General features: G+C 38.2%; 4 protein-coding genes across 5 annotated transcripts in view; 1 reads left to right on the forward strand and 3 right to left on the reverse strand.

The window, feature by feature from the left end:
* LOC140153358 (uncharacterized) overlaps window positions 1–590 on the reverse strand; it is a 15,912-nt gene extending 15,322 nt beyond the window's left edge. The window contains exon 1 of the mRNA XM_072176089.1: window positions 361–590. Within this exon, the coding sequence (XP_072032190.1) occupies window positions 361–424 (64 nt within the window). The 5' untranslated portion in view covers window positions 425–590. The remainder of the gene's footprint in view (window positions 1–360) is intronic.
* Window positions 591–25,144: 24,554 nt separating this feature from the next.
* LOC140153359 (uncharacterized) lies at window positions 25,145–30,646 on the reverse strand. Its single transcript, XM_072176090.1, has 4 exons — window positions 30,485–30,646; window positions 28,719–28,838; window positions 28,281–28,365; window positions 25,145–27,857 (listed from the first exon to the last, which is right to left on the reverse strand). The coding sequence occupies exons 1-4, from the start codon at window positions 30,504–30,506 to the stop codon at window positions 27,275–27,277; spliced, it is 810 nt and encodes a 269-aa protein (XP_072032191.1). The 5' UTR covers window positions 30,507–30,646; the 3' UTR covers window positions 25,145–27,274.
* A 3,888-nt stretch (window positions 30,647–34,534) lies between these two features.
* LOC140151686 (uncharacterized) lies at window positions 34,535–42,607 on the forward strand. The gene is made up of 7 exons (XM_072174022.1): window positions 34,535–34,557; window positions 34,940–35,008; window positions 35,397–35,460; window positions 35,787–35,888; window positions 36,379–36,567; window positions 40,386–40,517; window positions 42,171–42,607. The coding sequence occupies exons 1-7, from the start codon at window positions 34,535–34,537 to the stop codon at window positions 42,324–42,326; spliced, it is 735 nt and encodes a 244-aa protein (XP_072030123.1). The 3' UTR covers window positions 42,327–42,607.
* Window positions 42,608–50,354: 7,747 nt separating this feature from the next.
* Window positions 50,355–55,483, reverse strand: LOC140153360 (galanin receptor 2a-like). 2 transcript variants are annotated; one of them, XM_072176091.1, is made up of 2 exons: window positions 55,350–55,483; window positions 50,355–52,491 (listed from the first exon to the last, which is right to left on the reverse strand). In XM_072176091.1, exons 1-2 carry the CDS (start codon window positions 55,368–55,370, stop codon window positions 51,307–51,309), a joined length of 1,206 nt encoding a protein of 401 aa, XP_072032192.1. In that variant the 5' UTR covers window positions 55,371–55,483; the 3' UTR covers window positions 50,355–51,306. The 2 variants fall into 2 exon arrangements, with proteins under 2 accessions (XP_072032192.1, XP_072032193.1); XM_072176092.1 differs by lacking the exon at window positions 55,350–55,483 and adding an exon at window positions 54,335–54,479 and having other exon boundaries at window positions 50,356–52,491.
* Between the last annotated feature and the right edge of the window lie 5,465 nt (window positions 55,484–60,948).

Here is a 60,948-nt window from a genome sequence, read left to right on the forward strand (position 1 = left end):
TAGCTTCTACATGGTCTATTCGCTGTTGAAGTGACATAATAATCGGATTAACTACACCATATCAAACGCTACAAATGGATGTACTTGCAAACAAAAGGACCATGTATGAATATTATATGCGACGGGATTACCTGCAGAATTATGTCTATTGTATATATTATTCTATTAACCCTCCTCGTCCTTGCATCTTCTCTAGGTGTTAGGCGGCTTTTATTTGCACAATGGGGCGCTCAAAACACCAGGTTGGTGCTAGCGGCTACCCAAAGATGGCCGACCAAATCCTGACCATGACTTGGCTCGTTGGATTCGTCTATAGGCATGCTCTATTGAATTCATTATTAAAGTGAAGAGAATTCTTACCATTTTCCTGGTAAATGTATGGTTCAGAGTAGTCATTTCTATATAAAACGTTGGAAGAGGCCATTGCAGAGATAGAAATGTGATTCCAATTCAATCAAAAACTGTGTCTTTGGTAGATAATATCGTAATTACGATCCCAATATCAACCAATCTGTCTGGTATGAAAACGATTATGATATAAGCAGAGTGTATGATTACAGAGACATTGTTTCCGTGTCTATATGTTTTCAAGCGATGCATGCTGTTCATTCTTCCATGATTTAAAATGTTTTTCATGAAATAGGGTTTTCCCCAAAACATTCAAAGGGGACTTTTTCAGTGTTGCCAAAAACTATGAGGGTCTTGGGCCAAAAAAAGAGAAGGGTTGTCTCTCAAAAGGTCTCACATAGGTATGTTAATTTTTACAGGCTTTTTAGTTATGTTACGTTGGTAGCCGTGTAGCGGAAAAAAAGAAAACAAAACGTGGGCTAAAACCTCACACAAAAAACACATGCACACACAAACAAATGAAAACACGTGGGACATAGCTTATTTTTTGACCTAAAGTAAAATAAATATTACGACGACGGAGATACTATATCATGTTGTGGGAAACATGAGCTGCATCACAGTTGCTGCCATCCATTGCGAACACACATAAACAATTTCTCAGTTTGTGATTAGTTCTTCTTAAACATTTGCTGACGAAATTTGTTCCACTTTTTGTTCATTTAGATTAAGTTGCTACTACTTCATGAAATCGTATGATATTTGAAGAAAACAAACCAAGATAAGTTTAGTGAGGTTTTATTTTTAAATACACAGAAATTTGATCCTTAAACATGTTAAAATATCAACTGTCCCAACGATTTTTGCATCAGATTGAGGGTACCCTTCGTAAAGTTACGTCTAGTAAAAGGTATTCGTGACTTATGAACAGTTACTGGAGTTCAGAAGGGTTAAAAGTTTAGTGAAATATACCCCGTGAAATACCAAATAGTTAAGTTTATTTACCTCATTACATAGTGCAGCTATTGCTTGTCATAATAGAAAACAATTACTTCAGTTTACAATTATTTCTATTTCAATAATCTAACCTTATATATCTTAGAAAAGAAAACATAAAACTGCACATGATAATGAATAATACCACCATAAGATGAGAAAGCAAATGAATAAGAAGGTTCATTTAAAATATGCTCAGTAAATGGGCCTGCCGTAAAAATACACCTATATAATCCTCTGAATTGGGGGATTGTGAATAATTTAAAACAAATGGTCCTATCGCATGTTAATAAAAAAAACCACAAAGCTACCTAACCCTTTCCTTTTCAAAAGTAGCCCACTTTAGGCAAAGTATGGAACCGGTGTTCTGAGGTAGTGTGGCTATTAGCCACTGGCTAATGCGTGGTATGGCGTCATAACTATAAATAAAGATCCACTCAACCATTATACTTCTGAGCTGTGAGAATAAAGTCCACAACTTCTAGTTTATTGTCAACTAAGTTCTGCATACTGTTTATTAAAGGGGCATTTCGTGATCCACAGCCTCATCCCCCACTTTTCTCAAAAAAAGTTGAGATTTTTATATCACTGGAAACCTCTGGCTACATAATGTTTATGTACAAAATATTTCTTGCAGATTAATTCATTTTGCAAAGATATCGTGAAAGTTGAATTTCGTTCTGGTGCACCAGAACGAAATTACAACGCATTGTCTATGGAGCAGTGTAATACACATAATCATGCATAACTCGCAAACGCAAAATCGGAATCAACTGAAATTTTGGGAATAGGTTTTTTCGTGGATATGTACTGAAAAATGTCATAAAAAGAGGATGCTAGGATCACGAAATACTCCTTTAACTAAGATCCTGGACACAGTTTTTCGGGTTTTCCCCAATTATTGTTATTTTGCCACTATATATTTTTAATTAAACCTAAAATGCGCACCAAATATTAGACTACTTAGTACAGACAGAGAGCTACTTTTAAGTAATAATGTACTTGCATGACCAAATATAAAGTAAAATGGAAGCTCTTTGATACTCCGAAGTAACCAGCATTATATTGTGCCATTTTATTGTATGAAAAACACTGATTGTTTTCAAACAATGTCATGTCAGGTGTTTGCAGCAGGGTTTTGGTATAAAATTATGCATACAATAATGTATGCAATGTATTCTTGTTTATAGTGTATTTATGTTGATAATGTGATTGGGAGGTGTCATAAAAACAATAATAATGTTAATAAAAATAATAATGATAATAATAATAATAATACCACTAATAATAAAAATAATAATAATAATAATAATAATAATAATAATAATAATAATAATAATAATAATATAGAAAGAAAGAAAGGGAAGAGGGTGTGAAAGGCTTCAAGTACAAAAACATAACCAACAACAACAAGGAAACTGGCATCACCTTAGCTACATCCATAAGTTGCATGTCATATCTACTGCTGATAGGAAGAAGTTCATCAATGCACTATATACTGGTGATAGCAAGTAGTTCATCAATACCATATCTACTGCTGATAGCAAGTTGTTCGTCAATGTCGTATCTACTGTTAATAGCAAGTAGCTCATCAATGCCCTATAATACTGTTGATAGCAAGTAGTGCATCAATGCCATATTTACTGCTGTTAGCAAGTAATTCATCAATACGCTATCTACTATTGATAGCAGTTAGTTCAAACAATGCCCCATATACTGTTGATAGCAAGTACCGTAAAACCCCGTCTACAAGCATATATAGTGTTTTTTATAAAAGCTTAATTAATTAATTCGAAGTAAGCGTTAATATACCAATACAATAGATCAGTCTTAAAATAATACTTGTTTGTATATGCTTGGATCCGTAATTTATTTGCTTAAACTCCATAATGGCGACTGGATTAATGTAGCTTTCATCAGAAGCACACTATATGCTTGTAGACGGGGTTTTACGGTAGTTCATCAATGCCATGTCTACTATTGATAATGCATGCAGGTACTTCATTAATATCCTATCTACTGTTACTAGCAAGAAATTTATCAATGCTATTTCTACTGTAGACAGGAAGTAGTTCGTCAATGGTCTATCTACTGCTGATAGCAAACACAGATCATCAGTGCTATATCCACAAGTACAAAAAATAGTGAAGGATAAGTCGTTAAAATTAAAATTGTCATGAAAAATTCGACCAAAATACAAGGAAACAGCATTAATGACAAAGTTGAAGCCCCATTGAAATACATGACTTGTAGCTAATTTATATACTGTCAGTATGTTTTATAGGGTTTTGGCGGCCATCTTGGATTTTACCACTTACCTCTTATCGTCAAAAATGGAAACATGTTTTGTTTTTCTTTATTTGAGCGAATTGACATAATGCTGAGCACTAATTGCATGGTTTTGCAGAAGCCAATTTTGTGGTCGTATGGATTAGCTTGACGAAGGTGATTCTATGTTTGATTCTGGATCAGCTAAATGAAGGCAATTTTGGTCTATGGTCGTATGGATTAGCTTGACGAAGGTGATTCTATGTTTGATTCTGGATCAGTTAAATGAAGGCAATTTTGGTCTGTGGTCGTATGGATTAGCTTGACGAAGGTGATTCTATATTTGATTCTGGATCAGCTAAATGAAGATAATTTTGGTCTGTGGTCGTATGTATTAGCTTGACGAAGGTGATTCTATGTTTGATTCTGGATCAGCTAAATGAAGACAATTTTGGTCTATGGTCGTATGGATTAGCTTGACGAAGTTGCTTCTATGTTTGATTCTGGATCAGTTAAATGAAGGCAATTTTGGACTGTGGTCGTATGGATTAGCTTGACGAAGGTGATTCTATATTTGATTCTGGATCAGCTAAATGAAGATAATTTTGGTCTGTGGTCGTATGGATTAGCTTGACGAAGGTGATTCTATGTTTGATTCTGGATCAGTTAAATGAAGGCAATTTTGGACTGTGGTCGTATGGATTAGCTTGACGAAGGTGATTCTATATTTGATTCTGGATCAACTAAATGAAGACAATTTTGGTCTGTGGTCGTATGGATTAGCTTGACGAAGGTGATTCTATGTTTGATTCTGGATCAGTTAAATGAAGGCAATTTTGGACTGTGGTCGTATGGAGTAGCTTGACGAAGGTGACTGTGTTTCATTCTGGATCAGCTAAATGGAGACAATTTTGGTCTGTGGTCATATGGATTAGCTCGACGAAGTTGCTTCTATGTTTGATTCTGGATCAGTTAAATGAAGGCAATTTTGGGACTAGCTTGACGAAGGTGATGCCATGTTTGATTCTGGATCAGCTAATTGAAGATAATTTTGGTCTGTGGTCGTATGGATTAGCTCGCCGAAGTTGCTTCTATGTTTGATTCTGGATCAGTTAAATGAAGGCAATTTTGGACTGTGGTCGTATGGATTAGCTTGACGAAGGTGATTCTATGTTTGATTCTGGATCAGCTAAATGAAGGCAATGTTGGACTATGGTCATATGGATTAGCTTGACGAGCGAAGGTGATTCTATGTTTGATTCTGGATCAGCTAAATGAAGACAATTTTGGTCTGTGGTCGTATGGATTAGCTTGACGAAGGTGATTCTATGTTTGATTCTGGATCAGCTAAATGAAGAAAAAGTTGGTCTATTTTTCTGGAATTCACGAACCTTCCCTGTGCCCATCGCCAGACATGCACGTAAAGTTCGAGGTAGAGGATCGTATTTTCATCTCTTTTCTCAGCCCTATCCCTAATCCATATCAGATATAGTCCATCTTGAGGCCCCCAAACCCTCGGGGCCCCTGGACATTTGTCCCTGTCCACTCGCTTGCTAAGCCCCTTAGGAACCATTTTATTGATGAAATTGCAATGGTAGAGTGCCCTCTTCAAGAATGGTATGCTGTTTGCTGAAGTTGATTCTGGATCAGCTAAATGAAAATAATTTTGGACTATGGTCATATGGATCAGCTTGACGAAGGTGATTCTATGCTTGATTCTGGATCAGCTAAATATAAACAATTTTGGTCTGTGGTCGTATGGATTAGCTTGACGAAGGTGATTCTATGTTGAATTCTGGATCAGCTAAATATAAACAATTTTGGTCTGTGGTCGTATGGATTAGCTTGACGAAGGTAATTCTATGTGTGATTCTGGATTGTCTAAATGAAGACAATTTTGGTCTGTGGTCGTATGGATTAGCTCGACGAAGTTGTTTCTATGTTTGATTCTGGATCAGTTAAATGAAGGCAATTTTGGGATTAGCTTGACGAAGGTAATTCTAAGTTTGATTCTGGATCAGTTAAATGAAGGCAATTTTGGACTGTGGTCGTATGGATTAGCTTGACGAAGGTGATTCTATGTTTGACTCTGGATCAGCTAAATGAAGATAATTTTGGTCTGTGGTCGTATGGATTAGCTTGACGAAGGTGATTCTATGTTTGATTCTGGATCAGCTAAATGAAGATAATTTTGGTCTGTGGTCGTATGGATTAGATTGACGAAGGTGATTCTATGTTTGATTCTGGATCAGCTAAATGAAGATAATTTTGGTCTGTGGTCGTATGGATTAGCTTGACGAAGGTGATTCTATGTTTGATTCTGGATCAGCTAAATGAAGATAATTTTGGTCTGTGGTCGTATGGATTAGCTTGACGAAGGTGATTCTATGTTTGATTCTGGATCAGCTAAATGAAGATAATTTTGGTCTGTGGTCATATGGATTAGCTTGACGAAGGTGATTCTATATTCTGGATCAGCTAAATGAAGACAATTTTGGTCTGTGGTCGTATGGATTAGCTTGACGAAGGTGATTCTATGTTTGATTCTGGATCAGCTATGAAGACAATTTTGGTATGTGGTCATATGAATCAGCTTGACGAAGTTGATTCTATGTTTGATTCTGGATCAGCTAAATGAAGACAATTTTGGACTATGGTCGTATGGGTTAGCTTGATGAAAGTGATTCTATGTTTGATTCTGGATCAGCTAAATGAAGACAATTTTGGACTATGGTCGAATGGATCAGCTGGACGAAGGTGATTCTATGTTTGATTCTGGATCAGCTAAATGAAGACAATTTTGGACTATGGTCGAATGGATCAGCTTGATGCAGGTGATTCTATGTTTGATTCTGGATCAGCTAAATGAAGACAATTTTGGACTATGGTCGAGTGGATCAGCTTGACGCAGGTGATTCTATGTGTGATTCTAGATCAGCTAAATGAAGATAATTTTGGACTATGGTCGAGTGGATCAGCTTGACGCAGGTGATTCTATGTGTGATTCTAGATCAGCTAAATGAAGATAATTTTGGACTATGGTCGTATGGATTAGCTTGACGAAGGTGAAATCTTCTATGTTTGATTCTGGATCAGCTAAATGAAGACAATTTTGGACTATGGTCGAATGGATCAGCTTGACGAAGGTGATTCTATGTTTGATTCTGGATCAGCTAAATGAAGACAATTTTGGACTATGGTCGTATGGATTAGCTTGATGAAGGTGATTCTATGTTTGATTCTGGATCAGCTAAATGAAGACAATTTTGGACTATGGTTGAATGGATCAGCTGGACGAAGGTGATTCTATGTTTGATTCTGGATCAGCTAAATGAAGACAATTTTGGACTATGGTCGAATGGATCAGCTTGATGCAGGTGATTCTATGTTTGATTCTGGATCAGCTAAATGAAGACAATTTTGGACTATGGTTGAATGGATCAGCTGGACGAAGGTGATTCTATGTTTGATTCTGGATCAGCTAAATGAAGACAATTTTGGACTATGGTCGAATGGATCAGCTTGATGCAGGTGATTCTATGTTTGATTCTGGATCAGCTAAATGAAGACAATTTTGGACTATGGTCGAATGGATCAGCTTGACGTAGGTGATTCTATGTTTGATTCTGGATCAGCTAAATGAAGATAATTTTGGACTATGGTCGAATGGATCAGCTTGACGAAGGTGATTATATGTTTGATTCTGGATCAGCTAAATGAAGATAATTTTGGACTATGGTCATATGGATTAGCTTGATGAAGGTGATTCTATGTTTGATTCTGGATCAGCTAAATGAAGACAATTTTGGACTATGGTCGAATGGATCAGCTGGACGAAGGTGATTCTATGTATGATTCTAGATCAGCTAAATGAAGACAATTTTGGACTATGGTCGAATGGATCAGCTTGATGCAGGTGATTCTATGTTTGATTCTGGATCAGCTAAATGAAGACAATTTTGGTCTATGGTCATATGGATTAGCTTGACGAAGGTGATTCTATGTTTGATTCTGGATCAGCTAAATGAAGACAATTTTGATCTGTGGTCATATGGATTAGCTTGACGAAGGGGATTATATGTTTGATTCTGGATCAGCTAAATGAAGACAATTTTGGACTATGGTCGTATGGGTTAGCTTGATGAAAGTGATTCTATGTTTGATTCTGGATCAGCTAAATGAAGACAATTTTGGACTATGGTCGAATGGATCAGCTTGACGAAGGTGATTCTATGTTTGATTCTGGATCAGCTAAATGAAGACAATTTTGGACTATGGTCGTATGGATTAGCTTGATGAAGGTGATTCTATGTTTGATTCTGGATCAGCTAAATGAAGACAATTTTGGACTATGGTCGAATGGATCAGCTGGACGAAGGTGATTCTATGTTTGATTCTGGATCAGCTAAATGAAGACAATTTTGGACTATGGTCGAATGGATCAGCTTGATGCAGGTGATTCTATGTTTGATTCTGGATCAGCTAAATGAAGACAATTTTGGACTATGGTCGAATGGATCAGCTGGACGAAGGTGATTCTATGTTTGATTCTGGATCAGCTAAATGAAGACAATTTTGGACTATGGTCGAATGGATCAGCTTGATGCAGGTGATTCTATGTTTGATTCTGGATCAGCTAAATGAAGACAATTTTGGACTATGGTTGAATGGATCAGCTGGACGAAGGTGATTCTATGTTTGATTCTGGATCAGCTAAATGAAGACAATTTTGGACTATGGTCGAATGGATCAGCTTGATGCAGGTGATTCTATGTTTGAATCTGGATCAGCTAAATGAAGACAATTTTGGACTATGGTTGAATGGATCAGCTGGACGAAGGTGATTCTATGTTTGATTCTGGATCAGCTAAATGAAGACAATTTTGGACTGTGGTCGAATGGATCAGCTTGATGCAGGTGATTCTATGTTTGATTCTGGATCAGCTAAATGAAGACAATTTTGGACTATGGTCGAATGGATCAGCTTGACGTAGGTGATTCTATGTTTGATTCTGGATCAGCTAAATGAAGATAATTTTGGACTATGGTCGAATGGATCAGCTTGACGAAGGTGATTATATGTTTGATTCTGGATCAGCTAAATGAAGATAATTTTGGACTATGGTCATATGGATTAGCTTGATGAAGGTGATTCTATGTTTGATTCTGGATCAGCTAAATGAAGACAATTTTGGACTATGGTCGAATGGATCAGCTGGACGAAGGTGATTCTATGTATGATTCTAGATCAGCTAAATGAAGACAATTTTGGACTATGGTCGAATGGATCAGCTTGATGCAGGTGATTCTATGTTTGATTCTGGATCAGCTAAATGAAGACAATTTTGGTCTATGGTCATATGGATTAGCTTGACGAAGGTGATTCTATGTTTGATTCTGGATCAGCTAAATGAAGACAATTTTGATCTGTGGTCATATGGATTAGCTTGACGAAGGGGATTATATGTTTGATTCTGGATCAGCTAAATGAAGACAATTTTGGACTATGGTCGTATGGGTTAGCTTGATGAAAGTGATTCTATGTTTGATTCTGGATCAGCTAAATGAAGACAATTTTGGACTATGGTCGAATGGATCAGCTTGACGAAGGTGATTCTATGTTTGATTCTGGATCAGCTAAATGAAGACAATTTTGGTCTATGGTCATATGGATTAGCTTGACGAAGGTGATTCTATGTTTGATTCTGGATCAGCTAAATGAAGACAATTTTGATCTGTGGTCATATGGATTAGCTTGACGAAGGGGATTATATGTTTGATTCTGGATCAGCTAAATGAAGACAATTTTGGACTATGGTCGTATGGGTTAGCTTGATGAAAGTGATTCTATGTTTGATTCTGGATCAGCTAAATGAAGACAATTTTGGACTATGGTCGAATGGATCAGCTTGACGAAGGTGATTCTATGTTTGATTCTGGATCAGCTAAATGAAGACAATTTTGGACTATGGTCGTATGGATTAGCTTGATGAAGGTGATTCTATGTTTGATTCTGGATCAGCTAAATGAAGACAATTTTGGACTATGGTCGAATGGATCAGCTGGACGAAGGTGATTCTATGTTTGATTCTGGATCAGCTAAATGAAGACAATTTTGGACTATGGTCGAATGGATCAGCTTGATGCAGGTGATTCTATGTTTGATTCTGGATCAGCTAAATGAAGACAATTTTGGACTATGGTCGAGTGGATCAGCTTGATGCAGGTGATTCTATGTTTGATTCTGGATCAGCTAAATGAAGACAATTTTGGACTATGGTCGAATGGATCAGCTTGACGTAGGTGATTCTATGTTTGATTCTGGATCAGCTAAATGAAAACAATTTTGGACTATGGTCGAATGGATCAGCTGGACGAAGGTGATTCTATGTTTGATTCTGGATCAGCTAAATGAAGACAATTTTGGACTATGGTCGTATGGATTAGCTTGATGAAGGTGATTCTATGCTTGATTCTGGATCAGCTAAATGAAGACAATTTTGGACTATGGTCGAATGGATCAGCTTGACGAAAGTGATTCTATGTTTGATTCTGGATCAGCTAAATGAAGACCATTTTGGACTATGGTCGTATGCGTTAGCTTGATGAAGGTGATTCTATGTTTGATTCTGGATCAGCTAAATGAAGACAATTTTGGACTATGGTTGAATGGATCAGCTTGACGAAGGTGATTCTATGTTTGATTCGGGATCAGCTAAATGAAGACAATTTTGGACAATGGTCGTATGGATTAGCTTGATGAAGGTGATTCTATGTTTGATTCTGGATCAGCTAAATGAAGATAATTTTGGACTATGGTCATATGGATTAGCTTGACGAAGGTGATTCTATGTTTGATTCTGGATCAGCTAAATGAAGACAATTTTGGACTATGGTCATATGGATTAGTTTGATGAAGGTGATTCTATGTTTGATTCTGGATCAGCTAAATGAAGACAATTTTGGTCTATGGTCATATGGATTAGCTTGACGAAGGTGATTCTATGTTTGATTCTGTATCAGCTAAATGAAGATAATTTTGGTCTGTGGTCGAGTGGATCAGCTTGACGAAGGTGATTCTATGTTTGATTCGGGATCAGCTAAATGAAGACAATTTTGGACAATGGTCGTATGGATTAGCTTGATGAAGGTGATTCTATGTTTGATTCTGGATCAGCTAAATGAAGAAGATAATTTTGGACTATGGTCATATGGATTAGCTTGACGAAGGTGATTCTATGTTTGATTCTGGATCAGCTAAATGAAGACAAATTTGGACTATGGTCGTATGGATTAGCTTGATGAAGGTGATTCTATGTTTAATTCTGGATCAGCTAAATGAAGACAATTTTGTTGGTCTGTGGTCGTATGTTTGTGACGCTGCCTGTCAAGCATTTGGAATTGTCTGCCACAATTCTAGAATTTAGACAGTGTTTACTGTCGCAATTTTGGAATTTTGTCAGTTCCAAGTTTTTGACAAACTGCATCAAAAACCTGGAATTGCGACAGATAGCCCTGTCGAAATCTGATTGTTGCATGCTTGTCAATATATAAAAACATGTAGGATATTAGTTGATTTAGTTCTTCTAATTATAAAAAGTACCCTAATGAGTAATCTAATGAGATAGCATTTGACTGGATTCAGGTTCCGTCTGAAACCCGTCTTTTATTTAATTTTAATTTTAATTAGTATTATGATTCGTCTCTTTACAAAATTCATTAATCGCAGTTTGGCGCGATTCGTCCAAATCCAAATTTCGATATGTACGTCATAGAATAATAATTTCCATTACTGCACTTTATCGTGGAAATGAAAGATCACCTAACATAGTTGAAAGCAGTGCATTTACTCAATTTGCTCAAAATGTTTGAATCGTCACTCTACCGAATATTCATAACGATATGTCAGGAAGCTGGTCAGGATGACGGATCTAGTCTTTTGGCTCTTACTCGGAATCGATTTTATAATAACAGCAATTCGGACTGAATCTGTCAGCTAGGTGAAGACGTTCTAATTGGTTAGAGTCCAGATCCGCAGCTTGATATAAAATATCAAGTTCTAAATAAGTCGTAAAGTAGTAGCGCGAGTCTCCTTGACGACAATCTGGATCAGCTAAATGAAGAGTGTGTACTATACTGGATCAGCTTGACGAACGTGATTCTATGTTTGATTCTGGATCAACTTGATGAATATCCACGCATAGATTTTAGATCAACCATTTGAACACTACTGAAAGTCACGCAATCTTCAATCGCAAATCGCGAGTTACGTTTCCATCTGTCATGAGCTGTATTGACATATTCACTTAGAAATGTGATCACCCGGGGTCTCCTTTTTGATGGTATACGGGTATGTGCCCCGGTTTTGGAGTGCATTTTCAAAAATGTGGGTGTGGCTATACCCTAATGTGGAAATGTTTGGTGCATTTCAGCAGAGACAAATGCGCCTAAAGTACTAAATTGGGCACATTTTGCTAATTACCCTGCCAAAAGCACGCTTTTATCAATTGGGTGCTTTGTGAAAAATAAGTATATTGATGGATTGTAACATTTACCTCTAAATAGGTATAAAGCAAGCCGCATGGCAAGTCCCCTTACAAATCGTCGGTCGCAACACATAGTGGCGTACGTGAAGGACAAAATACGTTTTCGATCAAAACGTTTTTGAAGGATTTGCTACTAGTAACGGAGTCGATACTCCTCCACGGTTATCTCTCAGGGGCCCGATTATATTTGTAATTGAAGTTTAAGATTCAAGCTATTAAACTGTATCTTTAATAGTTAACAAGGAATAAATATTATAGCATAATAGCTAGCTCTAAACCTATACGCCACTATGTGAAACGGAAAACTTTGAAAATCACTCTACGCCACTATGTGTTGCGACCGACGAAATGTGTTTCTTTTTTGATCAAAGAAAAAGAAGACCATGCAGACGTGACGCGTAGCAAAAGCGTCGGAGCCCATGGGTAAGGAGCAGGTCGTGGCCCTTTTAACATCTCCCTTCTAAACCCTATCTCCCTAACCCATATAGTTCTAAGTCCATCTTGAAGCCCCTAAACCCTCGGGGCCTCTGGACTTTCGTCCACCCTGTCCACCCACTTGCTACGCGTATACGCCCCAAAAGGGAACCATTTGATTGACGAAGTTGTAATAGTAGAGTGACCTCTCCAAGAATGGTATGCTATTACTGAAGTTTATCAACTGATGTGGCGTCACACCTCGCAAGTTATGAGCTGTCACGCAGTGACTGACAAGAGCAAACGGTGGAAACATTGAAATTTAGTTTTCGCGCAAAGTGTGAAAGTATTTTCACACCATTTTTTATGCTAAATGACGGTGAATTTTAGTATTTACCAGGCTGTTAATGTTAATCCAAATTGTCTGCCACAATTCTAGAATTGTGACAGTGTTTGCTGTCTCAATTTTGGAATTTTGTCAGTTCCAAGTTTTTTGACAGGCTGCATCAAAAACCTGGAATTGCGACAGAGAGCGCTGTCGAAATCTGACTGTTCCAGGCTTGTCAATATATACGATATTAGTTGAGTTCTTCTACTTATAAAAAGTACCCTAATGAGGACTCTAATGAGATAGCTTTTTACTAGATTCAGGATCCGTCTAGGACCCGTCTTTTATTTAATTCTAATTTTAATTAGTATTTATATGATTCGTCTCTTTGCTACATTCATTAATCGTAGTTTGGCGCGATTTGACCAAATCTAAATTTCGATATGTACGTCGGGGAATAATAATTTCCATTACTTTTTAGTGGAAATGAAAGATCACCTAAAACAAAGTTGAAAGCAGTGCATTTACTCAATTTGCTCAAAATGTTTGAATCGTCACTCTACCGAATATTCATAACGATATGTCAGGAAGCTGGTCAGGATGACGGATCTGTAAGTCTTTGGCAAAAACACTAAACCACTTTTTCCTGTTGTTTTGTTCGTCAAATATTTGAACACAAATAGTGTTTCAGTTGTTTGGAACGCATACAACTATTTTAAATTCAATTGGGCAAAATTGAGTCCACGGCAAGTGTCCTCTTACAGCTGGGTAACTGAAGTCTCAGTAGCTGCTGCATGACTGTGATCATCGCCTTTTTGTCTTCTGAAGAACACTCCTAATACCTCACGAAAACCTTGTCTATAAAAGGAACTGCTGAATGCATAAATGAAACTATTAACAGCAGAATTCAAAAAGAGGCCTCCTCGACCAATGGTGGTGATGGTATCAGCTTGGCCTTTGGTCAGAATACCTGTGCCCCTGATTCCTTCTATAAAGGCGTTGATATTTTTCAATCTGTACGGCGTCTGTGTAATAAAAAAGATGATACCATTGATAACTAGAGCGCGTGCAACCTGGTTACGAATTTGTGTCGTCTGCGCATCCTTTCCGCTTTCACTAGCAATAGATCGGGATGATAAAGCATGCGAGATAAACGAGTAAAAGATGGTATTTGCGATGAGCGCCACAATAAATGATCCTGACTCAAGAATTTCTGGATAAATAGTGTAGAATTCACGAACCTTCCCTGTGCCCATCGCCAGACATGCACGTAAAGTTCGAGGTAGAGGATCGTATTTTGGATCATCAGGCCACTGAAGACAGAATATGAGGGGATTACCTTTCCCTGGTGCACCTGTAGCTGCGATACACAGCGCCAGTATCCATACCCCGATAACCAATTCTCGCTACTCGCAATAAGGGCGCCGCCAGCGGTTTGCGATGTAATCGTGGTGTATCATGGGAAAAGGTCGACATCAAGTCCGCGCAATACGAATATTACCATGCTATTACATAGGAACACGTGACAATATTTTTTAGTTTGTCAAAATAAAGGTGTTACACGCGAATCGATACTCAATAATACTTAATAATGTGATTTGAAATGTGCACAATAAATTTTTCTCTGTCGATTTGCGTGTAATACCGTTATATTGACAAACTAAAAATATTGTCACGTGTTCCTATGTAATAGCATGGTAATATTCGTATTGCGCGGACTTGATGTCGACCTTTTCCCATGATACATCACGATTTTCCCATGATACATCACGATTACATCGCAAACCGCTGGCGGCGCCCTTATTGCGAATAGCGAGAATTTAACAGTGCGTTTTTTATTTTGAACTTTCAAATGAAGTAGTGGTTTACACACAGCAAGATATCGCTCAAATGAAACCAGAGTCACGTGTCCAATTGACGCTAAATATCCAAAATAAGACAAAAGGAATGCGGAATAACAAAATATTTTGTTATCAAAAGGTATATCATGCGTTATAGGAGATGAAAAGAAAGAAGCAATATAGAGCCCTGGTACGAGGACTCCAAGAAGCAAATCGGCAAGTGCGATGTTAACGAGATAAAAGTTAGTTATTGTCTTCATTCGAGAAAGCTTTGCCACCATGTAAATAAAGGCCAAGTTGCTGAGACCTCCAACCACCATGATGATTGGAATTACAAAGGTACATGTGAGTATTTCGGTTGATGTATGGAGCCAGTCTAACGCGGTATTGTCGTCTGGTATAGGAATGGTATTCCAGATCGTACAAGTGGTGTCATTAGAATTGTTCATCGTGATAGCGATCGGACTTTGAGTCTGAATATGGACGAAACAGATCCGGCTCTTACTCGAAATCGCTTTTACAATAACAACAATTCGGACTGAATCTGGCTCAGTTAGATGAAGACGATCTAATTGGTTTGAGTCTAGATCCGCAGATTGAGATAAAATATCAAGTTCTAAATGAGTCTGTAGGCAGCTAAATGAAGACAATTTTGGTCTGTGCTCATATGGATCAGCTTGACGAAGGTGATTCTATGTTTGATTCTGGATCAGCTAAATGAAGACAATTTTGGACTATGGTCGAATGGATCAGCTGGACGAAGGTGATTCTATGTTTGATTCTGCATCAGCTAAATGAAGACAATTTTGGACTATGGTCGAATGGATCAGCTTGACGAAGGTGATTCTATGTTTGATTCTGGATCAGCTTGATGAATATCCACGCATAGAGTTTAGATCAACCAATTGAACACTTGTGAAAGTCAGGAAATCTTCAATTTTCAATCACTAGTTACATTTCCATCTGTCATGAGATGTATTGAAAAACTATGATGCGTAGTGCGTTTTAAGATACGGATAATAATGTTGCCAGCTAAATTAATTCATTTTCCTTATATTCATAGCTGTATAGTGTAATTTAATAATTTAATAGCACTTACAATAGTCATCAAGTAGGCAAGGCATTGATAATCAAATAAAGCTCATTACACCCATGTATAGACGATAAATATTTTATAGATATCAATATTCTCTAGGAATGTGATAAATATTTCATTTAGTGGAAAATTACCATGACTATCATTGATTATTTTTATAAACATTACAGCGTTTATTCGAAGATTAAAAATAGCTGCAAAAAGTTTGCTTTAATAATGCAATTGTTGTTATTTATTGAAGATAAAATATGTGGCAAATGTTGTCGTAACATTGCATTGATGTAAGTCAATATACTCATGTTCATATTCATGGTTATACGTAAAACTGGTCTTTCTTATCAGGCCAAAAATGGTTTGAAAACCTTTATTTATGGTTCGATTACCTTTATTTTTACATTGTAAATAAAATCTCTAACGGGTTAAATATACTGTAGTTGCCTTATAATAATGTGTAACTAGCAATATTCCGGGGCAATATGCTACTGAGGTGCTTAAGTTATAAATTTTGTTTAAAAACTTGTAATTTGGGGCAAAATATAGACTGGAAAAAAGTGTTTCAGGATTTTTAGAAATTAGGGTCGGGGTTCTTTTGTACAGTAAACCTTTCCCCCATTTTTCAAAGTTAGGGTCGGCCGGTTGAGGCCAAACATACATGGGGGGCTAACTTGTATCAATCTTAGGAATGCAAAAATGACTTATCTTTATATTGATATGAAGATGTGTCATTATCTTGCCGTACAAAATATTTTGTTATCAAAAGGTACACTCATAGAAATTGTTCGTTGGCATTACTCAGTAAGTTGATGTAAGTCGTTGCGTCAACTTTCCGAGTAATGCCAACGCGTACAATTTTGAGTAACGCTGACTCGATATCATTATGTTGGTCGCACTCATTTGCACTTACTTTATTGAGTTGTTACAACTCAGAAAATGAAACTAGGTTAGCATTTTGTACTGATTACAAAAATAAATATTTGAATACTGCTAATTGTGCAGAAAATGATCCAATTACGTGAATTAAGTAACAAAGTACCAAATTGGAATGACTCAAAACAATAAGTACCAGTAACTTAATATGAACGAGTTACATCAACTTACATGTTGAGTTACAATAACTCAACTAATTGGTTCTTTGAACCTTGTTTATTTTTCTAAGTTCCCTGAACTTGAATTCAGATGTTGGGATTACTTAAAAGTTGACGCAACGACTTACATCAACTTTTAAGTAATGCCAACAAAGTTGATTAGTTGACGGAACTTTTGAGCTTTTTCAGCATTTTTTAAGTTCGGATAACTAAAATGAATTTTCTTTTGGCAACTTTTACACTATTTTTGAGTTATCCAAACTTTTGAATTGCGCCAACAAGGCGAACAAGTCATTTCTATGAGTGTATATCATGCGTTATAGGCGATGAAAAGAAAGAAGCGATATAGAGCCCTAGTACGAGGACTCCACGAAGCAAATCGGCAAGTGCGATGTTAACGAGATAAAAGTTAGTTATTGTCTTCATTCGAGAAAGCTTTGCCACCATGTAAATAAAGGCTAGGTTGCTGAGACCTCCAACCACCATGATGATTGGAATTACAAAGGTACATGTGAGTATATCGGTTGATGTATGGAGCCAGTCTATGGCATTGTCGTCTGGTATAGGAATGGTATTCCAGATCGTACAAGTGGTGTCACTTGAAGTGTTCATCGTGATGGCGTAGACGATCGGACTTTGAGTCTGGACGAAACAGATCCGGCTCTTACTCGGAATCGATTTTATAATAACAGCAATTCGGACTGAATCTGGATCAGTTAGATGAAGACGATCTAATTGGTTTGAGTCCAGATCCGCAGCTTGATATAAAATATCAAGTTCTAAATAAGTCGTAAAGTAGTAGCGCGAGTCTCCTTGACGACAATCTGGATCAGCTAAATGAAGAGTGTGTACTATACTCAGTGGCGTACCGTGGCCGCCCCAACCCCGGGGGGCTGAAACAGCCCGAAAATGTTGACCCAATTTTTTCACGGTCGTTTGAAAAAGTGAAGAAAAAAAAAAAAAAAAAAAAAAAGGATTTCAGGCGCTAGCGCCCTTAAAGTAACCTTTTTTCAAAATTTTTAGGCTTTTTCAATTTTGTTCGCCCTTTTTCTTTGCTAATTCGTTTTGCCGCCCCTTCGTTTTTGCCGCCCTGTTTTTGCCGCCCCTTCTTCTTCCGCCGCCCCTTCGTTTTTGCCGCCCCCTACTTTGACCCGGGGCTGGCGCCCCAAAAGCCCCCCCCCAAAATACGCGCATGATACTGGATCAGCTTGACGAACGTGATTGTATGTTTGATTCTGGATCAACTTGATGAATATCCACGCATAGATTTTAGATCAACCAATTGAATTGAACACTACTGAAAGTCACGCAATCTTCAATCGCAAATCGCGAGTTACGTTTCCATCTGTCATGAGCTGTATTGACATATTCACTTTAGAAATGTGATCACCCGGGGGTCTCCTTTGTGATGGTATACGGGTATGTGCCCCGGTTTTGGAGTGCATTTTCAAAAATGTGGGTGTAGCTGTGCCCTAATGTGGAAATGTTTGGTGCATTTCAGCAGAGACAAATGCGCCCAAAGTACTAAGTTGGGCACATTTTGCTAATTACCCTGCCAAAAGCACGCTTTTATCAATTGGGTGCTTTGTGAAAAATAAGTATATTGATGGATTGTAACATTTACCTCTAAATAGGTATAAAGCAAGCCGCATGGCACGTCCCCTTACAAATGTGTTTCTTTTTTGATCAAAAGAAAAGAAGCCCATGCAGACGTGAAGCGTAGCAAAAGCGTCGGAGCCCATGGGTAAGGAGCAGGTCGTGGCACTTTTAACATCTCCCTTCTAGGCCCTATATCCCTAACCCATATAGCTCTAAGTCCATCTTGAAGCCCCTAAATCCTCGGGGCCTCTGGACTTTCGTCCACCCTGTCCACCCGCTTGCTACGCCCCTATAGGGAACCATTTGATTGACGAAGTTGCAATAGTAGAGTGCCCTCTCCAAGAATGGTATGCTATTGCTGAAGTTTATCAACTGATGTGGCGTCACACCTCGCAAGTTATGAGCTGTCACGCAGTGACTGACAAGAGCAAACGGTGGAAACATTGAAATTTAAACAGAGGAAGAGGCTTACGCATCATACACTGGAACATGGAAACATTCAAACATTAAAACTAGCGCACGAGATCAAATTAATGATGCGTAATCGTTATGCTTAATATATCAATATACAGGGGAAAGAAGAATTACGCATCGCACACTAGCACATGAATTTACAAATGGAAACATAACATGCATAGGCGGATATACCAGAGAAAAAACTCCGGACATACCTGCCTGTGCGGGGACTTGAACCCCAGACCTCTCGCTTGTCGGGCGAGCGCTCTAACCACTGAGCTACACAGACTGTTCCTGATAAACAGGACTCAAGTCTAGTTGAAATTTAGTTTGCGCGCAAAGTGTGAAATTATTTTCACACCATTTTTATGCTAAATGAAGGTGAATTTTAGTATTTACCAGGCTGTTAATGTTAATCCAAATTGTCTGCCACAATTCTAGAATTGCGACAGTGTTTGCTGTCTCAATTTTGGAATTTTGTCAGTTCCAAGTTTTTTGACAGGCTGCATCAAAAACCTGGAATTGCGACAGAGAGCGCTGTCGATATCTGACTGTACCAGGCTTGTCAATATACAGTATACGATATTAGTTGAGATAATTAATGAGATAGCTTTTGACTGGATTCAGGATCCCGTCTTTTATTTAATTATAATTTTAATTATAATTTTAATTAGTATTATGATTCATCTCTTTGCTACATTCATTAATCGCAGTTTTGCGCGATTCGTCAAAATCCAAATTTCGATATGTACGTCGGGGAATAATAATTTCCATTACTTTTTGGTGGAAATGAAAGATCAGCTAAAACATAGTCGAAAGCACGCATTAACTCAATTTGTTCAAAATTTTCGATTAGTCACTCTACCGAATATTCATAACGATATGTCAAGAAGCTGGTCAGGATGACGGATCTGTAAGTCTTTGGCAAAAACACTAAACCACTTTTTCCCGTTGTTTTGTTCCTCAAATATTGAACACAAATAGTGTTTCAGTTATTTTGAACGCATACAATAGTCAAAATTGAGTCCACGGCAAGTGTCCTCTTACAGCTGGGTAACTGAAGTCTCCGTAACTGCTGCATGACTGTGATCATCGCCTTTTTGTTTTCTGAAGAACACTCCTAATACCTCACGAAAACCTTGTCTGTAAAAGGAACTGCTGAATGCATAAATAAAACTATTAACAGCAGAATTCAAGAAGAGGCCTCCTCGACCAATGGTGGTGATGGTATCAGCCTGGCCTTTGGTCAGAATACCTGTCCCCTGATTCCTTCTATAAAGGCGTTGATATTTTTCAATCTGTACGGCGTCTGTGTAATAAAAAAGATGATGCCATTGATAACTAGAGCGCGTGCAACCTGGTTACGAATTTGTGTCGTCTGCGCATCCTTTCCGCTTTCACTAGCAATAGATCGTGACGATAAAGCATGCAAGATAAAAGCGTAAAAGATGGTATTTGCGATGAGCGCCACAATAAATGATCCTGACTCAAGCATTTCTGGAAAGATAGTGTAGAATTCACGAACCTCTCCTGTGCCCATCGCTAGACATGCACGTAAAGTTCGAGGTAGAGGATCGTATTTTGGATCATCAGGCCATTGAAGACAGAATATGAGAGGATTACCTTTCCCTGGTGCACCTATAGCTGCGATACACAGCGCCAGTATCCATACCCCGATAACCAATTTAACAGTGCGTTTTTTATTCTGAACTTTCAAATGAAGTAGCGGTTTACACACAGCAAGATATCGCTCAAATGAAACCAGAGTCACGTGTCCAATTGACGCTAAATATCCAAAATAAGACAAAAAGAATGCGGAATAACAAAATATTTTGTTATCAAAAGGTATATCATGCGTTATAGGAGATGAGAAGAAAGAAGCAATATAGAGCCCTGGTACGAGGACTCCAAGAAGCAAATCGGCAAGTGCGATGTTTACGAGATAAAAGTTAGTTATTGTCTTCATTCGAGAAAGCTTTGCCACCATGTAAATAAAGGCTAAGTTGCTGAGACCTCCAACCACCATGATGATTGGAATTACAAAGGTACATGTGAGTATATCGGTTGATGTATGGAGCCAGTCTAACGCGGCATTGTCATCTGGTATAGGGATGGTATTCCAGATCGTGCAAGTGGTGTCGCTAGAATTGTTCATCGTGATAGCGTAGACGAAGACTTTGAGTCTGAATATGGACAAAACAGATCCGGCTCCTACTCGGAATCGATTTTACAATAACAACAATATTTAGGCTAGCTGAATCTGAATCAGTTAGATGAAGACGAGTCTAGATCCGCAGCTTGACATAAATATCAAGTTCTATATGAGTCTGTCAGCTAAATGAAGACAATTTTGGTCTGTGGTTGTATGGATTAACTTGACGAAGGTGATTCTATGTTTGATTCTGGATCAGCTAAATGAAGACAACTTTGGTCTGTGCTCATATGGATCAGCTTGATGAAGGTGATTCTATGTTTGATTCTGGATCAGCTTGATGAATATCCACGCATATCCAACCAATTGAACACTTGTGAAAGTCACGCAATCGTCAATCGCAAATTACTAGTTACATTTCCATCTGTCATGAGCTGCATTGAAAAACTATGATGCGTAGTGCGTTTTATAAGATGACGAAAGTAGATACGGATAATAATGTTGCCAGCTAAATTAATTCATTTTCCTTAGATTCATAGCTGTATAGTGTAATTGAATAATTTAATAGTACTTACAATAGTCATCAAGTAGCCAAGACATTGATAATCAAATAAAGCTCATTCATAATATTTTAAACTGAGATGCTCATTTACAAGGTACTGATGTTGGCGAAAGGATTGATTAAATATGCCTGGCTTAATTGAATAGTGAACACCCAAGTATAGACGATAAATATTTTATAGATATCAATATTCTCTAGGAATGTGATAAATATTTCATTTAGTGGAAAATTACCATGACTATAATTGATTATTTTTATAAACATTACAACGTTTATTCGAAGATTAAAAATAGCTGTAAAAAGTTTGCTTTAATAATGCAATTGTTGTTATTGAAGATAAAATATGTGGCAAATGTTTTCGTAACATTGCTTGGATGTAAATCATTATACTCATGTTCATATTCATGGTTATACGTAAAACTTGTCTTTCTTATAAGGTCAAAAATGGTTTGAAAAAAAAAGGGTCGGTCGATTACCATTATTTTACATTGTAAATAAAATCTCTAACGGGTTAAATATACTGTAGTTGCCTTATAATAATGTGTAACTTGCAATATTCCGGGGCAATATGCTACTGTGGTGCTTAGGTGATAAATTTTGTTTAAAAACTTGTAATTTGGGGCAAAATATAGACTTGAAAAAAGTGTTTCTGGATTTTTAGGGTCGGTGTTCTTTTGTACAGTAAACTTTTCCCCCATTTTTCAAAATTAGGGTCGGCCGGTTGAGGCCAAACATACATGGGGGGAGGGGCTAACTTGTATCAATCTTAGGAATGATAGATAGGCCTACCTAGCTATATTCAAATTTCCAATTCCCCCGCAAAACTGACTTATCTTTATATTGACATGAGGATGTGTCATTATCTTGCCGTGCTTTCTCATTAACACCCCATTTCTTAAATAAGAGCTTGTCATATAGTAATTGTATTAATTGTTATGTCTTGTGGCTACTACCATTTTTTGATTATGATGGTATTTACCAAGAAATACCGGTATTTGGCACCAAACCCACACATAAACACTAATTATCAGAATTTCAGGCACATATCAAAGCAAAATTTGTATGAAACATCCGTAAATAAATTCATCAGGATTGTTCATAATTCATATTTTGCAAATGTTCTTTTGTATACCTCAATGACGTTTCGTACTACACTACACTACGTACATACTGACGTTTCGAAGACACATTAAGGAAGCCATCTTGATCCGGAAAAAGGGGGCCAACACTTTCAACCGAGACGAGGGCAACCACTTCCTACCCCACATTTATGACCAATTACTCCACTCCAAAACGCCACCAACGTCGAGTTCCAGCAGGAAACAGACGAGAAGTGTGAGAATTGATCAGTCAATTTGAGAAAGTACTACGGTGTAGTATTAGTACGAAACGTCATTGAGGTATGTTGTGATGTGCCCTCAGTAATTTAATTTGATGATTTATCTTTGTTTACAAAGTTACATGAGTGATGACATTCTGGGGGAGTTCCCCTCTCAAATTGAGCAAAACAAGTTGAATCATATTTAATTTGGAATAGTTGGAAACCCCCCTGAGGTTGTAAAGTGATGTAATGGGATTTCCCCTCAGGAAGTGATGTAATGGGATTTCCCCTCAGGAAGTGATGTAATGAGAAAGGTTAATGTTATAATTAAGGCTTGGGAATTCCCAGTCACATTTGGCTATTAATATTTGGGGATTTCCAACTGCTTGGTATATAAGAAAAGGTAAACATATTTCTTCACAGTTTATTGTGTTGATCTGGGTTAGCTAGCTAATATGCTTACAGTCCAATTCCTTCAAAGAAAGGAAATTGCAAACCAGAAATATTTTATGTAGTCAAAGTACTACTATTTGCCAGTGTTGTCGGAGAAGATCTAGAATGCGTCAAAGAACGTACTTCTTCCAAGAAAGGAAATATATTCTTCTGTCGACTTGCTGAAGTCTGGTATTTTAATTCAACGCAACTGTCAAAATAAGTGGGGACAACTGCATCGCAGTCCTGCTTCCTGAAGATATTGTGTGAAAGGTGGAAATAGCACCAAGTTTGGAGAAAGCAGCGCTAGGAGTAAAGAGATTTGGAGAACTGCGCAAGGAGTTTAGCATTGGAGAACAGCGCAAGGAGTTTAGCATTTGGAGAACTGCGCAAGGTGTTATAAATGTGTTTGCAGAACGACGCAAGGAGTTTAGTACTTGGGAGAAACGAAAGTGGCACCATTTTCGTATGAGGATTTTATACGCAAGGATTTATAAATGCAAGTGTACACTGAACACCGCTGATTTTCGCAGGACAAGTGAATAAGGATATATTACATCAGTCGTCCAGAACATTGCAAGAACTTTATGATCGCCAAGAAGAAGAATGCTGGCTAAGTACAAAATAGTTAAAGAGTGATTATATTTGATTATTGTGTATGTGCATTTGTTATATATTGTACCAATAATAATGCGTTTTCAATTACAGACTTAGATTTTGTTAGCTTAAACAAACAGTGTATTTGTGTTGTGCATTCCTGTGAGTTCGGGTAAAAGGTGATTTTGGCCTTGAGTCAAGTACGACCCGTATATATATTCTTCTGCCGATTTGCTGAAGTCTGGTTAAAGGAGCAACACAACTGTCAAAATAAGTGGGGACAACTGCATCGCAGTCCTGCTTCCTGAAGATATTGTGTGAAAGGTGGAAATAGCACCAAGTTTGGAGAAAGCAGCGCAAGGAGTATTTGTGTTGTGCATTCGTGTGAGTTCGGGTAAAAGGTGATTTTGGCCTTGAGTCAAGTACGATTCGTAACAATGTTTAAGATCATTATACCGAAATACATTTGGATTTGTACAAAAGAACATTTGCAAAATATGTATGAAACATGATCTTCATCAGTGGCGTTGTCTTTTTAAAGACAGTTCTTATTTATTAGATTTCGATGGCATCACACTCTGATTAATTCAGGTACATGTATAAGACAATTTTGCTATCAAAAAATAACTACAAAGTAAATTCCACTTTATTTAATAGTTTATGACACCAATTTATTATTTTTTGGTACAAAACTCACAATATGAAAAAAAAGAAAGAAAGAAAATTACAGTGAATTCCAAGGCACTGAAGGGTCTATTGTTCTATTGTTTCCGATTTGAGCGCTGACATATTGGAAAATGTTGCCAATCAATATTCATGAAGTCGTGCGATCAACACCTACAGCTGTTCAATTGGGCGACTTTATTGTCAGGTGCTTTTATTAATACATTGGGCGTATCGAGCTGCATCGGTTGATCCGCAATTATATTTAATATAGTATTAAGCGGGCTTCAGACTCCGAGTATTGTACGTACAATATTGTATGTACAATATGTACGTTATTTAATCTATTGCCATTCTATTTCCAGTAATGTTTAAGTTCTAACGAATGTTTGATGAAAAAAAATCGATAATATGTTACATACAATATCTAGCAGAAATATATTATCGATTTTACGTCATCAAACATTCGTTAGAACTTAAACATTACTGGAAATAGAATGGCAATAGATTAAATAACGTACATATTGTACATACAATATTGTACGTACAATAAAAAGTCTGTATACTGCTTTATAGGCCTACAAGTATGATTTGCTTTGCTTTATTGATTGATTCAGAAAAAGTATGGTTATATGCTTCAGCAAATATATCACATTTGAGGTCCAGGGTAGACTCCTATATACGCGATGCTCATGTAAAATACTATGGTAGGCCTATATAATAAAACACGATGTGGACCACGGCTAATGTCTTTAAAAATACTACAGTAGGAGTGATATCATAATTACTTCAAATCCTTATATGTAGACCTATTGGCAAACAATGTAGACAACTTACTTGTGTAGATTCTTATATCCGCCATACAGAGCGCACACTTTGCCTATGCTGCTGAACTGTCCGTAGCGAAATGGTAGAGCAAAGCGTGTTCACTGAGTATAATCAAATGAGCGCCCAAACCAATTTGGGCACTGCAATATGTTTTTATTGTAGGTGAACCTCTGTTTTGTGTGCATGCGACAACTCACGCACACCCTTGGGATGGACTAGTACAAAAGGTACCTCTCGTACGTATAGGCGCTTTTACGTGACTTTCGTTTCATCACTTATTTGACAGTAGCCTGCCTATTATAGCGTTAATACGCTGGTCAGGTCAGTTACCGATTTAATGGCGGAAGCCCTTTATCTCGAACAAAAGGTACCTCTCGATGAATAGCGTGTCGGGAACTCCAATTGGCACAAAGGAACAATAAGCGTTACATAATCTATTTCTTCTCCTTCCTATATAAACTCCTTGGTGAATTCCATCTGTCCAGCAGGGATCACTATCAAGAAGGCATTGTCCTTTTTATATGGGACCTAATCATACTCTATATAATTTATATACTCGCCGATGAATATACGATGCAATCAAAGTTCGTTAAACGAACTGACATTTTGCTTGACAAAACCAAGTGAATTTTTACTCACTACAATATTTCGTCCTTCACATCGGAGGACTTCATCAGGTATGACTGATCTGGTCATCTGATCCACTTGAGACTGTTTTCCGGTGTTGCTTAGACTCATTTCCAGTCTTTAAAAGTGGGTCGTAAACGTGGCTTAGGAAGTATGTGCCCGGGTATGTGCCCTCCTCTCTATTTAAGGTCTTGCCCCCCCTTGTCATGCCCCCGCCCAAGGATCTTTGACTTATCCAAATTTATTACGGGCAATTGCATCTACGAAATTGGATGCCAAAATTGTGATCGGACTTATGTTGGCGAAACATCGCGCATGTTTGGAACTAGAAATGGCAGAACACAAAGCTGAAGTCAATAAGAAGACCACTAACAAAAAATACACCCGTTCTGAACTTGAGCGGGAGCATGACAAAAGGTCTAGAGAAGCCATGGAGATAAGAAGAAGGGGGAGCAAGACCTTAAACAGAGACTTCCTAAGCCACGTTTACGATCCACTTGTAAATACTGGAAATGAGTCTAAGCAACACCGGAAATCAGTCTCAAGTGGATCAGATGACCAGATCAGTCATACCTGATGAAGTCCTCCGATGTGAAGGACGAAATATGGTAGCGAGTAAAAATTCACTTGATTTTTTCAAGCATGAATGTCAGTTCGTTTATTTAACCAACAAACCTGGTGAACTTATTCAACAAAGTTCGTTATTCAATCTGTTTCTAGTTATTAATCTTCTAACGAATGCTGGACAAAAATAGTAATCGTCATTGAATATTGGGTGGCGATAGCATACGGTATTCACCGTCGGATGGTTGATGGTGGGCTCTTTGCGGACCGTTTCCAGAATGATGGACTCTCAACGAGTAAACTAGAAAACTACATACAGGAAAGATCCTTTTTGCGTGTTTTGAGAGCATGGTTTCTGCCAGCAGAAGTCGACGAAGTGAGTAAAGTTGATCATCAATCCAGATGTATATAAAAATATAATCTCTGCGTAAACCTTCAATAATAATTTTGATGTGATCAAAATAAATAATTTGGATGTTAAACACACATGACTTCTAGCATCGTTTTGCTTGATTGTATCATAATATTCCATATTAAAGTTGTTTTACAGCTCAAAGCCATGTATTTTCTCCATCAAGTTCATCAGCATTCCCAGTCTTGTCCCTTTTGTCAACATCTTTGGATTTAGCTGCTATATCGTCTTCCCTAATTGGTGCCATTCCTTTGTTTTCTTTTCCTGCAAGGATAGAGTGCTTCCCTTTATCTTTAGATTCAACTATCTGATCTTTCCTTTTCGGTGTCATCCCTTGTTTTCCTTTGAGGAGAGACTGTTCCTCTTTATCCGTAGATTCTATTTTATTAGTGGTCTCCTTCTTTCTACCAGTACCATGGTTACGCATTTTGTCATCATCAGTTGCATTGACAAGCTTCTTATTTGCGGCCTTTTTATCAGGTTGTTTCTTTTCATCTTCAATCTTCAACTTGGCTTTCTCTTTGTCACGTGATTCACTCTTCACTTCGCTCTCGCTATGACTATCACTCACTGCGCACCTGAAATCAGACTCGCTTTTATACCCCGATTCGTTTTCAGAGTAGACATTTCCCTCGCGTTTTCGTCTTTTCTCTGCTGACGATGAATAGGCTTTGTCACCGGTGCTTTGTCCGCTTGTTGTGGACCGCTTACGCCAACCTTTCCTGCAAAATATGATGATGATCATAATTATAATAATAACAATAACGCTAAGATGGACTTAAAAGGGAATAAATAAATAAGAAGAAGAAAATTGTGCCCAGTATCAACAAAACATCACGCACGCGGCCGCTGAGCTGGCAGGCCCGACGCCGGTGACTCCCATACGACGACTAAACACTCCAAGTGGACTCCAATATAAGGGCCACGCAGGGCAAGAAAGCAAGACTAACCTTAATGTAACATTGACCAATAGTAACCTTAATGTAATTTGACATCCCCGAATATATGAACGTTAAGGCGAAATTATTATTTCCCCTATAGTAAATTTCCCTTTATAGTCCAGTTTTACCCACGTGGATTTTAGTGAAATAATAAAGGAAAACAACAGGAAACATATAAATCCGAAACAAAAAAACATTACTTACTTTGACTTAGTACATATACAGTAAAACGGCAGACATAACATAGCCAGCATAAAGATGCCTCCGATGACTACACCAGCTATCGTCACTGGAGAAAAACAAAAAGATAGAAAAAGAAAAAGAAGTAAATTAAGAATTAATTCAGTCAAAGTAACCAATGCGTGGACCGTCACAGTTTGAGAAAACCAGAATGGTTCTTTCCCTGCCATATGCTTGGACTATTGGTGCTTTCATACATTGGATGGTTTCATTAAAAAAACATGATTGAATAATGATTGTTGTTGCATGCTGATAAATCTAAAATTTCTTCACGTTCTATTCCTTACAGTTCCCTCTAACTTTCTCCATTCGACAATTTCAGCCCATTTAAAAAGAAAATCTATGTAGTGGACCATTTTAATATACATGCAGGATGTTTGAAGATATGTTTTGAACACTTACTAGCGTCAAAACCATCCAGAAGTGATTCCGATTCCGATTCCTCAGTTGTTGTGTTGAAGGTTGTCAGATACTCATCTGTTACCAATGTTGTCATCGGAGATTTGGACGGCATCGGAATACCTAAATAAATGAAAGCCATACTGTTATGATATTATTAGCTATGTGACAGGTATGCTTTAATATCAGGTTCGCAGATCTAATTTAATGAAGTTTATACTAGAATCCTTCCGCAAGCTTCATGGGCTCTGGAAGAGTTTTGTTCACACAGATTCGCTGTAGGAGCGATGATGTAACAGGATTAACTACCATATAGCAATAGGTTAAAACAATTTTTGAATATATCGCCCTGCACTACAAGCAGGTTGCACTCATCCCCTGTGTATATCTGCAATCATAGATTGAATACAATACCGCTCTTTTCAAAGATATTAATCTTACAGGTGCGAGTAATTAGCATGCATGATATGAATATGCTATAGAATTACGATCCCTGTTATTTGACATCTATGGTTTAACGCAGAGGTACCGCGTGAACGTACTAGTGCAGTGCGATATGTTCAAAATTGTTTAACTTATTGCTATGGTAGTTAATCCTGTTACATCATCACTTGAACCCATATCTCATATGCACAGTTTATCCCTTACATAACCTGTGTCTTGAATAGCTATTGTAGCCTACCAACCCTGTGGTTAAGAGGCTACTAATTCTTGATATCTTGTATATACCCTCGTTTGTATGTCTTTTTCTAATCCTGCTCCACATGACAAGGACTATTTAGCCCATTTAATCTTGCAATGTGACAGTGGCCATAGCTTTACTGATTGGAGAGTATAAGGTCAGTACAATTGTTTACTTAGTGATAAGGCTGAGCGCCATCATATAGGAGCCTACACTGGGTATTTTCAGACATCCGATTCACTGCCAAATGAAAGTTAGTCCCTATTCTTAAACATGATATTAGTATTAAGAAATCAGTAACCTCCATGCTTCATAGAATTTGAATACATATACACTAATACTATACTCTTAATGCAACTTAGAACCTTTTTTTGTCCCATATACAGCACCCTAAGCAATGTTTCAGCAAACCTTTAAATTCATTAATTCAGGGACTCATAACAAAGTTAAGAAAAATGAAAAGGGGTGTTAACCCTTTTTGGTTTAAAAAAGCATTTTCTTGGCTAAAGACCCTTTTTTCTGTTCTACTTAGAGCCCTTTGTGTTCTTTCTGAATGATTCCTTCAAGGTTCCTCAAGCTTAAGGTTCTACAAAGAACCATTTTGTTTGCTAAAGAACTTTTTGGGTTGTACAAAGAACCCCATTGGTTTTTCCACGAGCAACTTGATCACCGGATCTGACATTAGACAGCAGTAATGAAGGCCAGAAAGACGGTGGAAAGGAATTGTAGCCCGACTGAAGCAAGCAATTTCATTTCGCGTGTGTATCCGGTGCAAGGAAAGTTTACGCTATGCAATTATGTTGTACTTAGGTTTACATCAGGTAATTCAATGTAACACATCGTGTGAGCTCCAACGATTATTGTAATTTTTCTTGACACATCAATTATTTCTTCTTGGATAAAAGAAGATATAGCATGAATGTTATGGCACCAAAATCAATGCCAACCGTGTGAATGGTAGGACCACATGTTAAAAATGAACCATTAAATGCACTACTGCTGCGGAACGAACAAACTTACGTATTGAAACCGAATGAAAGCAAATTACTCAACGGCATATATTTTCTTAGTTAAACATATAACTTACGTATAGTATCTGAAGACTCCATGATAATGGTTCAGGTCTTTTCGCTTTGCTTCAAGAAAATGGAATCACTTTCAGGATAGTCTACATATTGGCAGGCCTACCCACTGCATAAAGTTATACAATCGCCGACCAAATCCGGTTTTTATTATTTATTCAATTCCTATTTGCAGTTATTTTTGTACCAATGTACCAGAGTTTATCCTAACAATAGATAGAAACCGTGGTTCAATGCATATGAATAAAGAGGAACTTGGTTTGACGTAAGTATTGACATCGACACTCAACTTGGTCTGGGCCATTCAGTAAGGCGATCCGCACCATGTCCACATAGTGCATGTAGTGTGTCATTACAGACTGCCAACACTGATTTGCTTCTTTTTTTTATTCGAGACTGATCGGGAGAGAGACTAGTAAACATTATATTACAGGCCTATTATTAAGTTCAAAACGGACTATTTATAATATATATGCCTATACATCATTATAGTGTACATGACTCTATGCACCGCACCGACGTCCTAACGAAGATAGGACGAAATAGCCTACTCATTTACCCAATTGTAAGCCATAAGGCACACGTGCATTTATTTCAGTCAAAATGACATTGGACCTGCTATGAATGCTGACCCAAATTTCGAAAATATATGGATTTTTTATAATAAAAAAAAAAAAAAAAAATTAAACTTATTCACACAAGTAAATTTAGATTTATCTCCTTTTGCCAGCTTTTTGGACCACAGAAGAATTAGATTGACGCAGATAAGCAAAAACAATCGGACTGAACTTGCAAGCCTTGCAAATTTTATAAATCTAATGATATATTCTTAAAGTGTATGTAGCTGGGAGGAAAAGCCGACGATGAATTGAAAATTTTGACCTTTCATATTGAAGATATGGATTTTTTTTCCCAAAAAGACATAATTTTTTTTGTGTGTTTTGGGAAAAAAATCCATATCTTCAATACAAAAGGTCAAAATTTTCAATTGATCGTCGGCTTTTCATCCCACCTACATACACTTTAAGTATAAATCATCAGATTTATAAAGTTTACTGTTAAATATCCAAAATATAAATTTTTAATGATTTGCCATAAAATGGCATTTCGAATTTCAAAAAATCAAAATTATTTGATATCAGAAGGACATTCTTCGTATTCAGAATGCAATTCGATACGTCTGATGTGCTCTAATGTCTCACAATAAATACTATCCAAACGTTCATACCCCATCCCTTAAGTTGCTCAACTTTCTAAAAGTAACATTTGAGGAGAGAATATTACAGACTTGACATTTAGTATGGAATATTTCTTCACGAAGTGCCAAGACTAGTCTGAAAGGGGTCTGCATAGACCGCTCGGGCTAATTGGGGTGTGTCGGGAGATGGTGTAAAATAATTGTTTCCATGAGTTTACATTATGGTGCTCATAATGTATTAGTGCATTTGCCTAAAATGGCGGATCTAAGGCTGCATTTGAGCTTGGGGACACACTTTCGGACTTTGCAACATTGTTCTGTGAGTTATTGTCAAATTTATTGGGGTTTGAGGTGATATTTCCTAACTGTGCCAGCAATTGGCATTGTCACAGCTGAATGGTCAGATTGTAATGTACCTTTTTTTTTTTAATGGGAGGAGCTTAAAATATGGCTCTAAAGTTTGAATGTACCCCACTGGGGTCAAATGCTTAAAACTTACGGTATCCAAAAAAATGCGCGGATTCCTGGTTGTCCAATGAACGCACGTTATTTTATGTATACAGTAAGTTTAAATAATGGCCCCAGGGAGGAATTCAAACTTTCTGAGTAGCCTACGTACCACTTCGAAGAGCAGTTTTTTCAAAAGCTCCTCCCATAGGCCTATTCAAAACTGGTACATTGCCGTGCATTCAGTTCTACTGAACACTTATTGGTATTTAGGTTCAGTATATCACCTCAAAGTTCAATCAATTTGATAATATCATAACAATGTTCTGAAATTCAGAAATTTTACCCCCCACACAAAACTCAAATTCAGTCTCCTAAAATCCGCCATTTTAGGCTAATTCGCGACATTAAGAGCACCATAATGTAGACTCATGGAAAGCACATTAATTTTTCTATCAACACCATCTCCCGATACACCCCTATAAATATAGCTAAATATTTAACCCGTGTGGTTTATGCAGACCCCTTTCAGATTAGTATTGGCACTTCGTGAAGAAATAGTCCATACTAAATGTCAAGTCTGTATAATATACAGTGTATATGCCCTTTAGGCGGGAGGGGAGCACGACCCAAGTTAAAGCATCAAGTATCTTTGATTATCTTCTGAAAAAAGTTGTCAGATTCTGGAGAGAAAAGGAGAAAGGCTATAATTTGCAACAATATTTGAAGTCGGAAGCCAGCCGTATATAGCCGTGGGAGGAGATTTCCTCTCGCTAGGAAATTGATTGTATATGGTTTGTAACTCACAATTCAAAAATCAATAAAAAATTAATATTTAAAATGTATCTGTCTAAGCTTCTTTTTATTTGCTGGACACAAAACAAATAGAATTTCTGGGCTGACCTTTCAACTATACTTTTCCAAAGAAACTTGCTAGCGCGTGATAAAGTAAACTTGTTTTGTGTGGGAGCGCACCAATTACTCATGCATTGATTGGTATGCCCTGTACATGGTAAATGGCACGACATGTCACACACCCAATAATACAATAATGAAATGGAATTTTCGCATTTTCTGCCATAATGTGTTCATAAAATGTTTCCGATTCTTCTACAATTATAATTACTGTGAGTGTTACGGTACGTGGAAAATTAGATTCAGGTCTTCTGAAGAACCGACCTGGGGAACCGACCTTTAAAATGGCAACGTTAGGTCTACCAACAGTACTTTCTTATTTCGTGTGCTTAGGGTTATATCTCATATCATTTGTAGGTAAGTCATTCATTATTGGTTGGTCATCATATTCGGGGTTATGTACTGAAAAGAATGTGAAACATTTTAAATATGGTTAGTAAAATAATCTGAATGGTACTACACCCCTTGGTAAATTGTGACTATTTTTGCATTTTTCTCAAAAATAATAACACACTGGTAACACAAGTTATGTATATATATTACAGTTACTTCACTGGAATTTCAGCGACTCAAGACAATCTGTACGTTATTTATGATAAGAAAGAGGTAGTTACCGCTACAATGTACATTTCTTACCGAACATATTGAACATATATTCTGAACCACTTGCCTTGAATCACTGGAATTTCAGTGAAGTCATTGGATACCTTGCTCCTGTAATATAGGCCTACATAACATTTGTTACCATCAGTGTGTAGTTATTTTTGAGAAAAATGCAAAATTAGTCACAAAATTAATGAACCACTTGTCTTGAATCACTGAAATTTCAGTGAAGTAATTAGATTCCTTGCCCCTATAAATATACATAACAATTTTTACTAGTGTGTAGTTATTTTTTGAGAAAAATGCAAAATTAGTCACAAAATTTATCAGGGGGTGTAGTACCACCTTAAAATTCGCAACGTTGCAATTGTGTTTCCAGTATAAGTCCAGTCAAAGTGGGTTTTGACTCACCACTAATTGTAACAGAATTAATGTCACTGCTATGCATTTCACTTTATTTATTATAGTTTTTAAAAAGATTGAAGCCATTTTAAAATTTTACCCCTGTATGGCCTTTTCCCGCCAAAAAAGTACCTTTCCACCAAGTGTATTATTTAGTACGGGATAGGGCCTACATTTGGTATGATGTTCAGATCTCTAAAATGCATAAAAGTGATAATTCTATTGCAATTAGTGCTGAGTGAAACTACAAATTTGTTTGATTGACTGAACAGTAGAATTAATTTAACACGTCATGTGTTTCTCTTGCTAAAATCTTGCATATCATTAACATTGACATATTTAATTTCAAAAAGTTCAGATCCCGGTCCCTGCATTCCGTGTATCTGCGCGGATACTTGACTCATAAATGAACAACACCCGTTCTTTTTCGTGTTTGCGAATCGCGTTTTCATCAGAAATCATCGCATATTTCGCAACATTTCCCACGAGCATGGGTGCCTGCGGATACACAGAGTGAGAGGACCGGGGTTCAGATCTAGATTCCAATTTTATTTATTATTTGTTTTTGTTTTGTTTTTCTTCCCACCATGCGATGCTAACAACTGATGACGTCATTAAATGTACAGATGCACAGTAAGTATTGCAAGTAAATTACATAAGACATATTAAATTCGTAGAATATAAGCCTAAATACATAGGAAAATTATCTAATATTTCTTTGGAACTTATTTTTGACTTTGGTACGTGTTTGTTGTATTGTGGACTTAATATGTATGGGTAGCCTAAAGCTTGAAATGACTCCCTAATTCCCTAAAGAATAATAAAACGCTGTATTCATACATTATTCTATTGTCCTAATGGTTAAACTAATGGAAGTATGGTTTTTTTTTTTCAGGACAACAATCAATTTTGAATTTAAGCAATTTTATGTAAATATATCGAACGAGATAGCCGAATTTCAAACGTGAGTATATTCAACTTTGATTTAAATATTACTATTAATTAGAAGTCGGAAATAACTGTGAAGTTTGAATGTGAATTGTAATAAGAACGGTAATTTGTTAATAATTCTGTCTTATTTGTTACGTTTTTGTTTCATGTATTGCAAAACATTTTTTGCCAATTTTGTTGTCAGCACTTAAATAAGATCATGTTAGAATATTCTACAGTAAATGTTTTGAAAATGTTTTCCTTTATTTAATAATACCCGACATTTAAACGTTTTCTGGCAACGTTTTCTAACGTTTTGCGAATAATGTCGTGTTTGGTGTAAGGGCATTTGTGTTTTTGTTTTGTTTTTGTTTTTCTTACTTTAACCTAAGTTACACAATAAAATTATGTTCCTATTTCAGAACTCTTGTAACAGATTTAACAAATACATTTCAATTCCCAAGTGGATCATTTACAGATGTCCAGGTAAGATTTTTAATTGATTTTGTTGACTATCACTTTTGCACAGCATTTTGTGATTTTAACATCTTCTTTTTTCAGCATCATATTATAATATGGAACAATATATCGATGACAACAAATTTCAGTTGATTTTGATTTTGCGTTTGCGAGCTATGCATAATGACATTTGCCAAAGTATTGTAGACAGAAAATACAAATTGGAGAATTTTTTTTGAGGTTTCGACCGCGAATCAGTACGAAATGCGAAGTAGGCCTATTCAAAATTCACATGTAGTCCACTTGGTTTCTCAGAGCTGTGTATTATGAAATGTGTTTGTGTTTTCATACAGATTACAGAAACAAGTGACGATAAAATTGATGTCGACATGAAACTTGAAATAGACACAGACGATGCGATACTAGTTACCTATAGAGACAATTTAGAACATTCCGTGAGTATAATGAGAATTTAACGGAACAATATATTTAATTTAGGCTTCTTTTTGCTCTCGCCATTTAAAAGAAAGTCATATTCAATTTCTCACCCAATGCCCCTTAATTTAGATCCAAACGGTCCATCATCCATATTTTGTACATTTTGCTCTCACCGAATGCCAAAAATCATGCTCTCACCCAATGACCCCATATATTGTTTATATTATTTGTGTGGTCACCTAATTCCCCTTACTGTAAGTGCCGTCCCTACACCTATATCCATTTCATATTTAAGTCCCCCTCCCCCGGGGGGGGGGGGCGGAGGGGCAATGAGTACGTACGGGATCAGGTTTAGGCTACATTAAGTTCAGGTTAGTGTAAGATTTGGGCTAAGGGATATGAATTGCTTTAGGTTCATAGATAAGTATAGACATAGGCCTAATCATGACAAACATCGGAGTGAAAAAATAATTATTATTCCGTTTACTTTGGTTCTCTATTTTACAGTTAAAATACGAAAGATATTTTTTCACATACAACGGCACCGTCTACGGGGTGCGCGGTTCATCGGTTGTAATTGTTCATGCTAAGACAAGTTTGTTGGATAAATGGAATCAAGTTGCACTCGAGATACTGCTGGCTTCGATGGCAGCGTTAATGTGTTTCGCATTATTCATCTTTGCTGTATATTGTTATGTAAGTACTACACACATAAAAAAAAATGGGTTGCCATATTGTACACAATTAACTAAAAGAAATAAATCTGATATGCACGTGAAGGAAATTTTGTTAGCTGCAGTATGATACCACACAGCCCCGATACCACACAGCCCCGATACCACACTGCCCCGATACCACACATCCCTAATACCATACAGCCCTTATACCACATCCCTGATACCACACAGCCCTGATACCACACATCCCTGATACCACACAGCCCTGATACCACACAGCCCTGATACCACATAGCCCTAATACCACACAGCCCCCATCCCTAATGTAAATAGCATGCAACATTGCTAACATCAGCATTATATAGCAAAGTTGCCATCAGCAGTATATGTAGGTAGCAAAACTACTATCAGCAATAGATAGCAAAATTGCTATCAGTAGTAAAGAGCAAAATTGCTATCAGCAGTAGATATCAAAATTGCAATCAGCATTAGATATCAAACTGTCCATCAGCAGAGCAGTAGATATGAAAACTCCTATCAGCAGTAGATAGCAAAATTGCTATCAGCAGTAGATAGCAACATTGCTCTGAGCAGTAGAAAACAAAACTGCTATCAGCAGTAGATAGCAAAACTGCTATCAGCAGTAGATAGCAAAACTGCTATCAGCAGTAGATAGCAAAACTGCTATCAGCAGTAGATAGCAAAACTGCTATCAGCAGTAGATAGCAAAACTGCTATCAGCAGTAGATAGCAAAACTGCTATCAGCAGTAGATAGCAAAACTGCTATCAGCAGTAGATAGCAAAACTGCTATCAGCAGTAGATAGCAAAACTGCTATCAGCAGTAGATAGCAAAACTGCTATCAGCAGTAGATAGCAAAACTGCTATCAGCAGTAGATAGCAAAACTGCTATCAGCAGTAGATAGCAAAACTGCTATCAGCAGTAGATAGCAAAACTGCTATCAGCAGTAGAAAACTGCTATCAGCATTAGATAGCAAAACTGCTATCAGCAGTAGATAGCAAAACTGCTATCAGTAGTAGATAGCAAAATTGCCATCAGCAGAAGATAGCAAAATTGCCATCAGCATTAGATAGCAAAATTGCCATCAGCAGTAGATAGCAAAACTGCTATCAGCAGTACATAGCAAAACTGCTATCAGCAGTAGATAACAAAACTGCTATCAGCAGTACACAGCAAATTGCTATCAGGTGTAGATGGCAAAACTGCTATCAGCAGTAGATAGCAAAACTGCTATCAGCAGTAGATAGCAAAACTGCTATCAGCGGTACATAGCAAAATCGCTATCATCGCCCTGCTACCACACATCCCTGATACCACAGAGCCCTGATACCACAGAGCCCTGATACCAAACAGCCATAATACCACACAGTCCTAATACTACACAGTCCTTATACCACACAGCCCTGATACCACACAGCCCTGATACCACACAGCCCTGATACCATACAGCCCTGATACCACACAGCCCTGATACCACACAGTCTTTATACAACACATCCATGATACCACACATCCCTGATACCACACAGCCTCGATACCACACAGCCCCGATACCACACATCCCTGATACCATACAGCCCTTATACCACACATCTCTGACACCACACAGCCCTGATACCACACATCCCTGATACCACACAGCCCTGATACCACACATCCCTGATACCACACAGCCCTGATACCACACAGCCCTGATACCACATAGCCCTAATACCACACAGCCCCCATGTAAATAGCATGCAACATTGCTATCAGCAGTATGTAGCAAAATTGCCATCAGCATTATATAGGAAAGTTGCCATCAGCAGTAGGTAGCAAAACTGCTATCAGCAATAGATAGCAAAATTGCTATCAGTAGTAAATAGCAAAATTGCTATCAGCAGTAGATATCAAAATTGCCATCAGCATTAGATATCAAAATGTCCATCAGCAGAGCAGTAGATATGAAAACTCCTATCAGCAGTAGATAGCAAAATTGCTATCAACAGTAGATAGCAAAATTGCTATCAGCAGTAGAAAACAAAACTGCTATCAGCAGTAGATAGCAAAACTGCTATCAGCAGTAGATAGCAAAACTGCTATCAGCAGTAGATAGCAAAACTGCTATCAGCAGTAGATAGCAAAACTGCTATCAGCAGTAGATAGCAAAACTGCTATCAGCAGTAGATAGCAAAACTGCTATCAGCAGTAGAAAACTGCTATCAGTATTAGATAGCAAAACTGCTATCAGCAGTAGATAGCAAAACTGCTATCAGTAGTAGATAGCAAAATTGCCATCAGCATTAGATAGCAAAACTGCTATCAGCAGTACATAGCAAAACTGCTATCAGCAATAGATAACAAAACTGCTATCAGCAGTACACAGCAAATTGCTATCAGGATTCAGGTGTAGATGGCAAAACTGCTATCAGCAGTAGATAGCAAAACTGCTATCAGCAGTAGATAGCAAAACTGCTATCATCGGTACATAGCAAAATCGCTATCATCGCCCTGCTACCACACATCCCTGATACCACAGAGCCCTGATACCAAACAGCCATAATACCACACAGTCCTAATACTACACAGTCCTTATACCACACAGCCCTGATACCACACAGCCCTGATACCACACAGCCCTGATACCACACAGCCCTGATACCACACAGCCCTGATACCACACAGCCCTGATACCACACAGTCTTTATACCACACATCCTGATACCACACAGCCCTGATACCACACAGCCCCGATACCACACAGCGCTTATACCACATAGCCCTGATACCATACAGCCCGATACCACGCAGCCCTGCTACCACACAGCCCTAATACCACACAGTCATTATATACCACATAGCTCTGATACCATACAGCCCTAATACAACACAGCCCTGCTAGCCCTGATACCACACAGTCCTTATACCACACAGCCCTGATACCATACAGCCCTGATACCACACATCTCTGATACCACACAGCCCTGATACCACACAGCCCTAATACCACACAGTCCTTATACCATACAGCCATGATACCACACAGTCCTTATACCACACAGTCCTGATACCACACTGCCTTGATACCACACAGCCCTGATACCACACTTGTGTGGAAAGAAATTGGAATCATATGAAAATTAATGAATGAATGAATGAAATTCAGTGCGATTCAAAAAGTTGTCGCGTCATTATATGGGCATGCCTATCAGTATCACTAACACTCTACTAAGAAAGCAAAGGGGAAAAGAGAATTACTGACGTGACAACTTTGTTTCTATCTTTGAATTGTTTGCATATTATATTTGGTGTATGGATTCATGAAAGAAATGTTAGAAATGATCAGTTCCACAAAGTAAAATATGTATGTTTTGTACTTAACCTGTTCGTTATAACTCTCTACCCGCGTGTCGACTACAGACGACATGTTTAAAACACATTCTAATTCAAAAATGTCAGAATTGAACATTTTCATGACCATATTTGGAATCGACATAAAAAATGCATTAAAATGAGTATAAACAAGTCTAGTATAATTGGTTCAGTGGTTCTTGAGATAGCTCTTGATATTTTTAGAAAATGTCTCAAAACTTTTTATGTTGAAGCCTATGGCCAGCACGCAGAGCATTAAACAGTGTCGGAAACTTCCAGATCTGCAAACCTGTCTCCTTTTCAAAAAAAAATCTCATTGCCGTTCTTATATTCTGACTGGAAACACAGTGATTATGTTTTACGTTCACTCGGAAATATGAGCATGTTTTTTGTCATGAACTCTAAAATAAGATAAATAATAAACCATGACACTTACTTTCATTTTGTGATGTGTGTATTACAGATGTTTCCACATCTTCGTAAGCGACTACGTCAGAGAACTCGGTATGCTCAGAGGAATAGACGATGGGAAATTGGAGAAAGTAATGGACATGTAAATAACGGCATGGAGATGCAGGGCAATAGACACGATAGAGTAAGTGTGATTATTAATGCATCTTTTTTTATTTCAAAGTTCTATCATGTAATATTACAGGTTAACGTATTTAAATGAGGATTTCGTGATCACAGCATCCTCTTTTTATGAAATTTTTCAGTAGATATCCACGAAAAAAGCTTATTCCCAAAATGTCAGTTGATTCCGATTTTGCGTTTGTGAGTTATGCATGATTATGTGTATCACTGCTTCATATGCCACTGTTGTAATTTTGTTCTGGTATACCAGAACGAAATTCAAATTTGACGATATTTTTGTTCAACGAATTAATCTGCAAGAAATATTTGGTACATAAACATTATGTAGCAAGAGGTTTCCAGTGGTATAAAAATTTCAACTTTTTTTGACAAAAGTGTGGGATGAGGCTGCCCAGCAAACACAAAATGTTTTCGACATCATTTGCAAAAGTTATAAATGGTTGTTAGAAAACGTCCGGGAAAACGTTTAAATGTCGGGTTATATAAAGGGTATATTAAGGGTATAACACGTTTTCATAACATTAAAAAACATTTCTTGATAATCAACTGCTCAGCAAACACAAAATGTTTTATAGAAAACGTTTAAATGTCGGGTTATATAAAGGGTATAAAAACGTTTTTATAACGTTCCAAAAACATTTTTGAAAACTTGATACAAAACATTCTAAACAGAATGTTATTTTGGGAGTTGACAAAATATTTTGCGAAAAATGTTTGCCCAAAATATTTGCAATAACGTTTTAAAAACGTTTTCATGACCTTTATATAACCCGACATTTAAATGTTATTAAAACGTTTTGAAAAAGAACATTTGGAAAAAATGTTTGCAAAAATAGTTTACAATAAAATGTTGAAAACATTTTAAAAATATTGTTGTAGTGTGTTTTCATACCAAACGTTTTAAGACGTCTTCATGATCTTTATATAACCCGACATTTTAATGTTATTAAAACGTTTTTACCGAAACCAAAAGCCAAAATATAACTTATTTGAAACGTTTTTAAAACGTAAAATTGTGTTTGCTGGGTGTGGATCACAAAATGCCCTTTCAAATAAAAAAAAAAATCGAGACGGTGCAATCATCAAACCACAACAATCGATTTCAAAAGTCTAGTTACGCCACTGAGTCGAACCCGTGTCTTGTAGCTTGACTCGTTGACGTGATAAGGGCATAAAAACAGTGTTTAGAAAGTGAAGGCAAGAGAAACGTTATGTTAATATGGATGTCATGTTTAAAAATTGAACACCATCACTGACCAATGTTCAGAAATTTGACACATGATGTTTAGCTTCTAAACGTGTTTACAAAGTGAAGGCAAATTTGTGTTTAGAAAAGTGTTTAATTTCCAAAAACTGTTTTTGCAGTATAAGTATATATATAAATTTCATCGTATGCCTATAACCATGATTTGGCTCGTTGGATTCGTCTATAGCTAGCTGTCTGTTGCTTTCAATTTCCCGTATTTAATCAATGAGCATCACGGATCTTTTTTGTGTGCGTTTCGTTACAAGAGATTTCTCTGAATTCAAATTCATTTGCCAGTCTCTTTCCCATTGAGACCAATATGATTAGCTTCGAATATTTTTATACATATAGAATCATTGTAACAACAGGTTTAAGAAATTTAACTTGTGATGTTCGTTTTTATTTCAGAAATATGGCCGCAACAATGATCGTTTTGATACCCAATCTTTAAACTCTGTAGCGACAGTAGCGTCGACTCGTGGTGGACCAAAAGATACTCTATTCGATAAGTTAACATATGCAAGTTATTCAGTTCCACCAACACATATGTTTAATTATTTATAGTGTTCTGATTTTAAAGATCTTATTTTTGTATTGCTGAAATAATTGATTGTATCCATAACGTTGTGAATTACAGCATAGTGCCGAATAACATCCCACTATAAACCGTGCTCGTTCATATCCATTGTATCATTCTGTTTACAGAGGGCGACGAACGTAAGTTATATAGGAACGGTTTATAGTAACATGTTATTAGTCATTATGCAAAATGCATAACGATAAATATTAGTTGCAGATTTTTAAAGGTATTTTTATATAGTGATAGAGATATGTAAATACGATGCAGCATAAATCATCATATGTACATAATTTTTGATAAGAATTTAATTTATATTATATCTTGATTTGCCAAAAACTAAAATTATTTTGTACGGGTTCCCTCATATTTATCTCGATTGTATTTTTGATTTTGCACGGTTGGCTTGCTCAAACCGTTTTACACATTACGGGAAGTCGTCAGTGTCGTGATGATCGTATATCTATATCGGGGCACGTAATAAGAATTCCCAATTTCTTGTTTCTCGATCCAAGGGCTAAGAGCAAAATAATACAATTGATTTGTTGGGAGCGGTCTTTCTTTTCCTTGCTCTCTTTCTTCATTCTGTTTCTTTCTGTTTTCTCTTCATTCAGGCCAGCATGCTTATAAGCTTTTAAGCTTATGGCTTGAGCATTTTGCTTGAGCCTGGTCCCATCAGGACCCAAGTGTGTGTCCACCCAGACCGACTGGTTAAACAAAACGTGCATTTTGACCAATCAAGTTTGATTGCATGTACACGATGATGTCTATCACGAAGTATGAAGTCTCTTGAACGAAATTAAGATTAAGAATTCCTACATCTAAATTGCATTATTGACAAAGGCATAAACCCCTATATCATTTTATTCTGATTTGAATGTTGATGATGTGTTGGTAACATTTTTTAGATTTTTTGAAATACTTTATACTTAAAATACTAAATCGTTGAGTCTGACCCGGAAGGACTTAACAGTTGTAACATTTTAACATATCAAGATAACCATGGGATCTCACCTCAACGTCAATGACAGCCAATGGGGTCCACTTGGACTTTCAAATAATTTTCTAAGCTTCGTAGATTAAAAATAAGAGATTAGAATATCAGAGCTGAATGCGTTAAAAACTTTCTGTTCTTAGATCAGCTTTTAAACTGGGATATACGAGAAGTATATATATGGGCCTCTATTATAGTTGGCTTCTATCGGGCGTTTTACCGTTGAGAGGAAGCGGCATATGTCCCAAAACGAAACAGCGTCGAGAAGAAAAACAACGCCTCAAACAAAGCTGATAACTCTTGCAGCATAAAAACATTTTATACCGTCTAAAGTACCTGTGATTAACAGTTTCTCATACCCGAATTGTAGTTTATAGTCGTATCTTTGTGATACTGGGAAAAGTGCAGTATATATATTAATAGTTACATGTAAATATGTACAACGTATTCAATGTCTTTTACTCTTGTATAGAAATTTCACAATAATTTTACAATCTAATATCTCTGTACGAGTGTACGTATACATGTATTGTCTGAAGCAAAATGTACTGTTAATAAAAATTGTTGTATATACCTGAAATGACATTCGTGTTCTACATCATTATAAAAATTTGGTATGAAAAAGGGAAATTGGGTCGGTCAGTATAATAGTGAAAGTTGACCTTTGACCCCTTATATTGAATATTTATATGGAATTTCTTGATGATTACATGAATAATGTACCTTTGTCTTTCAAACCACATATGTGTAGATTATACCATATACTTGATTACGTAACAGTATTAGCATACAAAAAACGATTGCTTCTTGGAAAAGTTGATAATACATTTTGTGTGACTTCTTCACTAAAGTTATAGGACTGTTGTGCATAATAATACTCAAAATTAAAGAGAACATTAATGTTGGCATGTTATGAGGCACTGTTTAATACACTGAACGAATTGAACAAATTCATTGAAATTTTCTTTTCAATTGGTTATTAAGTAATAAATAAATATTGGAACATACCATATTTTTCGCTTTCTTATTTTTTATTACTCAAACAAGTCGCCATTTTTCGTACGTATAGGCCTACACATGCCTATTTTTACCCCCTCCACCTCTTACGTAAACTTTCTAATAAACCTATTTAGCTGTATTAAGTTTTCCTAAAGCATTCCAAATTGCAAGTTTTGAAAAATCTGAAGTTAAACAAATCTGACAAATCTCAGAAATTGAGGCGGAAATGTACGAGAACCAAAACATTAATTTTATACCGTCTGAAGTACCTGTGGTTAACAATTTATATTTTATTTTATCTGTTCTACTTCTGCACTGTGTTTCGCAGCAGTCTGCAGCAGTTTACGCCGTAAATTACGCCCTCCTAAAATATACCGATATGGATGTGTTAAGGGGGTACTACACCCATGTGGTAAATTTGTGACTATTTTTGCATTTTTCTCAAAATATAATTACACACTGGTAACAAAAGTTATGTATATTATTGGGGCAAGGAATCCAATTACTACACTGAAATTTCAGTGACTCAAGACAAGCGGTTCAGTATATATGATAGGAAACGAGGTACATCCTAGCGGTACCTTATTTCTGATCATAAATAACAAACCGCTTGTCTTGGGTCACTGAAATTCCAGTGTAGTAATTGTATTCCTTGCCCCTATAATATACATAATTTTTGTTACCACTGTGTTATTAGTTTTTGAGAAAAATGCCAAATAGACACAAATTTATCGAGGGGTGTAGTACCCCCTTAAGAGGGCGTACAACTTTTCTTTTGGCAAGTTGGAAATTTTAGATATTATTAGACAGTCGTTGTTTGACGAGGTCACGACTGTCTACTGTTTCTTTCCAATTTCTTTCTTCTTTCATCTTCTTTCTGTCAATCTGTCTCTTCTGCCACAAACAACATAGGAGGATGACGCCACCTGCACACATGCATTGTTATTACCATCTGCCTTTAGGCTTTTCACAGATTTGGGGTCAAAGGTCATTAAGGGGGAACTTCCGGTCCGAGACGAAATACCTTCAAAATGCGCCTTCTTCCACAAACAACATAGCATGGTGTCGCCACTTACATTTGCATTAGCCAGTGTCTCTAGGGTGTTCACAGATTTTCAGAGGTCATTAAGGGGGCACTTCCGGCCCTGGACAAAATACCTTCAAACCTCATGACCAGGAGGACCATTATGATATGGGCTGGTCACAAATTTGCCCATGTCCTGTAGAGCTAAAGGTCAAAACGACTGTCTTTGTGGTCTTCGACCACTGCACTTCAAATTTTGTATTGTATCTTTAAAAGTAATAAAGGTAAAGTAAATAAAAGTACATGCATTTTCAGAAAGAAATGACGCAAGAAATCCAACTAGCACATCAGATTTCTGAAAAAAATTAACAGTTTGTGAGAAAAGCGCCAATTTGACTTTCCATGCCAATTTTCTTCACCATAACAATTTGGGCCTACCGTACATTTCCAAATTGATGAAAACTGCATTATTTATGTTCTAAAAACACAAACCTAGTAACGAATTTTTTAAATTAGCACCGTTTAGTATTTTTATAGGCTTACCTTAGAATATACGGAATTTTGGTCAACATTGAAACAAAAGAGTCAAATTTTGATCTTTTTTTGACACGTATTTTCTTTTAACGGAGAGAAATTTTGTTGGGGCCCAAGAAATTTTTTACAATTTGTGTCCAACAGTTTCACCCTAGAAAACCGTTGAGGGCGAAATCCTCAAGTGTTTCCGATGTGTGGCTTGTATAGATGAAAACATTTAGAATCATCTCACGCTGTGGAGCTCTCAGGATCAGGAGCCAGGAAAATACAAAACGTTATCAAAAAGGGTTTAATGAAGGGTTTCATAAAGGGTATAATACGTTTTAATAACATTAAAAAAAACATTTTTGAAAACTTAATGCAAGACATTCTAACATAAGCTTTATTAAATGTTGATAGAATATTTCGCCAAAATGTTTGCCAAAAATATTTTGCAATGACATTTTGTCAACATTTTAAAAATGTTGTGGTAGTGTTTTTTTTCATATAAAATGTCTTCATGACCTTTATATAACCAGTTATTACAACGTTTTGACCAAAACCAAAATGCGTTTATAACACGTTTGGCGCTTTATTAAAAACAATAACATTAATGTGTTTGCTGGGAACAACAAAAGAGAGTGCTGGCGGTGCTGGCGGCCTCTTCGGTTATCATAATTGGTCTCAAAAGGCCACCTAATTGTGGGAATGATAAATTGTTTATAAGACCATGCTGTTATTTATGATTTAGAGGTCATCGAATTCAGAATCCACCGCCTGATATTCGTGGCTCTTGAGCCACAGCAGCTCTAGTTCAATTTTTCTCTGTTATCTATACATGTACAAGCACAACGAATTTGGCCGATAAGGTGTAAGTTGGGACATGCCAAAAAACATGTTTAATTAACCAATCATTTTAAAACATCGAACATTATGACTTTACTATACTGAAATCATTTAAGACTTTAATTATACTTTTGAAGAATATGGCATCCTGGAGAACCCAAAATTTTTCACCATTCTTACACTTTGTTCGCGGGGACTGACATTTGAGTTTATGTTTTGGCTAGCGAAATGTCATCCATTGTCCCTGTGCATTTAATTTAGATCAAGGTGTACTATATTCAAAGAATCCAGAATTTTCCGGGAGTGAAATCTGGGTGGGTGGCTAAAATTTCGCATTTTTGACCCAACAGAGTGGGATTTAGAAATATTGTTATGTCTATGCAAGTTTATTGTACAATAGAACAGAAAAACCGATTTTTCGCCGATAAATTTGTTTTTTCAAACCTGATAACCTGGTTTTTCAATTTTTCGATTGTCATGGGTTTTTTTAAACCAGGTTTCTCGGTCATAATTTTTGATAAACCTGGGTTATCAGCCGAAAAACCAAGTTTATCAAAAAACTCTGACAATGAAATTGATCAACCAGATTTTTCGATTGAAAACCAGGTTTATCGACGAAAAAACAGGTTTTCTGTTCTATTGTGCAATATACATGCCATATATTTCACCTCTTATTCTTTTGCTCGAGTCGTCAAGGAAAATAAGTAGGGACAGGCAAACTTACCAACGAGGAGCCAGGTGCGCTAGTCCTAAGATTCGCTAGTCCATGCAAATAGGCATAAGATTCGATATTCCGAAAAAAAAAACCGGTTCCCTGTAGTCAGAAACACAAAAAGGGTTCGCTAGACCGAAAGTTAAGGTAGAGGGTTTCGAGTTAGGCGTATCGGGTACGAATTAGGGTGAGTATAAAGTTTAGGTTAAAGCAATAGGCCTATTGTAACATTTCCTGAGGAGGACGACCTCAATGTTTTTCGAAATTCTGAATTGGACACAATTGTATGATGTACTTTAATAAACTAACATACCCTAACATACCCTGTAAAAATCAGGGCTTTAGTTGCTGTAATTGAGCTCTGTATGATCTGTGACAAAATCCGAGATTTTTTATAAAACGACTTATCCCGCCGTTTTATTCATACGATCGAAATATTAGTCGAACACGTTCACAACACTGTACTTACATGGTGTTCAGGATGGTCAAAACACATCAAAAGGACCGAGCTCAGTAGGCTAACTATCGACTGAGACGCGCATTGGCGGCATTGGCTCTGGAGTTTGTCTTGCCTCATTTGTTCGGCTCAAACTTGAAAGGGGGCATATCTGGCAGTGAAAATTAACAAAAAATACACATTTAATGCTTACGGAAATGTTACAATATCGCTTTAAGGTTTATGGCATATAGGCCTAAGCAAACTATTCAGCGGACTCGCGCGCCTATAATATCCGCCGAATCAACCAACCAATGCATTCAACACAAACAAGATAAGGAAATAAGCAGCATAATAATATTAAATGAATATGCGACAAGTTTATGACAGTTCCGTGACTATTGTAGCATTGACCTGGTGCCTTTTGTTTGGAATACTGAAAGTTGCATTTTCTGAAAACCGTGATACATCCGTATCGTTAGGGGTGGTGCAATAATTATGTGTACCCGGGGGGTGAATTTTCAAAATGGTCTGCCAAAATTGCTTGCCCCCCCCCCCTTTGGCCGTGCCAAAAAACCTTTGCCCCCCCTTTCGACGTGCCAAAAACCTTTGCCCCCTTTTGACGTGCCAAAAATCTTTGCCCCCCCTTACACATGCAAGATTTTGGGGAACCCGAATTTAAAACCTTAAATTGTCTTAACATATAATGCGAGCGCAGCGAGCAGGAAATTTTGCATATTTGAACATGTTCGTAACGTTTTCCTATGCCTTTTTAGGGCGTAATAACGAAACGGTGCCCAAAATATCTGTGCCAAAATTGTTTGCCCCCCTTTCGACCTGCCAAAATCACTTGACCCCCCCTTTCGACCTGCCAAAAATGCTTGCCCCCCTTTTGACCTGCCAAAAAATCTTTGCCCCCCCTATAATTCACCCCCCGGGGGTACACATAATTATTGCACCACCCCTTAGTCATAAACTGCAAAAATGGGAATGTCAAAGTCATCAAACTTTCTTAACAAAAGGTTTTCACACGAAAGTCTGTCATAAACTTTTTCTTAAATGTCATGAATTTAAAATAGGTAGTTTGTGCTTACAGCTATAATATATGAGAGTATAGGGCCTAACTAAAAAATTACACATACAAATAACAAAGCCTGACCTAATTGCGACAAAATCCATCATTTTTGATCGAAGTAAATTTGACCATTGTCATCAGAAACGCAATATACTGGGAGGAACCTGACTTTCTCGGTTCGTAAAAGCATACGGTTTGGGATTGCATGTTAGTAGAATGTTACATGAAGTCTTTAAACCCACAAGGGTCTGACACCCTAAGTGCGACCTGGTGCGACTCTCCAAGTACGTCCACATGGTCAGAATCTCTCCGCGAACCCCCGATTACGAATTACCTCTCGAATCTCCCGACACCTAAAATTGTCGGCCTCCGTTAGGGCAATGGACATCAGCTCGTAATCGGCGGGAATTGTTAGGCTTTTAACACTACGCCGAAAAGTAGACCCACATTAAAAGTGTCATGGTTGAACTATCTGGTATCTATTGTGCTTGTGTTAAAGAAATAGACAACGTATCGGACTTGAATGAATAATTTGTGATGCTTCTGGCAAGACAATTTTTGAAATAAAGTATAGTAATCCGCGATGTTATAAGGTCCGCCGATTACGAGCTGATCAAAGTATAGGCCTATATTATAGTTGCAATTATCCCACAACCTTGGCGAAAAATGTTGCCACACCTGAGCGTTATAATTGGCCAACACCCTGCCCCGCTCCCCTATTGCAATGTTGATTTGGACAAAATCGTCATCATTTCTACATTACAGTATCCCAACATTGAAAAATGGGGGTGGGGGGGGGGGGGGGGGAAGGGGCGAGTGTAAGCTGAATGTACATTTGCAACTATTATACAAAATAATACGGAACTATCACATATTTGGCTCCGATTGCGTGCTTTTAACACCAGAACGTGCGTGGCAACGAATTTCCGCCAAGGTTGCAGATAATTCTTGATTTGTTCTTACAGAGCCAATTGACCATCATTGGTGGATATGGTCGTGAAACATAATTTTGGCATCATCAGTAAATAATGCAATTTGGGTATCAGTTGGGACACATGGGGGATATCATTATAAGGGGCTGTGCAACAATTCCTCGTCAAAAATGGCTCATCCCCCCTCGGCCCGCCAAAAATTGCTTCACCCCCCCCCCCTCCCTTCTCAGCCCGCCAAAAAATATTTGCCCCCCCCCCCCTTTACACATGCCAAATTTGTGGGTTCCTAATTTGCAAACCTTAAATGTTCTAGATATAATGTATGATGCGAGCGTGTTATTTGAAAGGTGCACCGTAAATGTGTGCCAAAATTGCTTACCCCCCCCCCCTCGGCTTGCCAAAAAAATTTGCCCCCTCAATTTTACCCTCCCCCAGGGCTCATAATTATTGCACCGTCCCTAATGCGCACAAAACGTATGTGCACTCAAAACAAAAGCTATATCCTAAAAACACTCAATTTAATTACAATCATGTTCTGCGTATATATTTTACACCTCATTCGGCACAATGCAACTTTATTCCCACAAGTTATAACCATACAAAAATATACAATTCCAATCTAAAGCATAATTATATATGTCTCAATAAAAAAAATAGGAACTTAACTTAAAATATCGGCAGTAAAAGTTTCTTATTGATTCTAAAAAACCATAGAGTGTCTTCTTTAAAATGGTGCAATTTCATCAAAATCCGTGAGATAATCGGGATTGTACAAATAGCATAAATAGACTCATTTTATTATAAGTTAAGTCCCCCACTTCCCCAAATATAATACAAATAGTGAAATACGAAATTAAAATTACATAATTCGAATGTGACCAGCACATCGATAATAAAAATACACAAGAAAGGCGGCCAATAACATGATAAAGAATGAATTGACCTCGGCTCTAACGCGCATTGTCAGACGATGTTTTTTCATTATAACTAGGAATAAAATAAATTCATCTTAATATGAAACAAAGGAATGTGATCTTATAGTCCCCCTGTTTACAGACCATTGAAAGACTCGACCTCCGCTCGACATTCAACAATAGAGCGACAATAGGTTTAACCTGTATATATTCAGAGCTGCAACGCTACTCTATTAGCGATTGGATTTTAGCCATGTTAGCCAATGATTGGTTTTTAACCAACGTGACCAATCGCTCACCGAAAGCGGAGTACAAGTACTAGTATAAGCTTATATTGTAATAGAAGCTACTCCTTGCGGCTGGCGGGCAGTTTATAAAGACACGTGCTTGATCAGTTGATGGCTATACAGAATAATTCTTTACCTGGCGCGGACGATGTGCTACAAAGGTTTGAGATCATTTTAATGACTAAATACTAGTATTTAAAGTTGGTGTTAATATAAGGACTGCAGTTGAGAACGGCTAATTATTGTTTTGCAAACCCGTGGAGTGCTCACCTTCAAAAGCACTATTCATTGCGGACATATTTGTACCATCTGTACCGAAATGATCACCAGATTCAACGTGTTCAGGTGGGGTATCAAAGAGACCATTAACTGGCTCGCCGGCGCGTATCGAGTAACGAAACAAATGCTGTTTGATTGCTTGCCTGAAGTTCTTATTGGTCAGGGCGTACAAGATGGGGTTGAGACAAGAATTGGCAAAAGCCAAAACGACAAATGCTCTGTATAGATTACCGTACAGGTATTCAAATGGCACTAAGCCGAGATTGAAGGCAAGAAAGGCAAATTGATCCGGAGACCAACAGATGATGAAGCTGATTATCACAGATAGTAACATGTAGATAACACGTTGCCGGGCTTGAAGTAAGGCATTATTTCCGCTCTTTTGGTTGATCTTTGTGCCAGTAAAAACCTGGGCACGTATCTTCAGGAGTTGTATCGATCGAATGTTTGCTGCGAGCATCACAATAACAGGTACAAGATACTCAAGGATGAAAGTCGAAACGCCGATGAATATCTGAAATCTTTGACCACCAAAATCCACGAAGCAGGCACCTGTTACATTGTCAAGATGAGTGACGTAAGTCGCGAAAGTATTAAAGGCAAACGCAAACATCCAGATGATTACGATAATGAATCTTGTTACTTTCACAGAGAATAGCCTCTTGTATCGTATTGGTTGAGCTATAGCAACATAACGCTCTATTGCAAGAACGGTAAGACTAAAAACTGAAGCAACAATTGATGTCCACAACAAAAGCGATGAATGTACCACTTTGCAGTAGAAATGACCTCCGAAGTTGTCAGGAACGTAAGACAGAGTTGGAATCGGAATGATGCAAATTGATGTAATGATATCAGCAACTGCCAAAGCTGCGATGAATCTGTTCGTAGCGCTCGTCGTCAGTTTGCGAGTGTGAAGATACACATGTATGACAATGGAGTTTCCTATGATGCCGACGATGGCAAGGATGAGTTGGACAATTAGCCGCCAATCCCATGGCACTGGTACCAAAAAGATATCGGGAGCAGCCGTTGCATTCTTGTCCATTGACTCGTTGAGGTTTACAGATGACATTTCTAAATGTCTTAGTAACTGATGAAGATGGGGAAGAATCCGAACGATATTTTCCTTGGAGAATTCCTATAATGAAATAAATAAGTAAAACAATAGATCATGTAGATAATTAACGTGTCGCTGCTAGCCATTGTTACTATGCCATGCTGATATAGAAGGTGGAATGCAATTATTAGCAACGTTGCAAAACTTCGAAGACCAAGAGGGGACATCAAAATATATCGCATACGTCTATATAAATAAAAGGAAGTCGCTAAATCTTGTCCAGAAGCAGGCTCCGAGATGCTTTCACTTTCAGCTCTGATTTTTTCGTAGATCGATCGGGTACATATTGCCATTAAACCATTTGACGTTCATTTTTGCAAAACTATTCAATCACTATGGAAATAACAAACAAATTGGTCGGTTGCTAGGCCGTTGAGGTCAATAACCTTATGGGCATGACAGCAAACGCGTCAAATGCAAGCGGTGTCCGACACGCGCGGTAAGTGGTGAGTCACGCACCTGCGCGTACGCGTCATTCGCGCATGGCGGCGCATGGTATAGACGCACTTAATGTTGGCTTACCGCGCGTAGCATGTGTATGTGACTGACTGCTTCTCTGAGACAGTGGCGGATCCAGGAATTGGGAGGGGGGCACACTCGAAGTTTTTGCCGCCACCTTTTTGAATGCCACGAAGCACCATTGTGTCGCGCGCCGTGCAGCCGGCTGTGTCCCCTCAGAATTGGAAACTTGGTCAAAGCAAAGGCCTTGAAGCCATTTCGGGGGATCATTGGGTGTAGGCCTATGCTGATGAAAAGGGGGGTCATTGGGTGACAGATTTGCAGAAAAGTCCACTTTTCAGAGGGAATGTTAAAATGTAGCAAACAGAGTCGTTCAACTGTTCAGTATAGCCCGAAAAGATTAAATGTTAGGGGCGTGGGTGAGCCCACTTCAGTTTTATACCATTATAACCCGAAATTGAAACGTTTTCTAGCAACCTCTTCTAACATTAATGTTTTATGTTTGTTGGGATAAAGTTAAAATCAACCATTTAGTCACGAGCTGTTTCAAAAAAGAAATCTGAGGGATTGAGTGAGTAACAACATTAACACAGGTATGGATATTCACTTAAAGTTTAGCTTTTTTAATATGACAGGAGCTAACTAACATTATGATTATCAAGCTACGCTAACATGATCACTTACTATACTGTATGAATAATCTACACCAAGACACCATGATTATCATCACCGTTTACCATGTTTACTAACCACTCCCGTTTACTAACCGCTCCCGTTTACTCAACTAGCGGGGACCCGCGCGAAGCGCGGGTCTCCCGCTAGTACATAATAATTCACCAGCGAAGTGGTTACATAACTCCTTGATAACTGGATCACGCACCTTTGAATTGGTAGTACTGACATGCCATAGCCTTTGTCTTGCGATCATTTCGATCGTGGTGCAGAACTCAAAAGCGTGATCCCATTGGCATAGTGATAATCGGATTACACGTAACACTCCGCTGGCGAATATCACGTCCGTACGTAATAAAGTATTACGTGTATGTAATATCACGTACGTCAATAATATCACGTATACGTACGTAAAATGAAGTATCACGTTGTACACGTGCGCGGTATACGCAAAGTAGAGCCATAAACAGATCCTGCAAAAAGATCCAGGGAATAGAGTCTTTTTGGTATTAATTGTCCTGTCCGTTACTTTTTATTACGTAAAACGTTATGTTTTGGACCGAAGGGGACAAATGCAAAATGTTGCTTAAAACAGAACACACATTCATTTGGGGCTAAAATAGTCTGAAATTGAGAAACAAAATTGCGCGAGCGCAAAACAACTTAACTCCGAGTAAAACAGAAGCCAAATCCCCTTCCTAAAGTTTAATGCTTCCGCTGCCACTGCCCTCACCTGTATTACTAGACACCTTTCGGTAATAACTGCTGTTGCGAGAGAACTCCTTGAAAATATAAATAATCACTATACCACTTTAATCTGAAACAGTATACCAATTTGAGACGACTGGTTTGAATAAAGATCGCCGTACTTTTGCGAAGCGTAATGAATATACGCATAAACAAGAACACGGAAACAGTATGCAATAATATTGTTGGTAATATTGCTTAAATAAATAAAGGGAATTATTACACCACATACTCGTAGGCAAATCACCCACTTTATCTGGTGAATCGTAAACGACAAAGCTTCCAGGTATGCGGCATGACACCAAAATAGATAGTTTATTTCACCGTTGAATTCCCCCAAATTCATTACAACAGCCTCCTGCACCCCCATTAATCAAACTTCGGTGTAATATTAAACCAAATACTTTGCGCATGTACGATATTGTTCATGGTGTATACCTGTTGCAGCCAATCTGCCTGGTAACGTTGCCACATAAGTTAATAATACATAATTATTAACGTAAACGTTCGGAAAATTTTGCTTGATTCGCAACTCCCTCCCCGTTAGAAGAAGCTCAATATGCTACTATCGCATCTCAACGTTACACAACGTACAGCCTTAATGTGGTAAAGCTACGTTAGAATCAGCTGTTTAAGCAGAATAAGGGAAGAAACCAGAGGATTTTTTTTATGTTTTCACAAAAAATTGGGGGTAAAAAAATAGTATTGTTGTATTTTTTTCCCCAAAAAACTAAAGATTTAAACAAAAATCTGAGGTCACCATGGCACTACTTGAGTCATTTCCTTCCCAAAATATGATAGTTTTATATACTTTGGACAAAAAATTCAGAAATAATGATGCTCGAAAAGGTCCATGTTCTCTCCCATTACTCTGTCCTTAATATAAAAGATGTTACTGTTTCATGTATTTACACAACTTACAGCCTTATTGAGGTAAATTACCTTTAGAATCAGCTTTTTGATACACAGAAATCAAGTTTGTTTGGAAAAGAGCTTCTTACCTGCCAAAAGACCGTGTACATAAACTAGTACTGAATCTGGAAAGGTGACGGTGTTTCCTGTACCACAACTTGTATACAATAACTGCAAAATTATTGTTGCATGCGAACTATTGATATAATACAATAAATATAGCGGGGCGGGGCGTGATCATGATGTAGTGCCAAACTCTGTATACTACCAAAATACGTTTTGGCACAAGACCCAAATTTGAACGCAATCAATGTATCCGCCAACAAATTATGGACTATATGTAGAAAACATGGAATTATGGCAAATTGTTGTGGTTTTAAGATGTTTTTAGTTTACAGTAGTTTTGCTTTTGTGCAGCACCTAGAGACCTTTTGTTTTGTCCGCTTTATAAATGTCCATTTATAATTAAAGCAATAAGTGATCTCCATAAAGTAAACTCACCTTCCGGTGACCACCTTTGGAACAAGTAAACTTTCCTTCCCCTGGCACACTTTGGAACAAGTAAACTTTCCTTCCCCTGGCACACTTTGGAACAAGTAAACTTTCCTTCCCCAGGCACACTTTCGAACAAGTAAACTTTCCTTACCCTGGCACACTTTCGAACAAGTAAACTTTCCTTCCCCTGACACACTTTGGAACAAGTAAACTTTCCTTCCCCTGGCACACTTTGGAACAAGTAAACTTTCCTTCCCCTGGCACACTTTGGAACAAGTAAACTTTCCTTCCCCTGACACACTTTCGAACAAGTAAACTTTCCTTCCCCTGGCACACTTTCGAACAAGTAAACTTTCCTTCCCCTGGCACACTTTCGAACAAGTAAACTTTCCTTCCCCTGGCACACTTTCGAACACGTAAACTTTCCTTCCCCTGGCACACTTTCGAACAAGTAAACATTCCTTCCCTGGCACACTTTGAAACAAGTAAACTTTCCTTCCCCTGACACACTTTCGAACAAGTAAACTTTCCTTCCCCTGGCACACTTTGAAACAAGTAAACTTTCCTTCCCCTGACACACTTTGAAACAAGTAAACTTTCCTTCCCCTGGCACACTTTGGAACAAGTAAACTTTCCTTCCCCTGGCACACTTTGGAACAAGTAAACTTTCCTTTCCCTGGCACACTTTGGAACAAGTAAACTTTCCTTCCCCTGGCACACTTTGGAACAAGTAAACTTTCCTTCCCCTGGCACACTTTGGAACAAGTAAACTTTCCTTCCCCTGGCACACTTTGGAACAAGTAAACTTTCCTTCCCCTGGCACACTTTGAAACAAGTAAACTTTCCTTCCCCTGGCACACTTTGGAACAAGTAAACTTTCCTTCCCCTGGCACACTTTGGAACAGGTAAACTTTCCTTCCCCTGACACACTTTGGAACAAGTAAACTTTCCTTCCCCTGGCACACTTTCGAACAAGTAAACTTTCCTTCCCCTGGCACACTTTGGAACAAGTAAACTTTCTTTCCCCTGGCACACTTTCGAACAAGTAAACTTTCCTTCCCCTGACCCACTTTGGAACAAGTAAACTTTCCTTCCCCTGGCACACTTTCGAACAAGTAAACTTTCCTTCCCCTGACACACTTTGGAACAAGTAAACTTTCCTTTCCCTGGCACACTTTGGAACAAGTAAACTTTCCTTCCCCTGGCACACTTTGGAACAAGTAAACTTTCCTTCCCCTGGCACACTTTGGAACAAGTAAACTTTCCTTCCCCTGACACACTTTGGAACAAGTAAACTTTCCTTCCCCTGGCACACTTTCGAACAAGTAAACTTTCCTTCCCCTGGCACACTTTGGAACAAGTAAACTTTCTTTCCCCTGGCACACTTTTCTTTCCCCTGACCCACTTTGGAACAAGTAAACTTTCCTTCCCCTGGCACACTTTCGAACAAGTAAACTTTCCTTCCCCTGACACACTTTGGAACAAGTAAACTTTCCTTCCCCTGGCACACTTTGGAACAAGTAAACTTTCCTTCCCCTGACACACTTTGGAACAAGTAAACTTTCCTTCCCCTGGCACACTTTGGAACAAGTAAACTTTCCTTACCCTGGCACACTTTCGAACAAGTAAACTTTCTTTCCCCTGGCACACTTTCGAACACGTAAACTTTCCTTCCCCTGACCCACTTTGGAACAAGTAAACTTTCCTTCCCCTGGCACACTTTCGAACAAGTAAACTTTCCTTCCCCTGACACACTTTGGAACAAGTAAACTTTCCTTCCCCTGGCACACTTTGGAACAAGTAAACTTTCCTTCCCCTGACACACTTTGGAACAAGTAAACTTTCCTTCCCCTGGCACACTTTCGAACAAGTAAACTTTCCTTCCCCTGACACACTTTCGAACAAGTAAACTTTCCTTACCCTGGCACACTTTCGAACAAGTAAACTTTCCTTCCCCTGGCACACTTTGGAACAAGTAAACTTTCCTTCCCCTGGCACACTTTGGAACAAGTAAACTTTCCTTCCCCTGACACACTTTCGAACAAGTAAACTTTCCTTACCCTGGCACACTTTCGAACAAGTAAACTTTCCTTCCCTGGCACACTTTGGAACAAGTAAACTTTCCTTCCCCTGGCACACTTTGGAACAAGTAAACTTTCCTTCCCCTGACACACTTTGGAACAAATAAACTTTCTTTCCCCTGGCACACTTTGGAACAAGTAAACTTTCCTTCCCCTGACACACTTTGGAACAAGTAAACTTTCTTTCCCCTGGCACACTTTGGAACAAGTAAACTTTCCTTCCCCTGGCACACTTTGGAACAAGTAAACTTTCCTTCCCCTGGCACACTTTGGAACAAGTAAACTTTCCTTCCCCTGGCACACTTTCGAACAAGTAAACTTTCCTTCCCCTGGCCCACTTTGGAACAAGTAAACTTTCCTTCCCCTGGCACACTTTCGAACAAGTAAACTTTCCTTCCCCTGACCCACTTTGGAACAAGTAAACTTTCCTTCCCCTGGCACACTTTGGAACAAGTAAACTTTCCTTCCCCTGGCACACTTTCGAACAAGTAAACTTTCCTTTCCCTGGCACACTTTGGAACAAGTAAACTTTCCTTCCCCTGGCACACTTTGGAACAAGTAAACTTTCCTTCCCCTGGCACACTTTCGAACAAGTAAACTTTCCTTCCCCTGGCACACTTTCGAACAAGTAAACTTTCCTTCCCCTGACACACTTTGGAACAAGTTAACTTTCCTTCCCCTGGCACACTTTCGAACAAGTAAACTTTCCTTCCCCTGGCACACTTTGGAACAAGTACACACTTTGGAACAAGTAAACTTTCCTTCCCCTGGCACACTTTCGAACAAGTAAACTTTCCTTCCCTTGGCACACTTTGGAACAAGTAAACTTTCTTTCCCCTGGCACACTTTCGAACAAGTAAACTTTCCTTCCCCTGGCCCACTTTGGAACAAGTAAACTTTCCTTCCCCTGGCACACTTTCGAACAAGTAAACTTTCCTTCCCCTGACCCACTTTGGAACAAGTAAACTTTCCTTCCCCTGGCACACTTTGGAACAAGTAAACTTTCCTTCCCCTGGCACACTTTCGAACAAGTAAACTTTCCTATCCCTGGCACACTTTGGAACAAGTAAACTTTCCTTCCCCTGGCACACTTTGGAACAAGTAAACTTTCCTTCCCCTGGCACACTTTGGAACAAGTAAACTTTCCTTCCCCTGGCACACTTTCGAACAAGTAAACTTTCCTTCCCCTGACACACTTTGGAACAAGTAAACTTTCCTTCCCCTGGCACACTTTCGAACAAGTAAACTTTCCTTCCCCTGGCACACTTTGGAACAAGTAAACTTTCCTTCCCCTGACACACTTTGGAACAAGTAAACTTTCCTTCCCCTGGCACACTTTCGAACAAGTAAACTTTCCTTCCCCTGGCACACTTTGGAACAAGTAAACTTTCTTTCCCCTGGCACACTTTCGAACAAGTAAACTTTCCTTCCTCTGACCCACTTTGGAACAAGTAAACTTTCCTTCCCCTGGCACACTTTGGAACAAGTAAACTTTCCTTCCCCTGGCACACTTTTGAACAAGTAAACTTTCCTTCCCCTGGCACACTTTGGAACAAGTAAACTTTCCTTCCCCTGGCACAATTTGGAACAAGTAAACTTTCCTTCCCCTGGCACACTTTCTAACAAGTATCGTCCCCTGCAATACTGCAAAAGAAGTAAACTCACCTTTCCCTGGGACAGCTTACTGCAAGTAACTCGCTTTTTCCCTGGCACACCTCACAACAAGTAAACTCATCTTCGACTTCCCCTGTCACACGTCTAAACAATAAACTTACCTTTCCCTGGCACAGCTCACAACTCACCTTTCTCTGGCAAACCTCCTCACAGCATGTAAACTCACCCTTTACCTGGCACACCTTTCGGCAAGCAAACTCACCTTCCCCTGGCACACTTCTCTAAAAGAAAATTTACCTTCCCCTGATACACTTTTCAGCAATTAAACGTATATTCTCCTGACACATCTCACAACAAGTAAACTTACCGTTTCGGCCCACACCACTCGGCTAACAAACTTGCTTTCCCCTGACACACTTCTCAACAAGGAAACTCAACTTTCCTTGGCACACCTCACAAGTAAACTCACATTGCCCTGGCAAACCTCACAGCGTGTAAACTCGCCCTTTACCTGGCACACATATCGGCGACAAGCAAACCTTCCCCTGGCACACTTCTCAGCAAGAAAATTTTCCTTCCCCTGATATACTTTCCAACAATTAAACTTAAATTCCCCTGACACCCGGATACACCCACCAACAAGTAAACTTATCTTCTCCTGACACGTCTCACAGCAAGTAAACTTATCGTTTCCCTGGCACACCTCTCAGCAAACAAACTTGCTTTCCCCAACAAGCAAACTTACCTTCCCTTGACACATCTCTCAAGAAGTAAACTTATCTTCCCCTAACACACTTTCCAACAAGTAAACTTACCACCCCTGGCACGTAAACTCACATTTCCTTGGCACACCGCTCGGCTCGGCAAGAAAACTTTACTTCCCCTGACACGTCCCCGGGACACGTCCCATGGTAAACTCGCACAGTTCCCTAACACACCTGTCGGCAAGCGAACTTACCGTCCCTGGAGCTCCCTGCACAACTCGCAAGTACACTCGATCACCTTTCCCTGGCACACGTCACAACAAATAAACTCACATTTCCCTGGCACACCTTACTGCAAGTGAACTCGCCTTTCCTTGGCACACCTTACAGCAAGTAAACTCTCCTTTCCCTGACAAACCTCTCGGCAAGGAAACTTACTTCCCATCTCACTAGCACACCTCAGACTGAGGGGTAAATACCCCAATACCCCCTTCATGTCGCCCCTTTCTGACAGGAGACAACTGACAGCAAAGCCAAAGAATGTGGGGGAAAATACTTAATGCCCTTTATGCCCCGGATTTATGCCCAGTGGCGTAACTAGTGGGGCAGGGGGGCAACCACCGAGCACTACTATATTATATACGTACCCCGGGCGCCACCCTTAACATGCTTAAGGGTTTCAGCACAAAATCAATTGAAAGAACACTTTAAGACCGATATTCAACTTCTAGTAACCAAAATTAATTAGTGGTAGGCCTTATTTGCAATTGTTACAAGGATTTGGGGTGGGACAT

Source organism: Amphiura filiformis, chromosome 5 (genome assembly GCF_039555335.1).
Source record: "Amphiura filiformis chromosome 5, Afil_fr2py, whole genome shotgun sequence".
In the NCBI taxonomy this organism is placed as follows: Eukaryota; Metazoa; Echinodermata; class Ophiuroidea; order Amphilepidida; family Amphiuridae; genus Amphiura; species Amphiura filiformis.

Bases quoted from the DNA above. Each gene is read 5' to 3' on its own strand.
- LOC140153359 (XM_072176090.1), bottom strand. From the start codon at position 30,506: ATGGAGTCTTCAGATACTATAC. The intron at 28,366-28,718 runs GTAAGTGTTCAA...GTTTTTCTCCAG, and splicing joins TCTGGATGGTTTTGACGCTA to TGACGATAGCTGGTGTAGTC. The intron at 27,858-28,280 runs GTAAGTAATGTT...CATATTTTGCAG, and splicing joins TGTATATGTACTAAGTCAAA to GAAAGGTTGGCGTAAGCGGT.
- LOC140151686 (XM_072174022.1), top strand. From the start codon at position 34,535: ATGGGTGCCTGCGGATACACAGA. The intron at 34,558-34,939 runs GTGAGAGGACCG...TTTTTTTTTCAG, and splicing joins GGTGCCTGCGGATACACAGA to GACAACAATCAATTTTGAAT. The intron at 35,461-35,786 runs GTAAGATTTTTA...GTTTTCATACAG, and splicing joins GATCATTTACAGATGTCCAG to ATTACAGAAACAAGTGACGA.
- LOC140153360 (XM_072176091.1), bottom strand. From the start codon at position 55,370: ATGTACACGGTCTTTTGGCAG. The intron at 52,492-55,349 runs GTAAGAAGCTCT...ATTTCATTATAG, and splicing joins TGTACACGGTCTTTTGGCAG to GAATTCTCCAAGGAAAATAT.